The sequence below is a fragment of the Cryptomeria japonica genome, chromosome 10, assembly GCF_030272615.1.
Source record: "Cryptomeria japonica chromosome 10, Sugi_1.0, whole genome shotgun sequence".
Classification (NCBI taxonomy): domain Eukaryota; kingdom Viridiplantae; phylum Streptophyta; class Pinopsida; order Cupressales; family Cupressaceae; genus Cryptomeria; species Cryptomeria japonica.
In genome coordinates this window covers 830,364,480-830,436,568 of record NC_081414.1, presented here as the reverse complement: position 1 = coordinate 830,436,568, position 72,089 = coordinate 830,364,480, and the positions used below count along the sequence as shown (strand labels likewise).

General features: G+C 35.9%; 1 protein-coding gene across 1 annotated transcript; it reads right to left on the bottom strand.

The window, feature by feature from the left end:
• Window positions 1-27,185: 27,185 nt before the first annotated feature.
• On the bottom strand, window positions 27,186-47,157 carry LOC131076904 (peptidyl-prolyl cis-trans isomerase CYP23). Its single transcript, XM_058014250.2, has 8 exons — window positions 46,882-47,157; window positions 34,219-34,332; window positions 33,952-34,100; window positions 31,014-31,086; window positions 30,815-30,904; window positions 30,511-30,550; window positions 27,744-27,835; window positions 27,186-27,633 (listed from the first exon to the last, which is right to left on the bottom strand). The coding sequence occupies exons 1-8, from the start codon at window positions 47,008-47,010 to the stop codon at window positions 27,613-27,615; spliced, it is 708 nt and encodes a 235-aa protein (XP_057870233.1). The 5' UTR covers window positions 47,011-47,157; the 3' UTR covers window positions 27,186-27,612.
• Window positions 47,158-72,089: the final 24,932 nt, after the last annotated feature.

Sequence of the window (72,089 nt, the reverse complement as noted above, 5' to 3'; positions counted from 1 at the left end):
TCCAGACGCGCTCGAAATGGTGTCTGTGATAGGGAATAGGCATTTTCTGTCCAGAGAAAATTCTCTTTTCTTCAAAGTCAATAATGCACAAATGACTTTAAATCAACCCCTTTTCCCCTTTTATAAGAGGAAAATGAAATTAGGGTTAGCCAACTGGACCTGTAATATGGTCGCGGTCTCCCCTATACCAAAACAGTTGTAATTTATCGGGAGATGAATCAATTTACACACTTTCTACAAGCACGGAATCCTACACATCATACGAACTTCATCAATTTAAATCAAAAATTTTCCCAAAAAAAAAAAAAAAATTGATTCATCTCCCGAGGGGGCATCACCATCAAATCTCGAATCTGGGGCATCACATCAAATCTGGGGCACGACCGGCAAATCAAAAGAGCGACACAAAAATTGCATTTGATCATAAATCATCACAAAAACACATCATTTTCTTTGAAATAACATGTGCACACACGTCACTTCAAAGAGGGGCAAAATGTAGACGTATAAAAATGACCATATTCCTAAATGAATATTTTATGTTCATTTCTCTATTTGATTAAATCCAATTTAATTAAATTATCCACATTCTTCTATTTAATTAAATAAATTATTCAATTTATTTAAATTAAATTCACTATACCATTTAATGAATAAATCATTTTATTCAATTAAATCCCCCTATCCACTTTTAATTAAATTCAAATTTAATTAAAATAGTTATCCCAAATTGAATAAATCAAAATTTATTCAATTACAACCAAATTGAATGAAAATCATTTAATTCAATAAAATCCTATTATCCCTCCATCCACTTACAAAATCCCAAACCCATTCCTAATCCCTTCTAGAATCTTCTAATCGCTTCTAATTAACCTAACCCTCCTCTAAATTTTGTCACATCCCTAAGCAAAGGGAAGTCACTTCTCAAAAACCTTAAAGTCTTTGATAACCATTAAAGGTTTTCAACCTTCAACCACCAAAACCCTTAAAGTCTTTGAAAACCATTGAAAGCTTCCAATCTTCAACCACTTAATCCCTAAAGTCTCCAATAACCATTAATGGTTAATTCAAACCCTCCCACATGGTTAAAACATTTGTTTTGACTCAACCTCTATCCAACCCAAGGGTCTCATCAGGCCTTTAATGCTTTGACCATGATTATCTCTTAATCATTTGCACAAAGGTTTATCCTTGGATTAACTCTTAATCCAGTGGGTAAGCCTAACTTAGACTTGACTCTTAGCCTTTAGATAACCATGAGGTCTTCTCAAGCCTTTAATGCCTCCAACCTCTTCTCTCAACCCAATCCTATATTGACACTTGTCACCATTTCACTGGTACAAATTGTGCACATGGATCCCCAACTTTCAAACCTGGCCCTTGATTAAACTTTTCAATCCTGACCATCCATTGCCCTGTTTGTGCTATAAATAGAGCTCTCATTCCTCCATTCTAAACAATCATCTTTCAAATTTGAAGCATCACACTTATGCTCAAATTCTTTCAAGCTTTCATTTCATATATGCTCATCATTTAGCCTCTTTTAGTTCAGAAATTAGACTAAATATGCATGTTTAGAATAAGTTCTTTATCATTTTAGCTCAATCATAGACTAAATATAGTATGCTAGGATAGTATTCATACTAATCTTGTCATCTTATCATTTAGTTTATTGCATTTTAGCATCATACATAGCTTACAACACATCTCATACTAAAATCAATCAAAAGCATCTCTCGTTCTCATATTTGCCATCCCTAAACCATTTTGCTCAGTGATCTGAGAGCAAAAACGTTTGTTTGAGGGACATTGTGAGATAGAGAACCATGGGACCCTCCTTGGGAAGCTGAGTAACACTACGTTACTCCATAGCTTGCATCAAGAAGTCCTGTGTGTGTGTGTGGACTAGTATTTAACTAAAATTTTCACATATTAAGTTTTATTCACCCACTTTTCCCGCATACACCAGTATACCGGTTGGTGTATGCATGTTTTAATAAGGTTAAAGTTGATCATTCTGGTAGAACATTGATTCACGCCCCCCTCTCAATGTTCTTGGATTCCCACAAAAACAACGTTCTTTCAAATTTTCCTTAGAAACTAAACCCTGAACCTCAGAAAGGGACAAACCCTTACAAACCTCTTGCCACTTCCTGGCAAGAATATCCTATTGGAAAAATGGTCAGCGCTCTCCTTGGGATTCATGACAAGGGACTAACTGCCTCCCGTGAGATCCATATCTCTACAGTTTGTATCGGGCATTGATATATCGGTCTTTTGACACAACGACAAACTGGGCCAAGAAAAGGTATCAGTGTTGGGTCACAGGTTCAAGTCCCCTCGAGTAATGTTGATGGGGAGATTGTTGGAAAAATGGTCAACGCTCCCCTCGGGATTCATGACAAGGCACTAACTGCTTCCCATGAGATTCTTATCTCTATAGTTTGTATCGGGCATTGATAGATCGGTCTTTTGATGCAACCAAAAAATAGGCCAACATAGCCTATATAGCATCTACAAAATAGGCACTAGTGCTCTGAATGTCATCCCTAATTTTCACAAGGCTATCAAGAATACTCTAACAAGTGTTCTTATAAACACTAGTGTTACTGCTACTATTTATCGAGGCTCTCAATTTCTCTATCTCAATATTTGTTTGTGAAAACAGTTCCTATGGTGGAATTGCCTCATCTACCATGATGTCTAGATAATATGGATAGGTACACCTGAAGGATAATTTAATGTCAAGCCTTAGACAATTACTGGATGCATTCAAACTAATTCTAAGATACTATTTAAATGTATGTACTAAATTCAATTTAATAATTCTAAATGTATTAGTACTCTTAAAAATTTCTAGAGATCTCAAATAAAATATAAAATGACCTTTCACAAGATCATAAACATTGCAATCAATTTCATATTATCTAGTAGTAGATCTAAAAAAATTGAATATATTGTGCACATGAGAACATAGCATGCATGAATCAATATGTAAATGTACATGCACATCAATCATGTATAAACATGCACATGAGTATTAAATGTATGCATCAATTTCATAAATTTGAATCATAGAGAGAGAGTGTGTTAAGGGGAGCCAAAGAGAGATCTATCTATCTAGAGAGAGAGAAAGTCTTAAGGGGAAAGAAAGAGAGAGCTTGAGAGAGAGAGAGAGAGAGTCTTAAGGGGAGGGAGAAAGAGGGAGTCTTACTTGGGGGAGAGAGAGAGAGATCTAGACTTAAGGGGATCTAGAACTCGAACAATTTGTTGATGGGCATTGAATCTACAACTTTTTAAATTTGGATATTAATTTGACAAGTAGTTGTTTGTCATTCATTTCTTAGAGGATTCAAGGTGGAACAACTCTAAAATAGCCTTAAGATGAAATATTGTTCACTTGTAAATATTCCAAGGAAAGGTGTGAGTAGAGAAATAAGGAAAAGGATCTAGGTCAAAACTTAAGTTTTTTCGGAGATCTTTAAGTATCTTGGTAAATCAAAGCCTATATGATGGGAATATACAAATAAATAAGTCACAATTAAACAAATATATGTTTGGTTAATTTGTAGTTCTTTCATTGGTAAACTCTATATTCTGTGTTTTGATAATTCTTGAAAAAAATTGAAGAATTTAGTTAATTTTTAAATTTTAAGTCTCTTAAGTATATTTATATATATAATATAAATATAAATTTAAGAGACTTTATCTCTTTAAAAGTTTACTAAAATCCTCAAAAAAAATCTTCTATAATGAAACATGTGTGTGTGTGGTCCTTACTTTCTTTAAAATAACTAAAATTTTGATTTTTTTTCTAATCAAACATAAAATGTTCATTTAATCTCATTAAACTAAATCTTATGAAAAATATTTAGCATTAACATAAAACATTAAACATCAAACATAAAATATTAACATATAACATACATGTGTACATTTTTTTTTCTAGTGAAACATAAAACATTAACATATACATGTACATGTATACAATTTCTAACTCCATGTATATATATATATATAAAATGTTATTGTATTAAATACTTTCAAATGAAAGCATTTTTGACATTCGATCAAAAGGGACTTTCAATAGAACGTGGGTGAAAATTAGATTTGGATAAAAAAGTCAAATTCTTTCGTCCAAAAAAGTGTAACCCAATATTGTGGGTTCAACCATAATTAATTTAAATTCATCCTTCATTTTTGAAACATCAAATTCTCACAAATTTTGCATATGAATTCCCTCTTTCATGATATTTTTGGGGACAATCATCTCAAAATACTTGAAACATTAAATGAGTAATTGTTAATAACAAAACTAGGCATTTTATTAAGGAGGATAATAAATTTTGATAAGCCATCATATCTCTCTATGTTCCTTTGTCTACCTCTCTCTCCTAAGATCTAAACTTGTCACTTGTTTTTCAAGTGCTTGCCGAAGTAATGTTCCTCGTCGATGAGCTAGTGTTCGTTGAGACATTGTTGTGTCTTGGTGAAGGGGATTTCGGTGAACCATTGGAGCTTTGATCAATAAGACTTGTTAAGGACATTGCCGAAGTTATGTCTCTTGTTGATATGTCATGTGAGCCCCATGATAATGTGTACCAACAATCAAATGCTCTGTCATGTTTAAACATACTGCACTGAGGGTGTCAATTTTGTTTTTTTGGCATGATTGTGAATCCTTACATGGCCATCTCCTCATGTTCAGAAATCAGTTCGCAGAACAAAAGAAGATGAAGATTTTGTAGGAGAACACATCCCGGGCAATTGAGGAAGCGGGTACTATTGAATTTGAAGACTATCAACTTCCCGGTCAGAGGCATTTAGAGAGCATAAGTATGAGTTTTGCATAAATAGTATCTAAGGTCAATTCAAAACATGGGTCTTCAAGCTCGAGATTGTTATTTTTTTCTTTTCTTTATGAAAAAGAGAGAATTTTTTATCTTTAAATTGGGATGTGATTGTATCTTGGTATATCTATTTCCCCGATTTGTATCCAATGATGATCTGAAAGATCATTGGGAAGGGTAGGTTTCCTTAGTTTGGTGTCTAGAACAAATCATATAAATATTATTTTCATTTTATTTTGTAATCATTTTATAAGTATTAATATATATTATGGGCTTCGGCCTTTTGTCTTAAAAAATAAAAATAAAATCATGATCAACCAATCATACTGTAAACATATCCCAAGGGAAAACATCACTAGCAAACATGCATACAAAAAGAGCCACGTCACATAACATACACATGTTAAAAATTAAGCATACAACATAGGTGTGAACATGTCAACCATTATATATATTTACATGGTTCAAATTTTAATTTAGTTAAAACTTATTTAAATTATAAATTGGAAATTTGCAACTCATGAGCATGATGTTAAATAAAATTTACTTTTGTAGAAGGTGGCACATGATAGTACTTGGAATCTCTAGCCATGATCGTGTCCACTAAAACATCTAGATGTTGCTCGGTCTCATCTAGACTCAAATCTACATCTGCATCATGAGCGATCGTCATGTGTCCCAATAATCATGAATGCAGGGGACTGTGTGACCATGATGGCATCGACAATGACTCCAAACATGTCAACAAATCCATATAACATATCATCGTCATGTTGAAGTCAATATCCTCCAAGCCAAGATAAAACTTATGATGTGTTGCACACTTCAAATGATTTGTACACTATGCCTCTCCCTCTATGCCAGCAACAGAATGGTCAGTAGGTGGACCCTGATGTGCACTATTTCTTCCAGGGCCACCTGGCTGATAAGAATGATAAGATGCTGATAAGACCTCTGTTATAGGGATATGATGGTTTGATGCAATAAATGTATATGCATCCAAAAGAACCTCAACAAAGCTAATCAGAGTAACACGTGTCATGTCTCCTATAAGACCCTCTAGGTTAGCAGGTGAAGGGATACCCACTGCACCATAAGGATCATCTGAGCTACTACCAGGGTGTGCTACACATGAAGATCTAGAGTTTCAATGACTCATGAAATACTAGCCAACTCGATCACTGGATATCAAAGCAGTTGCAACTATAATGTCACCAACTCTATCAATGGCCTCCCAAAGTTGGGTACTACAAACAACCTCATCTACCTTAGGACCCAACAAAGGGGCGATAGCGGGTTCTCTCTTACCAACAACAGCCCTATGTGTTGGAATCTATCGACCAACTCGATGATAACGGTCTCTATCAGCAAGCCTACCACGACCTTAACCCAAATATGGTGGCAAATTAGTGTAGTTGATGACCTATTCCAAATGAACCTCAGCATACAACGACAGTGCAAAATAGAGTTGAATTTGGTCCTTTTTTGGATAACGACCATGTGCAACAAGGAAGTGTGGGTATATCAAAGCAGCCATCGTAGCATCCTTGCATCTAGTGACCTGATATTCCTTCACCATATTTTTTCCCAAGTGTGATGGAAAATTGTTGGCAGTTGACACTCAATTGGTTGGTTTCACTATGTTGTCATTAATGGCAACATGGCAACTTGTTTCGGCTTCATATTTTGGGTTAGTTGTCTACTGACAGGCATTTCATAGAAACTTCACCGGCATCGGCAGGTTGGAAGGATTTCTTTAGATACTGGCAACGCAAGTCGACATGGTTTAGAATCAGGTTATTGGTATTGGAGGCCGACATCTTTTGGATCTGGCATCGGCAATTGTTTTTGATATTCATGTATTTATGTTATCTAGCCGACATGTATATTCATATTGTAATTATCTTTGTAGGACGACATAAGGCATGATGAATTGTAAGGGGTATATAGGTCAGTTGGTTAGATCATTTTATAATATATATTAGGAAGGAAATAATGTTGGAGATGCGAAATATATGAGAGAGATTATGTATGTGAGGATATTTTGTAAAGAGTTATTCTGGTATAGGGTTAAGGGTTTCAGACCGAAACAGACAGAGTTTAACTAGAACTGTATTCAAGCATAGAAGATGCTATCTTTACAGTTCAATCATTTCTCCGGATTGTAGTCTAGATTTGTATGTAGTCAGTGAGGCTCCTTTTGTGATTGAGCAGTGTGCTCTAGGCTATACGCCTTTCTGCAAGTGCAAGCCCCTATATTTTGTAATATCTCTTCATAAGGCCAGTGGATTGATATTGTGGGTCACAAATCCCACCGTGGTTTTTCTTTCCTCTTTGAGGTTTTCCACGTATAATTATGTGTGTTATGGTATTCATTTATGTGATAGGCTTATTTATTGCTTTACTTCTTTCCATTCTATATTTATCGGTATACCGGTAGGTGTATGCATGTTTTAATAAGGTTAAAATTGATCATTCTGATAGAACACTGATTCACCCCCCCCCTTCTTAGTGTTCTTGGATTCCAACAATTGGTATCAGAGTCTTGTGCCTCAAAGGAAGTTTAACAGCTTGAGGAAGATCTTGAATCTGGAATCCATGGATATGAGTTTGGAGAAGCAACTTGAGGTGGCACTTCAAGATTATGATGTTGAAAGGTTGAAGAAATTGAAGCTACAAGATGAATTAAATTTTGTTCAGGAACTCATTCTTGTCCTATAGGAGAGGTTGTCATCTATTCAGGCTAGGAGGAAGGAACTTTTGCAGAATAAGGATAATGATTAGAAAGATGCACTTAATGAGGGATGTCTGAAATTGAGTCAAGAAAACATGGTTATAAAAAATGAAATGCAACCTATAACTATGAGGATGTCTAAGAAGATTGAGGGCTGGAAGAAAAAGGAAGAAAATCTTGATGTATCTCTGAAAAATAAATTTGAAGAATGTGGAAGGTCGGTTCATGAGAATGATATGCTGGGAACAGATTTAGTACAATCCCAAAGTAATGAACAAGAGCTTGAGAGACAAATGATAATTTTGAGAGATGATCTAACTATTGTAAGTGAGTAAAGAAAGACTCAAGATTAGTTCAGCATAGCTAGATGAGTTATTGAAGAGACAAAGACATAATGGAGATTCCAATGGACTAGGATTTGAATAAGGACAAAGTTCTGGTACTGCATATGAAGTTCAAAACCATAAGGCACCTGTAAGGCAATTTAATGCTTATAAATTTAATGGTAGATGCTTTGTTTGTAATAAATTTGGTCACATGGCTAGGCAATGTAGAAAGAGAGCAAATCAGAACCCTGATTCTGCTCCTGGTCAATATTCTAAATGTAATAAGTATGGTCATAAGATAGAAGATTGCAAAATGAATGTTAAATGTTATGCATGTGGAAAATTTGGACATATGGCTAATCAATGCAGGTCAAGAAATTACATCGGTTTTAGCAAAGCAATTCAAAAGAACAACGTTACATGCTATGCATGTAATGAGGTTGGACATATTGCTAAGTTCCGTAGAAGCAGAAATCCACCGGTTGGTAATGAAGGATCAAATGAGAAAGGAAAAGAGAAGGTTGATGAAATTCGGTAAGATCATACCCAAAGATGGATCGGGAAGTCTAAGGAACAATCAGTAGATGGAAATGCACCGATTACTTAGCCAACAGAGGAGGTTGCTCCTGCACCGGCAGGAAGCTCATCCGATAACTAAGGCAGATGCCTTAGGGGTAGGCAAAATTCATGAAGATGTTGCATATGCCTCGAGAAGAGGTTGTGGAAGATGTTCTAGACATTGGAGATGCTTATCTGACATGGAGATGTTTGATCGAGATCCGATATCTTCCACCGAAAGACATTGATGTCAATGAGAGATTAGGGTTTCTTAGAGGATAAAAGGTTGAATTCACTTCATTTCTGATCCCTTTGCATTTAGAGTGATTTAGAGCGATTCGGAGGAATTCTAAGGCAAATCAGTGCGATCGATATCTTCTCGAGTGATTTCACCGGCGATTGGAAGAGGTCTTTAGGAGTTTTCACCGACAACTATTCATAGGTATTTATCTTCAATCATGGAAGCGGGATCATCATATGTGCCTATATTTGTCGCAAATTCGATTGTTGTTGAGGTCAAGGACCATCCCTGGCCGATTTTCAAGCGATGTCAATATTTTGCTACCCTGGTTGATTCGGTTGGAGCTTTTTCTCATGTCTCAGAAAGAGTCGTGTATGTTGAAGCCGGGATTGTTATTTTTTTCTTTTCTTTATGAAAAAGTCAGAATTTTTTGTATTTAAATTGGGATGTGATTGTATCTTGGTATATCTATTTCCTCGATTTGTATCCAATGATGATTTGAAAGATCATTGGGAAGGATAGGTTTCCTTAGTTTGGTGTCTAGAACAAATCATATAAGTATTATTTCCATTTTACTTTGTAATCATTTTATAAGTATTAATATATATTATGGGTTTCGGCCTTTTTTTTTTTTTTTTTTTTTTTTTAATCATGATCAACCAATCATATTATAAACATATCCCAAGGGAAAACATCACTAGCAAACATGCATACAAAATGAGCCACATCACATAACATACGCATGTTAAAAATTTAAGCATACAACATAGGTGTGAACATGTCAACCAATATCTCAACCAATCACATACACATTTGGTAAGAGTTGGGTATCACACTATATATACAAAATCAAATGATAACAAGGATGAGGATCTTAGAGCTAATAAAAGGAGTGTCATCATAGTAGCACTATAACTACAAGATGAAATATGAATCCTCATCACAAGGCAAGGTTGTTTACAATAAATATCTAGCTCCATTATAATGTGACATTTGCTTGGCATATCATATTGAGCCTTTACAAGTGCTCCAAGTATGTCATTGAATTAAACTCTTGGTTTATTTTATTTACTCCATGAAATTTAATTATCACTTAATTATTAGGATTTAGGCTCCATCAACCTTGTAAATTCTTTATTTATCATTTTCCTAATATCTTTTGTAATTTACCCATAAAAGGTTAAATCACTTAACCAACGACTGTGAAAGAGATCATATAAAGGCAAAGTTATTTTTATTGTTTATCCTCTAGGAAAAGTACAAAATAGCTAGGTGTCCCCTCTTGGAATCCTCTATTTTGAGGTGGTTGAACACTTGTCAAGGGTTGTAAGACATCTACAATGGTTATGACATTCGTTATTGATTATATGACAATATTTATGACAGAATCCTTACACAGGTGCTTGTGCATGAGAGATGTGTTATGAGAGTTGTAAGAGCGTCTATAAGATGCTATTTTGGGTGTTTTTGACTCATTTCAAGGAGATGCACATTTTTTTTTTGGGTGGTTTTGTAACATGTTGTTTGATGATACCATGGTGGTATTCATCCTTACAAATCTCTTTAAATTGGGGCCTTAAGCTAGAATTATTCATTTAGTCTTGTTCAGTTTCAAGATAAAAAAGTGTTGTCGAATTCTATTAAGGTCTACAAGAGAAGTGTATTGCTTTTGTAATTTTTCATTTGATTATTAATATGCTTACCTCTCTTTTTGTGGTGCATTTTTTTTCCGAAAGGGTTTCTCCACGTAAATGTGGTGTTTCTTGTGCAATGGTTTTCTTCTTGTTGTTTTGATTCTACAATCACTTTGATAAGGGTTACCTTAGTTTCAGATTTGAAAAAATATTCATTTAAATTTAATATTACAAGTTTTATTCACCTTGTTTTACATTTTTTGGTATCAGAGCTAATGGTTATGTTGAGGAAGGGACGCATTTATCTATAAATGTTGAAGGTTCTCCTAGAAGAGAGAGACCAATGGTTGCCAGTTTCAAAAGAAAAGAAACTGGAGGATTCTTCCTTGACAAATGATGAGTGGAAAAAGTTAAACAAGAAGGCATGGGTAACCATTCTATTGTGTCTTTCTAACTATATCCTCTTAAATGTCCCTACAGAAGAAACTGCATACAATCTATGAAGAAAAATAGGTGATATCTATCAAACTAAGAGTTTGTCTAACAAGCTTTATCTGAAAAGACGTTTGTATTCTTTGAAAATGAGGGATGGTGATTCTATTGATGAGAATTTTATTGCTTTTAATTTTATTTTAAGTCATCTTGCATCAATAGATGTTAGTAATGAAGATGAAGATAAATGTATTCTTCTACTTTGTTCTTTGCCTAATGCTTGGGAAAATCTAATTGTTGCCATAAGTAGTGGTGGTGCAGAGCCTAAAATGGACAATGTGATTCCCATACTTATTTCAGAAGATATGAGGAGAAAGGCCTTTAATATTGGCTCCCAAGATGCCTTGCATGTTCAAGGAAGGCTTGAGGAAAAAGGTCCTAAAGGGGATAAAAAGAAGGTTAAGTCAAAAGGGCGTTCTAAGACACCCAAAAAGAGTAGAGTGAAGTGTTTGAAGTATGGTAAAAGAGGGTATGTAAATGAGTGTAAAAAAAAAAGAAAAAGAGTAGCAAAGCTTCCATAGATAAGTCCTCGGATGATGGTGATTCTAATGCTTTATTTATTTCAAGTAACTCTATTAGTAACAATGCTTGGCTTGTTGATTTAGGTGCTTCCTACCTTATGAATCCTCACAAGGAGTTCTTTTATAAGTATAAAGAATATGATGGAGGAGAAGTTTTTCTTGTTGATAACACTTCAATGAAGATCGTTGGCAAAGGACGGGTAAATTTGTGTTTTGGTGATGGGAGGATTGTTTCCATCAATAATTTTGTACATGTTCCAGATCTTGCAAGAAGTTTACTTTCAATTTCTAAGTTATATGATTCTAGTAGTGGCTAAAGGATCTCAAACAGGGACTTTTTTTAAGCTACATGCTTCTACTTGTTGTAATTTAGCTTTTCTAACTAGGAATGAAAATGCATGTATGTTGTGGCACCAAAGATTGGGTCACATTGGTGGAAAAGGTCTTAAGACCATTCTAGATAAGAAACTAGCTAAGGGGATTTCTGATTATTCTGTTAGTAAGAGTGATTTTTATAAGCTCTAAGTTTTTGGTAAACATAATAGATCTTCATTTCCTAAAAGAGTTAATAAAGCCAAGAGACTTTTAGAGATTATTCATTCAGATGTATGTGGTCATGTGGATGTTGACTCTTTGAATAGATCTTGCTATTATACAAGTCTTGATTGAAAAATATAACACTTTAGATAATGTTACAGATTCTCTTAGAAAGTCGATAACCATAGATAAGTTCTATTGGTGCAGGAAGGCCATGGGCCTTGATCATTATACTTGATTTGTAGTTTGTATCTATATGGGGTGATTTACAATTTATGATGTTAAGTGGGAGAATGTTAGGATTTAGGCTACATCAACCTTGTAAATCCTTTATTTATTATTTTCCTAATATCTTTTGTAATTTACCCATAAGAGGTTAAACCATTTAACCAATAGTGGTAAAAGAGATCATGTGAAGGCAAAGTTACTTTTACTATTTGTCCTCTAGGAAAAGGACAAAAGATCTAGGTGTCCCCTCTTGGAATCCTCTATTTTGAGGTGGTTGGACACTTGTCAGGGATTGTAAGAGCATCTATGATGGGAATGAGAGTCATTATTGATTCTATGACAATATTTATGACAGACCTTACACAGGTGCACATGCATGAGAGATGCCTTGTGCCAATTGTAAGAGGCTATCTTGGGTGTTTTTGACTCATTTCAAGGAGATACACGTGAGTTTTTCTAGGTGATTTTGTAGCCTATTGTTTGATGATACCATAGTGGTATCCATCCTCACAAATCTCTATAAATTGGGGCCTTAAGATAGAGTTATTCATTCAGTCTTGTTTAATTTCCAAGATAATAAAATGTCAGATTTTACACAGTTCTACAAGATAATTGTATTTTTCTTTTAATATTCATTTGATTAATAATATACTTGTCTCTCTTTCTGTGGCAGGTTTTTTTCCCGAAAGGGTTTCTCCACGTAAATCTGGTGTTTCATGTGTAATGGTTTTCTTGTTTTTGTTTTGATTCTAAAATCATTTTGATAAGGGTTTATATTAGTTTCAAATTTTCAATAATATCCATTTATAGTTCATATTGAAATCTTTCTTCACCTTGTTTTACAACATTAATATTTCTCACATGTTGGAGTTTTGAAATCACTTTGAGATTTATGACATTGTAGAGAGCAACTCCTTTTGTATACACCATAATTCCTTTCATAAACATCATAACTTGAATCATAGGTTCCTTACACCAAACCACTATTTGAGTTTGACATGAAAATCAAATGCAATAAATTTTGAACAACAACTTTAGAAATTACTATCAAAAGATTCTAAATAGAAAAATAATGGGACTTGTCTTCTCCCATTCTAATTCATTCATAATCATTCCCAAATTGAATTTTTCTCAATAAGTTCTTTCATGCATAATGTAAAGATTATTTGATTCCACCAATAAAGAATGCACAAATTTCTAACTTTTTTAATTAAATGAAAAAAAATAAAATCTAAGAATTGCCTTTTAATACAATTATGAACTACATTCTTTTGCATTAAAATTCACAATGTTTACTTCCCTGAAAAAAATTGCCATAGTAATGGTTAAAAATGAGCATTTTAATATTTAAAACAATCAATTTAAACATATACAATGAATTCAATCAAAATTTGAAGCTATATATGACATACAAATCTAAGAAAAACAAGGAAAATATCTTCACCTTTGGAACATAAACAACATCATTTTTTTTTAATTCGATCCAAATTGGAGAAACAGTCCATATGAAATCCACTCACATTAACAATACTCTTATTTCCAATCCAATTCCCAACCCAAACAATCCTCCAATCAAGTTAATTCACTAATTTCCCCTTTTAGGAAATGGTCTTTTGGAGAATTTTTATAGAGAAGAGAATCAATAATCAAATGCAAGCCTTTTTTCTTTTATTTCTCATTTTCTATTTTTTTTTCTTTCTAGTTTTCCTTCACAATTTAGCAAACATCTTAAAATGCATAAATCCTTTCCCCAATTTCACAATAGTATTTAGCAAACAACTTAAAATGCATTAGTCCTTTCCCAAATTCCAAGGATAATAGTTAGTTCAAATTAATTTTCCAAGCAATCAAATATTTTCAAGTTACAATTAAATCTAACTAAAAATATTTTGAATAAAATTTATGAAGTAATCAACTTCCAATTTTTTTTTCTTTTCATTTATCTAATTTATCAAATGCATCAAACATCATTAACACACAATGATTTAACCTGAAAATAAAGGTTATATTCACATATTTAGGTGAAAAAATAATCCTATATTTGTACACTCAACTCACATGTCAAATGTACTTGCTCCATATAAAATAGCCAAAGCAATGCATAATCACATTGGGATACAATGTCATAAACATCATATAATCATTTCATGAGAAATAACTCAATATCAATACACATCAACCCATCATGGAAATGTGATAATCAAGTAAAATATAATATGCTAAGATTGTTGTAATAAACATCTATGATCTAGATATTTGTAAAGATAACATTGGAGTAAAGCAATATAAACATCCAGTCATAAAAAAATATAATATATGCATCTCAAAATATACAACATAATCCATATGTCATCAAAATAGTAGTGCATAAGGTCTCTCACACCCTCATAACAAACCTATAATAAAATAATCAAGCCCTCATAGTCACACTATTATACACACATCTCAATGCAAACAACAAACTAATAATCAACATGAAGAGGAATAATATGTGGCCCCTCTCTTCCTAATCTACACAAATGGGTGTTGGAGTTTTCGGAGACCTTTTGTGAAGGGTAGGATTGAACTCTTCCCATGTGCTAAATATTTTTTCATCTCTACCTTTATCTCCTATAAGGATAGAAATTTGGTGTTAGGAAAGTTGTGGGCTTGGGGGGAGCACTCTATCTATTAAGCCCTAGTCAACATCCTTTAATCCTCTTACTAAGCCACTAAATATGCACCTTATGTGTGTTAGATAGTTCAGATAACCGGAAGACAACTGAGAGGGGGGTGAATCAGTTGTCACAGATTATCAGAAGCATTAGCAATTTAAACTTTAATACTGGAACCCAAAACAATAATACCAGAATAGCGATTAATCCAATTAAGCATAAACAATAGACACAGAATAAATGCCATCCACACAACACCAAGATTTGTATGTGTAAAACCCGGTAAAGGGAAAAACCATAGTGGGAAGCCTACCCACAGTCAGATAATACTTCTGCAGTAAGTATGTGAAATTACAATGAAGGGGCCTGCACTTGCAGGAAAGCCAACAACCTAGAGCACACTTCTCATCGCAAAAGGAGTCTCACTGACTACATATAAATCCAAACTACAATCTGGAAAAGTGTTGAACTGCAAAAGATAGCATCTCCTATGCCAGAGTACAGTTTTGGTTAAGCTCAATACCGGAGGACTAAATCCTCTTTCACAAACCCAATTCGATCTCCAATAATTGACCAACTCCTCTGCCTGAATGATATTACATTATTCTCACATTACATTCCTTAACCATGACCTCTTACATTAACCATGATGATCTATAATGAGATCTTACATCTTATTTATACAAACCCTCAACCATAAACAATCAGGTTGACCACCAAACAATAAACCAATTACATAATTACAAACCATGTCGGCCTTAGGCCAAAACAAATAATATCCAACACATAAGACATCCCGAAAATACAAAAATAGGTCTTATCCACACATTACATTAATGTCGGTCCATAACCTAGATCAATCGGGACCAAGTATAGGTTCATACGCTTTAGCAATGATCTCCAAATGCTAAGTCTCGAACATGATCACCAACAGCATCCTGAAACTTCATTAGAAGTTGCACCAACACCAATTATGCAATGCATCAAAGATCTCTACCAAAACCTCTATCGATGCAACCCTCACCAGAACCAGAAACTAATCTTCTAAGTAAGCAGGATAGCATCCAATCACCAGACCAAAACCTACTGATCAAATATGAGTATAAGCATTATGAACAAGCCAATTCCATCACCAGATTATACCGGAGTCAACTGGATCATGACGGATCCAAGTTAACCAAAAACTACTCAACCTACCGGGACCAGAAGGGTGTCGGTAAAGCATCCAAACAGCTAGTGTTGATATCAATGACAAAAAATCAATGCAACACATAATCAATTCCACCAAATGGCCAACAATCTCTCCCTTTGGAATTGATGGAAACACTAGATGTGAAAAATATCTAAGTACCAAGAAACGTCAAACAAGTCTCCCCCTGTGGAAGACAGCCAACAATCTCTTGCATATAGCTCTGAATATCAATGACTCTCCCCCTTTAAATAATATCTCTGTAAAGTTCTGAATTTCTTTTTCACATCACTATCTCTCCCCCTTTGACATCAATGCCAGAAATCTGACAGAAATATCAAAGCAAAAAGCATAAGCCTCTGAATTTCAAAGTTGACTACTCCCCATGAGAAGTAGCATCCCACATCAGTGTCGAAATGAATAGTATCTCTGATAATGCATGTCGGACCGATGCCAAACCACATCAATCAAATCTTTGTTGGAGGGACACAAACCCCTAATCTGTCTCTCAGGTACTCAAATGATTCCTTGGATAAAGGTTTAGTGAAAATGTCTGCAATCTGTTATTTAGTGTTCACATAAACCAGTTTAACTTCATTTGCTTCCACCTTCTCCTTCAAAAAGTTATACTTGATAGATATGTGCTTTGTCTTAGAATAAAATACCGGATTCTTTGATATATCAATAGCAGCAGAGTTATCACAGTGAATAACTACCGGTGCATCACAATCCACCTTTATATCCTTCAACATTTGCTCCATCCATAAAACTTGTGTACAATTAGTAGAGGTAGCAACATGCTCAACTTCAGTAGTAGATAAAGAAGTACATGATTGTTTCTTGCTGAATCATGAAACCAACTTCTTTCCAAGAAAGAAAGCTCCACCAGAAATACTTTTCCGGTCATCAACATCTCCAGCCCAATCAACATCTGTATATGCACATAAAGTAAAGTTATCATTCTTAGGGTACCATAAGCCATATTCTTATGTACCTTGCAAGTATCTAAAAATCTTTTTCACCGCCATCTCATGATTTTCTCTAGGATCGCTCTGAAATCTTGAAACAATACAAATAGCATTCATAATGTCGGGCCTAGTCTGAGTCAAATAAAGTAGACCTCCAATCATAGATTTATATCTTGTAGGATTTATCGAAGCAGAAAAATATTTCCTTGTCAATTTCTCACTTGTAACCATAGGTGTACTTACCGGTTAAGAACCTCCCATAACAAATTTCTTCAACAATTTCTTATCATATTTAACATGACAAATAAAAACACCTTTGTCAATCTAAGTAATCTGAAAACCTAAGACAAATTTCATCTCACCAATCATAGACATCTCAAATTCTTTCTCCATATTCTTAAAAAATTCTATGCACAATTTATCTTCACCTCCAAAAATAATGTCATCAACAAATACTTCAACAATCAGTATATCATCATCAATGATTTTATAATATAAATTACTGTCAGCACTGCCTTTAATAAAACTAAGCTTCAAAAGATATTTATCCAACCTTGCATACGAAGCTCTAGGTTCTTGTTTCAATTCATATAAAGCTTTCCTTAACCTACAAACTATATCTGTATCATCTGATAGTGAAAAACCATCAGGTTGCTCAATATAAACTTCCTCGTCAAGATCCCCATTCAAGAATGCACATTTAACGTCCATCTGATAAACCTTGTAGTTTTTATAAGCAGCATAGGCAAGAAATAATCTTATAGCTTCAATCCTAGCTACCGGTGCAAAAGTTTCTCCATAATCAATTCCTTCCTTCTAAGAATATCCTTTACAAACCAATCTAGCCTTATTCCTTATAAATTTACCATTATCATTCAATTTATTCCTATAAACCCATTTAGTTCCAATAACATTTTTCTTTTTAGGTCGAGGAACCAAAGTCCATATGTTATTTTTCTCAATCTGATCTTGTATATGGTGAAAACGGATAACAATAACAACAAGATTGAAAGGCTAAATGAATTCAACCACCAAACCCTAGCCTAACAACAAGAAAGATCCACCATAACACATGAAGATTACCTAAGACAATGCAAATCACATGAAATCACAAAGATGATACCATCACATGTCCAATAGGGTTTTGATCTCCATTCTTCCTATCTCCATTGATCTTGCTTGATATATTTGCTCTCAGATTTTATGTGCACAAGAGCTCAACAAAGAACGGAATGTGGTTGCAAGTAGGATTGTAGTGTAGTCAAAATGATCATTAGGGTATTAAGTCATTAGGTCATTAGGGTTTGATAATGAAGAAGGCATCTCCTTAAATAGAAGACACAATATGAAATGGAGGGATAAGATTGAGAGGTGCAAAAAAGGAGGTAGGCTAGGATTAGAGGGTAGGTAGAAGAAATAGTAAAATAATGAAAGAGGTAGGTAGTGTAGGAATTAAGAGATGAATGACATGTGTCATGTGTAGAAAAAGCTAATGAATTAATTAAATAAATAAAGATTTATTTAATTAATAGAAGAAATGAGATCAATTAAATAAATAAATATTTATTTAATTTAGGAAAATGATAATTTAAATAAATAAATGTATTTATTTAAATGAGAAATAAGGCTAGAAGAGGATAAATGAATTAATTAAATAAATAAAGATTTATTTAATTAATAGAAGAATTAGGCTTAGGTAATTAAATAAATAAAATATTTATTTAATTAGACATGACAATTTTAGGTGTCTACAGATCTAATTCTTCTTCCATAGCTTTTAACCAAAATTCATCTTTACATGCCTCAACTACTGATACTGGTTCAACTTGTGAAATTAAACATACCTCATTAGTTGTCAGTCTTCTTCTTGTCATTACTCCATTCCTCTTATCCCCAATGATTTGATCTTCAGAATAATTCAATCTCACACACCTAGGAGTCTTCTGACTCTCTGTTCCTCTTCCCTGTTCTTCAGTTACTGTAGAATTCTCTGATGTTGTCGGAGTAACTGGTTCAATTCTTTATTCCGGTAAAGGTGCTATTGGTTCAGATATAATGATTTCCACTGTCAGTTCCTTCTCATAAATTCTTATTTGACTTTTGCTCAGCTCATCTACTTTGACATTAGCACTCTCCACTATTCTCTGCAATCTCTTATTATAGCATCTATATGTTTTGTTTTCAATAGAATAACCAAAAAATATGCCTTCATCACTTCTAGGATCAAATTTTCCAATAGTATCATCTCTTCTGATATAACATTTACTACCAAAAATTCTGAAATACTTAACTGCAGGTGTATTGCCAAACCATAATTCATAAGGTGTCTTACCAGTTTCTCCTTTGATATGTACTTTGTTGAATAGGTAAACCGTTTTACTAACTGCTTCTCTCCAGTAGATATGAGGTAGACTTGCTTCCATCATTATTGTTCTAGCAGCATACAAGATAGTTATGTTTTTCCTTTCCACAACTCCATTCTGTTGAGGTGTCTGGGGAGCAAGAAATTGTCTTTTTGTACCATGCTTGTCACAAAAGTTATTAAAATCACCGAATGTAAATTCTCCACCATGATCTGATCTCAAACATTTAATCTTCAATCATGTCTCAGTTTCCACTATAGCCTTGCAGATTTTAAACTTTTCAAATGCTTCAGATTTTTCTCTCAAAAAAGTAAACCACATCATTCTAAAATAATCATCAATGATTAGCATGAAATATCTATCACCATGAAAACTTTTAACTCTAGCAGGGCCACACAAATTAGTATGAATAAGATCAAGAACATCATTTGATTTATCTGGTATACTACTAAAAGAGGTTCTGACTTGTTTACCCATTTGACATTCTTTACATACTGGATTATAGGGCTTCATAATCTTAGGTATATCTCTAACAACCTTAGTTGAATTGATCTTCACAATGCAATCAAAATTCACATGACACAGCCTTTTATGTTATAACCAACTCTCGTCAATCTGTGTAATCAAACATGTTTTCTCACCGGAGTTCAAATGAAATATGTTACCTTTTGTCTATGTACTGGTTGCAATCTCCAAGCCATATTTGTTAATGATTTTGCATTTACCATCCTTGAACTATAATTGAAATCCCTTATCTACCAATTGTCCTACACTCAAAAGATTATGCTTCAAACCTTCAACATAATAAACATTGTTAGTATTGTTCTTACCATCTAATGATATAGTTCATTTTCCTTTAATCATACATGTCTTGTCATCTCCAAATCTAACCAGTCCACCATCAAATTCTTGCAAAGACGGAAATTTTCCTTTATCTCCAGTCATATAATGTGAACAACCACTATCAATTACCCATTCATCCTTATCCTCAATTTTAGCAGCAAGTGCCTTCTCCTCGAGTACATTCTCTTCCAGTGTCGGATCATCTTCCTTGATAGCCAAGAATACCCATTCTTTCCCATTTCTGGATCCACTAGCAGAGTCTTTTGTCGGTTCATCATCTGAATCAGTAATGCCTTCCTCATCTGCTATGTAGCATGATTTGTCTTTGTTTTTCTTGAATTTATACTTGTTCTGATATCTAGGGTTAGGTTTAAATGATCTTTTAACTCTTTCTTCAAATCTTGAATTCCTTTTAGGACATCTAAATGCAAAATGACCAATATTATTACATGCAAAACATTTAAAAGGTGTTTTTCCTTCATACTTACTTCCTACCGTTCCTTTCGATACTCTTCTAGCAAATAGTGCTTCAAATCGCTCAAACTCATCATCTTCTCTCTTCATATCTTCTGATTCCTTTGCATATAAATCTTTCCAATCTTTCTTACTAGTTGTAGATGTAGATGCATGAAAAGCAGGTTTAGTCTTCACAACTCCAAAAGATCCAAATTCCTCAAGCTCAAAAGCAGATAGTTTCCCAACCAAAGTATCTTTGTTGATAGATGTATTAGCCATAGTTCTCAACTCATTAATAGCAATAGCCTTCATTTTGTAAGCCGGTGGTAGGGCTCTTAGGACTTTAGAAACAATTTCATCTTCGCTCACAGTTCCACCACAACATTGAATTCTCATAACAATCTCATTTACCCTTTCCATGAATGCAGTAATCCTTTCATCTTCTTCCATCTTCAGGTTCTCATATCTCACCTGGTACCATCAAGTTTAGTAATCTTCACTGTAGGGTCACCTTCATTAAGAGTCTGTAACTTATCCCATATATCCTTTCCAGATGATTTGTCTGTTAATCTCATTATTTGTTGATCAGACAGTGCACACATGAGGGCTTCTCTTGCTCTACAATCATTCTCAAGATCCTTGTCCAGGTTTTCCAAAGGAGGATTGCTAGATCCCGGATTAAAGGGTGTGACACCATTCTGTGTGATCTCCCAAATCTCATTGCCAAGACATCTCAGATGAGTCTCCATCTGAATCTTCCATATTGTGTAATTTAATCCTTCAAGCCTCGATATATCCCTTCGAAAGATAGCTCCAGAAGAACTGGATGCACTTGAACTATTAGTCCCCATAGGATCTTCCTCAAGCGATTAATCTTTCTGCAGAGAGGACCAAAGATCTGATACCAATTGTTAGACAATTCAGATAACCAGAAGACAACTGAGAGGGGGGGTGAATCAGTTGTCACAGATTAGCGGAAGCATTAGAAATTTAAACTTTAATACTGGAACCCAAAACAATATTACCAGAATAGCAGTTAATCCAATTAAGAATAAACAATAAACACATAATAAATACCATCCACACAACACCAAGATTTGTATGTGGAAAACCCGGTAAAGGGAAAAACCACAGTGGGAAGCCTACCCACAGTCAGATAATACTTATGCAGTAATTATGTGAAATTACAATGAAGGGGCTTGCACTTGCAGGAAGGCCAACAGCACACTGCTCATCACAAAAGGAGTCTCACTGACTACATATAAATCCAAACTACAATCCAGAGAAGTGTTGAACTACAAAAGATAGCATCTCCTATGCCAGAGTACAGTTTCGGTTAAGCTCAATACTGGAGGACTAAATCCTCTTTCACAAACCCAATTCGATCTCCAATGATCGACCAACTCCTCTGCCTGAATGATATTACATTATTCGCACATTACATTCCTTGACCATGACCTCTTACATTAACCATGATGATCTACAATGAGATCTTACATCTTATTTATACAAACCCTCGACCATAAACAATCAGGTCGGCCACCAGACAATAAACCAATTACATAATTACAAACCATGTCAGCCTTAAGCCAAAACAAATAATATCCAACACATAAGACATCCCGGAAATACAACAATGGGTCCTATCCACATGTTACATTAATTTCGGTCCATAACCTAGATCAACCGGGACCAATTATAGGTCCATATGCTTTAGCAATGATCTCCAAATGCCAAGTCTCGAACATGATCACCAACAGCATCCTGAAACTTCATCAGAAGCTACACCAACACCAATTATGCAATGCATCAAAGATCTCCACCAAAACCTATGTCGGTGAAACCCTCGCCAGAACCAGAAACCAATCTTCTAAGTAAGCAGGATAGCATCCAATCACCAGACCAAAACCAACTGATCAAATATGAGTATAAGCATTATGAACAAGCCAATTCCATCACCAAATTATACCGGAGTCAACCGGATCATGCCGGATCCAAGTTAACCAAAAACTACTCAACCTACTGGGACCAGAAGGGTGCCGATAAAGCATCCAAACAGCGAGTGTTGAGATCAATGACAAAACATCAATGCAACACATAATCAATTCCACCAAATCGCCAACAATGTGGGTTAGAATTTTGAACCTCCCTCTACAATTTTAGGAGCCTCCATGCTATGAGGCCATCGGTAACTTTATGGGTCACTTTTTGAAAGTCGATGATTCTAGTTCTTTCATGGGACACTCCACTTTTGCTCACATTTTGGTGGAAGTTGCAATCTCTAATCCCCTTTCGTAGAGAGGTGGTTTTGATGGTTGAGGATAGGCCTCATACACAACCTCTTGATTATGAGGGCCTCCCCTTATGATGTCAATACTACTTCCACATTGGTCACCTAGCTACAAATTATCCTCTCTCACGTCACAAGGGTCCTACTACATGGTGGAACGATGCTATTGATGAACATTTAACCATCAATGCTTCTCATCCGTTGGGTGACTCCAAATGATGATGTGTCTCTTGCTTCTGATGAGGCTCTTACAAAACCTCTTGCCCCTCCTCTACAAACTAAGTTGCCTTCAGAATTTACTCTACAAACTCATGTGCTTCCATTCTCTAGTGCAACACAAATTCTTATTCCTCCCAAGATGTTAATGAACCTCTTGTTGTTTTTGTGACCTCTTCGTGCCTACTAGCCCCTGTTGGTGAACCTCTTGCCCAATGTGTGCACCCTACTTTGCTTGTTTCTCATGTTCAACGTCAGTCTTTGGTGGAAGATTTTCCCCCTCTTCCACCCTATGCTTCATGTGTTGATAGGCTCTCGATGGGGATTTCCCCTCATGCTTCCCCTTATAATGGTGTTCTTGATGATAGTATTCCTTGGACTATTGTTAGTCATGGAGGAAAGGTTTTTCTTCCTCTTCCTTGAGTTGTGGGCAAAAGTCCAACCCACTCTTGATGTGGGTTGTCTTTTTTCTATAACAAGTTTGTTCATGGTTTGGGACATGTGAGTGGTCAATTAATGACCTATGGAAAGTTGTGTGTGGCCTATTTTTGGCTTGCATTTCTTTCCTTTGGGTCTTGTTGTTGTAAAGAGTTGACACCCTAGTTTGTTACTTAATTAATCAAAATAAAATAACCTTAGATCAACTAAGAAAATCATCATGTAGTTTCATAGGAAATCATCATCTTCTAGATCATGAAGAATAGAACTATCAAACAAAAAAAATAGGACTAGGCATTAAATGAAATTAGTAAACATGTATTAGTCTTGATTAAGATAAGCAGCAAAATAAGGGTGTTGGCCCTTTATACAAACAACTCGTAGGCAACAAAAAGAAAAGAAGCAAAACAAGGGTGCAAACCCTTAACTTACCTAGGTCTGACAGACCTTTAACAGCAAATCAAGACCACTGCTAAAAGCCTACCAAACCATCAACAACCCAAAACCCCAACTCAAGAGTGGGGAGAGACCCCCAAAGCTTTACCAGGAGTTTGGAGGCAAGGGCGCGAGAGCTTACCCTTTCGCTTGCGACAAACAACGGTCCAAGCAATATTATTATTAGGAACATCAAGAGAAGGATCAAGCAAGGAAACCCCTACAAAGACATTGTCTACAACAAGAGAAGACTGTTATTGCAGAACCACAATAGGAGAAGAATCGCCAAGAGTAGATCATTGTTGCAAAATCGGAGTAGCAGGTGGAGGAGCCTCGAGGCCAATGGAGGTCACATCAGTAGCAATAAGAGGGCCAATAGGGGCCTCAATAGCAGTAAGAGGCAGAACCTCAACCCGAGAGGAGTCACCATCCTCCTGTGAGGAGTCATCAAAATCAGGAGCCTTGACAGTCAAGTGATCAACCATGCATCTTTCCACCAAGTAGCAACACCTCTGCGACAAGAGAGAGAACAGTTTGAAGGTAAGTGGCCCATCGAAAAGCATCTCCGGCGACAAAAGGGGAGGCCCTCATAATCTAACGATTTGAGCCCATGGCCTATACCCAACCATAAGAACCACACCCTCAAGGAGGGGCATAGAGATGTCAATGTCGATTAAAATGCAGGCAAAAGAAAAATAACCCATGGAAGTCATGAAATCATCAACTTTCAAGAAACAACCAATAGAGTTACCAATGGCCTCATAACAAGAATGCTCCCATAAATGAAGGGGGAGGTTAGGAAGGCGAACCCATACCGGACACACATTTAGTGGTTGGGTAAGAGGATTAAAAATTGTCCAAGATTTGACAAAGAGAATTAACTCCCCAAGCCCACAACTTGCCCAATACTAAGTCATGATCATGAGAAGAAACAAAGGAAGCAATGAAAAAGCCTTTAGCACAAGGGTAAAGCTCAATGCTACTGGCAACTAAAGGCTTCCACGAATCACTTACCCAATGATGGAGGTCTGAGAGAGAAGGCCAAAAACCAATAAATCTACATACTAACCCGCAACATCCATAAAGTCAACATTTTCAATCACATCTTGGCCACAAACCACCATAGGGGAGGTTTTGGCACAAGAAAGAGGTCAAAATCTCCCTTTGGGAGGAGCAATAGATCTGACCAAACCTACAAAACTATGCCCGCCAACAATAGACTTAACACCAGCATTAACTAGATCGTCGTCAACAACAGTGGCAGCAGCGGCATCACCAAGAGCAACCACAATACCAACACCCACAAGATGGTCGACGGCACCATTCTCGTTGAACACAACAGCAAAGGACTGTTGAGCAAGAAGGGGAGGGTCATGGGAAGCAAAACCAACGAGGACAAATAGATGCAAACTGGAGGCACCCATGGTAACAATAGAAACCACTAATGATTTAAAACTGGATTGGGCAAGAGAACGTGTATTAGTCATGATGACCAAATACTTTGATTTTTAAATGCTTCTCTTCATAAGTAGAAGTCATAAAAGAACTATCTGGGGGGAAAATGGCCTTAGAAAGGGCTATGTACCCACACAAACAATTCACATCAAACATAGTTTAGAAAGTACAAACACATGTATAGTATTCCTTGATCCTACTTAGAAGTAGTCTATGTACATAGCTTAGTGAACAAAAGAGGTTCCTAGTATGCAAGTGCTGAGATATAGGGTTGGAAAAGTGTCTCAAAAAATTAATATCAAATTAAATATTTATTTGAAATCCATACTTCAAGAGAATCATTCAACTACAAATAAGGGTGAAATCTCTAAGATAAATTACAAGATAAAACATATTCATTATACCCTCGAAAGAATCTTGGAAGGATTGCTTGAATCCTCGAGGCTTTAGGTCAAATTTCAAGGCAAAACTCAAGCCTATATTTGATGAGTATATATACTTAAATATACTCATAAAATATGATGACTTTGGTGCACTCCCAATAGGTAAGTGTAGCATTCAATCAATGACTCAAGACTCAAGTGGTCCTAATGAGTCTAAGACTCTAACTAGACCATATACCTATCTTTTATGACAATATGCCTATCCCAGATGGATAGAGGAACACTTGTGCCATATGGATTGCAACTTCTTGAGCACATTTTAAGGTATTAAAATCATTCATCTTATTTTTAAGTGCATCTAGATCATGTGATTTTATTTTTTTCAATCCTAGTCCTAGTTTACATGTGTTTCCATTCTTTAGTTTGTGTTTTCAAGTTGTCTCTAGTACTATTGTCAATTTCAGCTTGTGCGTGTTGATTACTTGTAGATTAGGCTGGCTAATTTGATCTAAAGAGCATTAATTTACTCTATTTTACCATGCACATTTTAACAAAAGAATTTAACTCCCACTACCCATCTTTTTATTTTCTTTCACTTTTACGCATCCTCTTATAATTTCATTTTAGATATTTATTAAATCATCTCTCCGAGCAAAGAATCTTTGTGCCAATTCCTATCTTAATAGTAAGTGCAAACAAGTGAAAGCGTTTGAGCCCTTAAAAATGCTACACCCAACAAGATGTCTCTCAACATAATTTTGTGTTCATGAAAATAAAATATAGCTTTCTAAAATTAGACCCATTTAACATGCATAGATATAATTATTTGTAGAATACAAATGAATACAAATTAATTATATAAAGAAAAAAGAGACTAGAGGACAAATATCACAGCCCCAGATTACATTCAGCATTCTTACTTAAAGAAGCATGTGTGCTAAGTAGGTCTCTTACCTTTTAATTATGACCAATGCCATTAATGTAATGACCACTAATGGGGTTATCTTGAGATTACTTTTAAAAAATGCAGACTGAATCCCACAGAAATTAAAATGCAACACTAAAGTCATTAGTAGTGTGATATAAGTGAACTACTAATGAACCAATCCATAGGTTAATAAAAGGCATGGGTGAGCAATTAAGACTCATTCCCGTTTCACTGTGCAAGTGGTGCTAGAGAAGGTGATTTATGACATGCTTCCTACTAGGAACGTGGGAGGCCTAGTGTAATCTTAATGGCAGCAATCATATAGAAAAAATTAGCCATGAAGACAATTGTAATTAGAACGTTAAAAAAGTCCCTCTTCATGAGAAGAATCCAAAAGGTTAAACAATGACTAACTAATTACATATTTTTTTTAAGAGATTTCATTGTGGAAGTACTTTTGATATTCGAATCATAACCTCAATATATGGTTTTCTTGAGTAGTCATTTCCCTCATAAGCTTTCAAATTGCAATGTATATTGCTGATGTAATCCACAAAGCGTAAATGTAGGGCCTATACTTTTGGTATAAAAGCCAAACGTTGATAGAAAAAGATATTTGAATAGCTTTTACTTTACAACATCTTACACTATTATACAAAGAAAGAAAAATTGAAGAAGCAGTTATTAATGTTTAAAATCAACAGTGGTTCTAGTTTTTAACCATGGAATTTTGATCCATCAAACCTCTCAAAACTCCGAAAGTTATTTTCCTCCTGTTAGAGATATAGGAAAATGTTGCTCATCTGAAGAGTGCACCGTGCCTATTATTTTCAATTTTTTCACTCCCTTGAAACATCTTCCTCTAAGTTCTCACGGAAGGCATTTCCTTCGCTGTAAGACACACCCTAACTTGATTAGTTGAAAACAGTATGAGTTCAAATGATGTTTTTAAATAGATGAAGAAAAACTAGTAAACATAAAGTTGAAGACTTCTAACTTACTTGTCTTTCAATTTCATATGAAGACTCCACTAATTTCCTCTTCAAAATGGACTTTTCATGCTCACAAGTCATGTTTTGTTCGTCATTGGTATCTAGATGGATTAATAATATGCACAAGAGCAGAAAATATCATATGAAAGGGAATTCATCAGTCTTAGTTATCAAAGTACAATTTTATTGATGAAAATATATATAAAGCTTTGTTTCGAACTTTTGAGTCCACTTTCAAAACCAAACAATAGTTTTAAACCAAACGACCGATGATGGCAAATTAAATATACAAATAAATGGAAAAGGAAGTTTGTCAGTATTACATGCAACATAAAATTTTGTGTTTGGAACTACAATCCATCACACCCTATCAATATTTTTCATTTATGATTTCTTAGTTCAGATTCAAAACTTGATATACATGCATAGCAGCAAAAGACGTAGAAAGATAAGGACACATGAACACAACTTAAAGTAAATTTAAACATAGTACTCACAAGGAGGGATGGAGAGGAGAAGGAGAGAGAGGGAGAGCAAAAGGGGGAGTTGGGGGGGAACAAATCTACAAGGTTATGTAGTGTGGTAAGTCAACAAGTGTAAAATTGAATGACCATAATATGGATTGTGGAAACCTAATATCATTGATCAAAATATCTTTGATTAAGGGATAGGTTCGAAACATATTAAGGAAAATAGTGTACTATGGCTTCCTCGTCCCTCCCAGCATCTGAAGCTTAACTTGATGTTGTGGCCAAGGCCAACCCTGCTAGGCCATGCAGTTTCAACTTAAATCGATATGCTATTTGGATACCAGAATTGGCACCAATAATCAAGCAGAGGTCACGACCATGATGAAGAGTATAAAAGCTATAATTCAAAAGAAGAGGAAAACTTAATGTGGAAGGGGACTCCTAAATCCTTGATCAGTGCAATAAAAAGTCCAAGAAAATCTAATCTTGAAGATTAAAAATGACAGTAGATGAGGTGAAACAGCTAATCTTGAAGTGGTAATTGGATTCTTTCATTTCAACAGAGATACAAAAAGGTTATAGATTTGGCTGCAAATATGGGTGTTGATCTGTACAAAAAATCAGTACTTTAGAAAACAGTAGAATAACCCTTTTCGGATGGTTCCTGAGGTTTTTAGTTGGGGATGCAAAATCTATCTTACATGCTGCTCTCCTCTGCATTAATCCTAAGCACTAATGCACCTAAGCTTGTCACCTTCATTATCCCTAACAGTCCCCTAATCCCCAATTCCTCTAAACCTATTTCCATCACCCTATCAACCTGACAATCATTTCCTCAATTGTGCTCTGCAAATTTTGTGTCATTATTTGCACCCATTTCCAAAATTTATATAGAAAAAAATAATTCTGATTGCATGCGTATTGAAGTACTGTGGGCTTATATTCCACCCATTCTTCATTACTTTACTTTGTTACTTTTTGTAAAGTTAAACTTACAGAGTTCAAAAAATTGGACTCCAGGCCAAAAGCTTGACTCAGACCCCAGACTTGAAATACATAAATTCATAAAATGAACTTAATTAATATGCAAAATATCATTCAAGGAGAATGAAAAGAATTTAATTCTTGCATAAACTAAGAAAATTGTGAAATCTTGTTTGAATCAACAGAAATGGAAAAATATTTGAAAAATGAAAATAAAATGAATTTAAGAAATATTTTTGAAAAAAACAAAATCTGCTAGCTGGAGAGTTTTTAGGTCAATGATTACTTGCCAAAAACTCAATAGCCAAATTTCTGGTGAGTAATTCACCAAATTTTTTGGCTTACGACTACTTGTGGGTTTTTAAAATGTCACTACCATAGAAAATAATCTTTTGAGCTTCAAGAGATCGTTTTGTAAGAAGGCCCTAATGACACCATGGATTTTGTACTTTAGATGGGCCATAATCTTGTAAGGCTAGATGACTTTTCATTACATAGAGAAAGGCTTTAATTTTCAAATAACTAAGGGATTAAAAGACAGAAGAAATATATGCTAACAGAGACCACATTGGGGTGAAAGAATGAAAAACACCAAATCCAAAACTAAAGCAAATAACTACCTCTTGTTGGGTGAATCATATGCAGATATCATAAGGTCACTTGTATGTATCCTCTGAGTTCTGCTCCATTTTATAGACATGTAGGGTTAACTATTTGTGACTGAGTCAAGGTCGACCCTGACATACCTACTTTTTATGATTCATATATTTTTATTTTATTACTGTGTTTTAACTCTGTAACTCATTGGACAACACAACAGAGGAGATCAGAGAGGGTCAACACATTTGTGGGTAACTCAAGAGAATTTCCTTCGTTATATTATCATCCTATAGACTGAGAACTTTAGATATTCGTCACATTTCTAGACAGCATAGGTACAGTCGGATCCCTTTTGCATGAAGCAACATTAGGTCAAGCTCGATAAGAGGATGGAATAGGATGCACTTTCCTATGCATTACAGATATCAAATAAGGATAAAACCAAAGGGAAAGTAACATCAAACAAAGATACATATGTTATTATTCACATAACTAGACTACCTACTTATTCTATCGTTATCATTCATTTTCACTTTCCTACCACCAAGAAAAAGGAGAATTGTAAGAATGAAAGAGTATTAAACCTTGTTAAGGCAACCAAAAACATGTTTGAATTGAAGCTCGATATCAAAAGAGTAATAAGTGAGATTAAGATTGTATTCTATCGTACATCTTTCTTGATTATCTCTCAGTTTCATTTGGTATCAGTTCTTAGTTCTTACCATAGTAGTACGTTGAAAGAATCCTGATCCGCTCCAATGGCTAGTAATAACACAATAAAAATGTCAAACATAGTACAGCAAATTTCCATAAACCAGGAAAGATATTAATTCATAAATGACTAATGCAAAGATGTTCTTTCAAAGGGCATAATAATGAGAACTAAAAGGACATAAGAAAGAATATGCCATAGCAGGAACATAAGTAAAGCCTCTACTATACCCACTATAATCAAGTCAAAATTTGGATTTTCCAAATGTCAGAAAGTACAAAATTGCTAATGCTAAAATCATCGAAAGAGAATACCATCACAAAAATTCCTTCCCGACGAGTAGGGAGCTCCTCTAATCTTTTTAGAGTATCATCTCCTTTGGTCACTTTTCCAAAAACTGCATACTGGAAGAAAACATGAAACAAACCATTTGAAAATTTAGGGATCTATTTACAGTGATAATAAATTTTGTTTAGTGACTTTATAAGTGATAAAAATAGTAAATTGTTGAACCTGGCCATCAAGATGAGGTGCATCCCCTAGAAGAATAGAGAATGATGATGATGCACTATCTGGGTCACTATACCTGGCAACCAGAAGAAAACAGGATGAAGTACTCATAACCAAAATGGAAAGAGCTACTAGAAGAACAATGAACTCTATGAGAACATCAGTGCAAGAAGTCCACATCACTGAAGATCTATAGCTTTAACACCATGTAGCTCATTTGGAAGCGAGCTATTTTTCTTTTTCCTAAGTAGAGTAACCAAACCCTCTTTTAATATCCTGCAGGATACATTAAACGGTTTAAAAGTATCACATCTAATTGTCCCAAGGTAAGCCATATTGTCAATATGCTCAGAGAAGCAATACTTCATTTAATCACCAAGAAACTTGGAAACATGGTAAACGATGAACAACACTAATTTGCCACTCATTACATCATTACTCGTAAGTTTTTGGCTCATCTCTTAGGATACGAAGTTAAAGATAGAAGCTCTTCAATTTTGATGATTAAACTTATCTTGAAAAATATCTATTCTAATTTTCAATCACCATTCTAACTTCTTCTTTTGGAATCATAGTTTTGAAAGGAATTTAGTTGTATGATCCGATATCTAATGCATTAAACTCTTCAAATCTCATACGCTTCTGAGAAATATTCCCCCTGCAAGTTGAAGGCCCAGGATAGTTTAACACTTAAAAACAGCTCACATGACAACATTGAATTTGTTGAGGGAAGCACAACTTTCAAATCCTAGAGAGCTACTACTGCCAACTATTTCAAGCCAGGAGCAAAGTGAGCACTAGTTCCAACACATTTTGACAATAATAAAAAATTATTATGAACATGTTCCATCACTTTTGGAGACAAAATCAATCATCCCAACAATTGATTTTACCTGGCAAGGCACCTTCAAAATGAATACAAAAGCATGCTGCATTTCAATAGCATCCTAGATGCTGAAAAATTGGATATTTGTTTGCATAGTTGGAAGCTTCTTTCTGAATGAAACAACTCAATAATACCAAAAAACATTAAGGTCAACAAAGTGCACATGGAGGACCATGCCCTGACATGCTTGTGTGCTACCTAGTCAAAAATAATAATATTTGACTACATTTAGAAAAACATTATGCCCCCTGGATATTGTAAAGAACTCAATGAAGTGGCACTTGCATATTCACCTAACTGCAGACCAAACAGTTTGAGATAGATTTGACATGTCCATCAACTCAATTACTATAAAATCTTCAAGTTAAAGTTTATTGATGAGTTTTTAACATGCCTACAGACAGAGCTGGATCCCCAAAATGTAATCTCTCTTCAACAAGCTTTCCAATTTGAAAATTGAAGTTTAGAAGCAACTTGCATCAAAAGTTTTGGCAAATTCATACCACCAGATAGCTATAAAGAATTTTGAACATCTTCTACTTATTCTTCCTTTTCAACCACTTATTCTCAGTTGCATTACAAACGTATATTCCATGGAGTTGCATCCCCGCTCCTTGTTTCCCTCTCCGCACATTATTTTCCAACTCAAATACTGTACTAGAAAAAGTTTTAGGGACTTCTCGGTGCCACATTTTTCAGTTCCCAAATTTCTCTGTTCCACCATTCCCTTCCTCCCTTGCCCCCACACGTCACCCACAAAAATTAATAACCCAAGATAAACAGCAACAAGTATTGCAAAGATTGTAATTATCACAGATCTTGTCAACACAAATGAAGTATGCCTTGATCCATAGTACACAACATCAATATAGCATGACCAAAGTGTAACTGGAATTCAATCACCCAGTTTTAAAATGGGAAAAACTTGACTTAAAAATTGATAAAAATAGAGAAAATTTAGCTTTTGTTATTTCCTCTCAAATCTAAAAAATCAGATTATAATCATAATACATTAAAAATAGAGATTGGAATTAAATAAAATACATTGAAAATAGAGATTAGAATTAAACATCATACATTAAAAAAAATCCAATTATAAAACACAAGTAGAAATTTTATAAAGAATTATTTTATTTTTACCTATGAGAATTTATGTACAAAATATATGGTTGGCCATAAAGTGCAAGTGCTACAGTAATTGAACACAACGTAATATTTTAGTGGTGACCCAATGTTTTATACCAAACTCTCATCAACATATGACAAGAAAGAAAAACCCTCATTGGTGTTTAAAATTTTGAACCCAAAAAAATCATATATTCTATGTTATACTTGAGAATCCTCTAGCCTTAACCCGGACTAAAAGTTGTCTAAGCTTCCTGCGCTTTTTTTTTTTTCTTCTAAATGTAAAAAATGAACCAATAAAAGGAGAGGTATAACTAAAAAAATTTAGAACCACTTTGTATAAAGATTAGGATGGTGATTACTTGGGGTTGACTGCAAGTTTTTGGAGTGTAATGCTTCTATGCTTTGATCAGTAACATGGAGAATAAAATAAGAAAAACAGTTGCAACTAAATGGCTGAATAGAATGTTCAACTAATGATAGTAAACAATCCCAATACTCCAAATGCAAAACCAGTCCTGACAAATACCGAACAGTCCAATTACAGAGTATAAAAACCAAAGTATAATCATCAGCAATCTACTTTTTATAGGAAAACAAGCTAGTCTGAGAAAAAAAGTCAGAAAAGACGAATGTATTATCGACAGTATTACATTTAAAGTTAAGCATGTTATAGTACATGAGTAAGTTGTAACCACAGAAGTATGTATCATCCTTCTCTACTGATACCAGAGATGGCATATGAAACTGGAAAAGTTGGAAAACAAAATTACAAAGCTCATCCAACACATGATCTGAAAGGTCATTTTGTTCGATGTAAGTGTCAAGGCTGATCCACACAAGCAAGATTATAAAGCTTTACACATCCTGAATGGATGAAATACAGTGCAAAATTTTCACAGCAGCTATAAAATAAAGACACTAGTTTACCTTCCCATTGAAAGAATACCCCGGACATGTTTCACATCACTAAATTCACCAACAATAGTTTTCTCTCCTTCCTTCTGTTGTTCTGCATTTAAAGGAACCTCTCTACCACTTACAACATCAGCCACTTGAGCAACAAATCCCTTATCGACCTGCATTACATCCAAATATCAGGCTCAATGATATATATGATTACACCCTCATTCATAGTGACAGAATTTTTCAAATCATTTAAACTGAGATTAAAAAAAGAAGCAGAATGCATATTACCCGAAAAAAGTGATTGGAATTATAGCATCCAAGCCGCACAAGCTTATAAATGTGTTCGACAGTTTTAGGGGCAACGTCATGGTAAAAACCAAACTCAATGTCACCATATGTAGTCTGTACAAATGTATCAGAAACCACTAGCAAAATTAAGAGACTAAATCACAAATAACTCCATCAGTATTGAAGCCACTAAAATCTGCCATATTCAAGATTAAATATGTAAATCAAAATCTACAAGCACAACCACATAGAATCCTACATAACAAATTAGACCATCCCTTGATAACAAGATATAGAATAAAAACAAAGATTATTTATAAACCACCAAAACACTTTCTTTAAATATTTTAATCTAACCCTTGGAAAATAAACCAATCAACAAATAAAATATAGTAAAATGAAACTAATTCAAAGCATTGATATATAACTCATACTCCAGGAAAAAAAGATAATGCATGCAACTTTAAAAGAGTAGAATCGTCACCAAAAGTGAAACCAATCTGAAAGGACAAATACATCCATGATAACACTAATGTAAAATCCCTTGCTAACATAACACATTGTCGCCTTAAAAGCCAAAAACTGCAATAGAAAAAAAAAGCATCCACAAGGGAAAAGAAGCTGCTGTCTATAAATTCTAGAAAAGCTCAACATAAATATTAGACCATAAATAGGGCTCTGCAGATTAGAAATGGTCCAAGTTTCCAGTAAGGATTAAATGAAGGAAGAAGTCTTCTCGCTATCTAGAAACAAGACAAAAGGGGCTATCTGATTTCTTCAGAACACTCTAACTTGTGTTCCAATATTGAAGGAACTATCTAATCTCCTACGAAATTTTAGGCATACATAAATGACCTTCTAAAGATTGATACTATTCCTTTTATTTGTCTGAAGAAAAGGAAGAATTGGCAAATTTTATGGGACTTTTTGTTTCTTATTCCCTCCCATCTCACCCCTCTACATCCCCTCGTCTTCACCTCTCATTCCCAACTATAATTCTAACCACTGTCACCCTCTCTATCTCCCCTTCCCACTGGTCGTACTTAAGGATTTTTTGAGGACATGAACATTTTATGCTCTAGATCATGGTTCAATGGGAGTTCCTTGCAGGGACATAATCATTCATGCATCTATTGGTGAGAAACTAGCATGAAAGCCTTGAATCTCTCAATGTAATCTTGAAATATGGATAGTAAATAAACCAATTTACAATTTGTCTCGATTGTCATTTGATCTACAATTTCTGTTTCTAAAACATCTAAATTTAGCTCTGTTATATCTTAGATTGAGTTTGCTAGCCAACTAGAGTACTTAGTGAAAACTACGAAAGAAAGACTCGTTGATGAAGCCAAGATGTGTTGAAGGGCAGCCATAAATTAGGTGAGTACCTAAGGAAACAATTTCTTGCAACTCATTATAAGATGCATACGAATTAATCTTTTCAGTATGGATTCCAAAGGCTTTATTGCATTTAATTCTTTAAATATTCAAGGATTGCATCACTTTAGTGAAGATATAGAAGTATTGGTAGGAGAGGATGGTTGTTTCAAATTTTTGAATATATCATATAAGTATAACTGATTTATATACTAAAAGGATTCAAAGGCAATGATGCTTAAAACTGTTAAACAAAGTGCAGTCAATCTTATGGTTAAAGGTATAGGTACTCGTCCAGTTTTTTTGCCATTTATCACTCCTAAAAAGGTTAGGAGAACCAAAGGATTCTTGCACATCCAATTCTCTTATGTTGACACCATCATTCACTCACAATTTAATTATGACATTTAAGCCTGATATTTTACCTCTTTCATAGACACTAAATGTCTTTCCTGGGAACAAGTTGTTGTCTTTCAGTTCAAAGGATCTTTAAAAAGGGTGATGGTGTATGTTCAATCACACCTAATTTCACTATTTCCTTTGTTGAAGAACATATAACTTCTAAATTTTGTTTGATGTGTTTTTTAGGACACTTCGAACACAGAATAAAATACCAGGTAAACTATCCTCTCTTGAACAAAGAAACCTCATATGTTAATAGGATGTGATCAAATAAGGCAACTCCAAGGTTTACAATGTGAACAATCAACTAGATAGACTCAGTTTATGTGATGTGATAATGCTGGTTCACACAAAGGGACTTACGTTTTGCAAAACAACTAGAACATGGAATCTGAATTGACTTGGAAAATAAAGATAAAAGGATGAAAGGTTGAGAAATCTAATCTAAATCTAGCAATGTAAGAAATGATTGTTGACTCGATGAAACCAAACCAAGCTTTGTTTCGCCATCGGGAAACAACTACACAAAAATGGTGCAATCTCCTAAGGATAAGCGGATGATTTTCATATCACTTATGCGCATCAACACCATGAACAATGAGCATAAAGCAATTGAAGTTAAACTTTCAAATAAGTTCAGTCTAACCATGCACTGCAATTTGCAATCAACAAATTCCAAATGGTATGAACATGTAGGCTTCACAATTCATCAACAATAAGTTCTTCCATTCAACTAATCAACATCTAAAACTTGAGAGGTAGAAACTATGCATCATGTAGAAACTCATACAACGATCCACCATATCTTCAATGAAATCAAGTATTTATTTCAACAAAGCCTTGGCAACATTTTCTTGTTTTCTCCTCCTACTCTACTGCTAACTATCAACTATCTATTAACTATTTTCTATTAAACCTTATAAATGAGAGGATGGATCCTTATATAGAGGTCTTAGTTACAATTGAATGGCCCAAATTGATTGTGAATCAATGGCCGATATTTTAACAATAAAACCCTAATTAGGGTTAGTTATAACTAACACCTTCTTGACCAATGAGAAAATTGCAATGCTTTAGATACAAGTCACTCCTTTAGTGTGGACCAATGAGAAAATAGGTTAGGCACATTGGATTCAATGCCTTCCAGATGTGTGGTTGTTCTCCTTGTAGGATGAGTCAGGTTCATTAAACTTGGACGTGAAGACTTGGAATCTCTCGATTAGTTGATGATGAATAGGATGCCACCTCAACGTGCACATCTTGTAGATCATCACAAAGAAGTGTTTGTGTTCAAGCAATATCTCTTAATACTCAACATTCCAATTGCTTGATGAATGTGGTGGGTCACATTCCCAAATTGTATCATCTTTACATTTCAAACCTCTAACTTTGCTTAACTCTTCTGAAACTATATGGCTTGATCACTTTCCTTGATCATTTTTTACTTTTCCATCTTCATGTTTTGGAATTTGCCCTTCTTGTGATGTTTTGCATTTCACTTTATTCTCATGTTTGAGAATCCATCTTATGTTGTCCCTTGATGATGTTTGATCTTGAAATGTAGAACACGTCCTTGATATGACTGAACTCCTTGTAGCAATATCATCTCAATGGTATCTTGAATATCTCTAATCTTGATCCTAAGATCTTGGATTTTTGAAGGAAATTCAAGATTTTGTAATTGTATCCTTCTTTATGTCGATCCTTGCACTTGCAATCTCATCATTTGCTATCTTCCTCTTTGCATTGTGATCCTTGTATTGATGCCTCCTTCGTGTGATTGAATCTTGATGTTGTCCTTTTGCATCATTGAGGTATCTTCTATCATGATGTTGATCACTCCTCATTCGTACTTTCCTTATCCTCCTTTGTAGTGTGATGCTTGTCCAAGCTGGCATCTTTGAATGTGAAAACCCTATCATGTCATCCATCTTCATCATGTCATGAACCTTTGTGGTTGTGATGATGTTGATGTAGAGCAATGTTGCCTCCTTGTTGTGCATCCTTGTGAAATTCTCATAACCTGAAAAGAAGGAGAAACATTTGTGAATGAAATGCAAAACAAATAACATTGCATAAAATCATAATTCAATGAAAGTCAATTTCATGAAACAAATTCATCCCTTAAGTCTGATCTGGAAGTTTTGCCTTTGCAACCTATGTTTGCTGATAAAAATTGTTTTAAAATCTGGTCTGAATTGCCTCCAATTTGCACTACTTCTGTCTGATTTCTGCTCCTTATTCGCAGGTCTGCTCCCTTTGCATTGGAATGAATTGGATTTGAATGTTCAAATGGAAACATGTTCCCTATTTTATATGATTCTCACACCCCTCAATTCGCCTTAAACCCCATTAGGCCTACCTGCATTGGAAATTATTTGTTTTGCCTTTTTAAAATTTGAACTTACCTTTCAATTAGGGCCAACCTAGGGTTTGTCTTTTTCCAAGAGCGAGTTTTAGAGGGCTGAATACACAAAACAAAGCACATTTAAGGCCTTTCAAAGGACAATGCTGGTCAAATATCTTAGACACCTAAGGACAGATGGAAGTCGGCCTACTTGAATTTGATATTGTTTGTTTTCCTTCTACAAGGTCAAGTCGGCCTAGAAGATCATTGTTGCTTTGACATATATAAATGAAGATCAAATTGTCCTCCAAATCACAGTCTCTCACCAAGATACACACTTGCTCTGATCTGCATATAAATTTAGGTCTGATTTTTTCATTTGTAGGTCTGATTTTAATTTTTTAGGACTGATTTCTTTCACCTGATTGCTAGGCGCCTTTGGAGGGTGTAAAAGGATACGGTAGGGCGCATATTACATATGTGCATGCACAAAATGTCTAGGGCGGATCTAAAGGGGTAGTATGCACAAACATGGGAGTCATTTGCAAACTTTTGTGCTTTGATCCTTGGGGCAGGTTTAAGGTGTGTACATGCACAAACAAAGGTGAGTGGGTTGAGGGTGTGTGCTTGCACAACTAGAAGTAGAGCACATATGAAGTAGGTGCTTGCACAACTAAGGTGACAAAAATGAGGGGTGTGTATGCACAAGATAGAGGTGGGCGCACATGAAATGGTAGTGTGCACAAACATGAGCGGCATTTGCAAGTGTCTTTGCACAACTTTTGTACATAAATTTACCCCCTTTAGTTCAACACTTAGACCATTCACAACTTGGGCGCATTATGACCTTGGGTATGCACAAAGTCATCCTTGAGCGAGCTTGGAGGGGTAGTGATACATGAAAGGCCTAGGGCGAGATTCACTATGGTATATGCACTCAAGGGTCAGACTTAAGCCATGGTTGTGCAATGAACATCAAAGAAAGGTCGAAATTTCACTTAGTTGTTGTAATGTCCCCACTTTGAAATAGAATTTAATAATAAATAATAATAATAAAATTAAATATGTACAACCTGAGTTGGCCTAGTTAGTGGTGGGGAACTTGTGCTCTTGAAATAGAGGTCACAAGTTCAAATCCCACAAAGGGGGTAGGGTATGTACACCTTATCGGCTTCGGCCCATTACCTATCAAAAATAATAATAATAATAATAAAATTAAAATATTAAAAATTAAATTATAATATAAAGAATATAATTAAATATAATAATATTAATGAATGGTCAAAAGACATGGAAGGAAAAGTTGTGACTCCCTCAACAATGAGATATAAAAGGGACAAGAGAACCTCATTTGAGAGGGGGATAATTTGGAAATCAGAAGTGCAGCTCTGATTTAAATAAGAAGTGTAGATCTGATTATGAAAGGTTGTGTCCCTTTCAAAGGGCAGAAATAATGAAGAGTTGCACTCTTTCAAAGGGTGCTAATGGTGAAAGGGTGTGTCTCTTGCCAAAGGGCATACATGGTGAAGAGGTGTGACCTCTCCCTCACATTGAGAGATATAAAGGAAAGGAATCAAAAGCATCCAGTAACATAACCATGGATCAGATCAGATCAGAACTGTTAATGGTGAAAGGGTGTGTCTCTTGCCAAAGGGCATACATGGTGAAGAGGTGTGACCTCTCCCTCACATTGAGAGATATAAAGGAAAGGAATCAAAAGCATCCAGTAACATAACCATGGATCAGATCAGATCAGAACTGTTATTAAGTTACAGGCAGTAACATCTTTGTTCTTGGTAGTATGCATGGGAATGTGTTTAATAAGTATGCTTAATATATGAAGCCTGATAATGTTCTTATGCAGAATTAATAGTAATATTAATATGGACTGCAATATGTAAGACAGTCATACTTAATTTCATATATATTCATAATACATAAGAAATTAGTATACTTATAGTCTAAATCATGTTATTAGTATCAGTATTTAAGAAGATGGGAATGAGATGTTCCAAAGAGGGGCAGTCTAAATCCAAGCAATAGGTTAAGTCCCAAGATAGGGTGGGAATCAGCAACCCATAAGCCTTGAGGGTATAGACCCAAGATTGGTAAGGGCTTGGATCTATAAACTTTGAGGGAACCTATTGTAGTTGGTCTCTAAGCGCTTTGGCAACATACATATCCTCCTTCTTCCTTAAAGCTGAAGTAGAAACAAAGGTTGGTACTTGCATTAACAGTTATGGAAGACAAACTTAATTATCTAATATGGTTGATGGACATTTCACTTATTAATAATAAATTAATTGAACTATGGATAGCACAGATTTGATCCATGTTAAAACAGATTTGTCTCCTAACCAATTTAGTTTAAGTCATTAGTATATTGAAATAGATTAATTATGTTAATCAGGTAGGGGACATTACAGTTGTGCAATGAAAGGGATAGCAAAGTCAGAAATCCATGATGACCATGCACTACATTGAAGGGTGCAACCTAAGAGTGTTGTGAAATTGCAAGGAAACCTTGCAATTCCACCCCCAAAGTAATCAGAGCACCTCCATTTCTCCAACTCTCAATCCTGCATTTTGACAACTTTGCAACATTTTTTACACTTGGAAAATTTTGCAACATTATTTTATAATGACAACATTAACAACTTTAGCACTTTTGACAGGATTTTGCAACTTTCACAAGATTTTGCTCTTCAATCCTCAGTCTTGGCACTTGATCGTGGATCTTGAACTCGAAACGTGAGCAAGGTGTTGCTAAGTCACTTCAAGGGTTGCTCAACATGCATTCCGGACTGACAAGAGATTACCTTCCCTAAGAGCAAGGAGACAATACTATTGTCAAGCTAAAGACAACTAAAATAAAACACCTAAGCTAGGAAGCGAAAAAAAGAGGGGTCCCCACTTGCAATGGGGCGATGTGTGAAAACATCATCACAACATGTCCCTTCTCCCCTCCATAATGGGACGGTTTGTTGGTTAAAGTATTGAAGAGGCTTATATATATAACCTATTATGCCTAAATATCATAGTAACAATAATAGCAACATATAAATATATATATATCAACCACAGTATGTTAACTGCTTATCATTCCTACCACTTCTCAAGTGGAGACAAGATAACAGACCAGCCCAATCAGAATGCTTTGCATTATGCCTCATACAAAGCACTGATCATAGTCTGTTGACTTTCCCCTAGTCATTCTGAAATCAAATAATCAGTTAAGACACTCAAATCAGATAGTCAGTTAAGATCGATTGACTTCCTTTCCGGTATGCTGTCCCTTCCTCCTCCTCCTTTGCAGATTGATCTGATATAGCCTTTAAGAGGAGGTGTAGAGTCATCTCCCTTGCAAGAGACACCTTGCTTCCCAAAGACATGTCTCTGCCTTGTCGATCGCTGTCCCTTCAAGATGTGGCTGGTTTATTAATAATTTGTTTAAAATTACAATTCTTTTGTTTATAACTAATAATTAATAGGACGATTTAAATATCTATTCTGTCTTTTTCAGATTAATTAATCTGATTAATGATTCTCTTTCTGATGTAGATCTGATCTTGGAATAAGAATAATATGCCTTGCATGGATGCCAAGAATGATCCACAAACACCTCCTATTTATACCTTTCAACTAACACCTCTTCATCAAAGGTTGCAACCTTTCTAAACAGGTCGACTAGCAATTAGGTTTAATTATATAATTTATTATTGCCAAACCCTTGCCCAAAGCTAGGCACTCCATAATGGAGGTCGGCCCTAGCAAAATACACAAACTCAGTCGGCCCTTAGGTGAATACTCCATTGGCCGTCTAACACTAATCATGCTACATTAAGAAGGAATGATTTCTGAGTCAGCTTCTAGGGAAAATATTTCTGGGTTGGCTCTAATGTCATTTTTGCTTGTTGCTTGGGTTTAGTATAAGTGTAACTGACTGGTATCTAGGGTAAGAATGGTCGACTAGTATCTATATTTGCTAATTGTTATATTCAGGGATCTGATCAGTAAGTGTGATTTGTAACAGTCTGCTGACGCTATGGCAGGGACATAACAGGATATGGAAAGATTTATCAGCTATCTTAGCAAAATTAACCCTCTAGATGTATGAATTATCAAGTTTGATATTTTTCTAGCACAAGCCCCTTAAACAAACAAATTGCATAGACCACTGTGCTACTCTAACACCATGACCTGGCACATAGGACCTCAAAGTTGATTGATTCCGGATCAATTACTTTTTTAGAACTAGAGTGATCTTAGTTATACTTGAGTTGATGTGTCAAAAGGACCATCAACACGACCCTGTAGATCCTCCAATATTGATCTTCTAATTGAAAGTTGGTATGCCAACTCATGGCTTAAACAAATACAGCACAATCATAGATTGTTGGCCAAATGAGATAGAAAGAGTAGATTTCAATCTTGCAAACCTATTTGGCTTAACAGATGTCCCAGTTAGAGTTCATCTAAGAAATAGTTTTTCTTTTATGTTTAGTATTTCTATGAGTTGTCTACTAATAGATGGAAAATAATTCTGTTTTTAGAATTTGATCATTAGGTTTTGTGAATAGAGTAGATTTTGGGAGACACCCTTTCGAAGACTTTGTAGGTGACATAGATTGTTCAGATCCAATCATGCAGGACTGCTTTGAAAGGCTCAAGCCAAGATTGTCTTAAATAATCAATGATGGGCTCGTTATTTTCTTGTTTGCCCACAAGACTACAAATTATCTTGACTAGAGTAATATCCTCTATGTCTTGATTGGAAAGCCAAATTGATTATAAAAGTCACGAAAATTGTAATCTACAATGTTAAGATTACTAAAGGTTCGAGTGGGACCATATTTTGGTGAATTTCACTCCTGTGTCAACTTTGGGTTCCACCCACATGATTCTAATGAAGACCTCTAGTGTGTGTCATCTATGTTGCAAGGAAGGACATAGGATTGAAGACCACTACTGTGTGATGTTAGCTGCTTTTTCAAATGGACCAAGGACATAGTGGGCTTGTGTACTTAAAGGAAACAATTATTGTACCAAGAAACTATTACAAATTGGAATCTTGTACATATTGTCTTTCACTTTTCTTAGATGACATTAAGTTCACGTCTTGTTCTCTACCTGCGATTTCACATCTTGTTCTCTACCGTTGTTGCACCAATGATGGCAAAGAGTTGGGCAAGAGAATTAAAACTAATGACCTAGCTAAATGCAAGTATCCAGTCCTTGTGCGTTCCAACAAGAGGCTTCACAAATCTGCACATCATTTGTCTCTTCCTACATTGCCTAGTAAAAGGCTCCAGATACACTATAATAAGTTTTTTAACAAAGGAGAAGGGCTCAGTCATCAAACAGGCTACCCAACCCTCTCTAAATGTATGGAGATTATTTGTGCCATTAACCTCCAAACTAAGAAGACATTGGAGATTTTAAGAGAGAAAATTGAAGTTATCAATAAGCAGATGAATATTCAAGAAGATTTCACTCAAATGCCTTCTGGATTTATGTCTGGTACTTTCTGTGTTCTTCAAGCTAGTTGTGAGCACCTAGAGATCATAGTATCAGATCTTTTGAAAGATCAAACTGCAGAAATGTTCAAACAGACAAAATCTCAAGCAGATTTCATCAAATTGCCTATAGAGTTTGTGCCTAGTATCTTTCATATTCATCATGCTAACCATAAGCATCTGGAATCTATCACTGAATCCTCCAAAAAACCAACCAGTGGTTCTTGAAATCTGTAATTGGCTTTATGTATGATATTTCTTGTTATGTGGTGATTTAGTTTTGGTCCCTTAAGTAAATAACTATTACAGTACTTGTTTCACTGTATTTGCACTAACGAAGGTTTTTTTGTTGTACTTGATGTTTATAACCAATTTTAATAGGATAAATATTTTAAACTTAATAAAAAAGGACACACGCAGTAGCAAAGACATAAATATGTCAATTTTTGCACAGTGGAAAACTGCGGTTTAACCTACGAGTTTTTTCCAAGCAGAACCACCAAAACTTGTTGCTGCCCACCTGGCTTGGGACTCTGCAAGTGTAATTGAGACTCACAGAATATCAATAATATGGTTTTATTTAGTGCTCCATGGGGATGCATCCCTGGAGATTTAGGTGACGTCCCCAACATCCTAGAAGGGGAGCTTGGGGACTGGGAGGGGATGTCCCCCTTACCAAAACTGGACAGTCTGCTCCATTTGGTGCATATAAATGAAAGGGTATAACATTTCAAGAAAAACAACGCTAAAGACCCTTAAAAAACTACAAGGGGGGATTATCATTGCAAATGCAGTGTATTAGATTAAAATTTCAGCTTCATTTAATTTGCTTAAGTTATTTTATTATTTTAATAACCATCCCCTTCTTTCCCCAATATTTGGGAAATTTTTTGCTGTCCCTGAAACCTCATCCCCGTGTCCCCAGCCTTGGAAACTTGGAGTAACACTGGTTTTATCTGAACCATAGTCGGGACACTTTTGATGAACCAAAGCAGATGTAAAACCAATTTTGGGCAAGATTGCATATAACAGTAGATGATAGCTCAGCAGATCCTTCTAGATATTGTAAGACATATAGTGATACAAACTAATTAGGAATGTGATGAATTTCAGAACATGTCAGAAAAAACCACATTGATTCTAATGCAAAATAGATACAAACATGGGCTCATTCAATTTCAAGATTTTCTGGACTATTTATTAAAATAAAATAAAGTCTAATTACACTAAAAAACAATGCTCCGTAATTGTTGCTCCCACTGATTTTACTTATCTTTTGGTTGACAAAGTCTGGTGGCATACAAGCTACAAGCAAATTAATGTCAACTGAATACTCACTTAGAAACACTCTCATAGTTTCAACAATCTCAATGCTTACAAGTTTACCTGCTAATTGGGGATGAACCAAGAAACACTCCATTAAAAAGGGCAATTCTCCAAAGCCCTAATTCACACTCCTACTCTCCTCTCATCACAGGAACAGCCCAACTAATGCCACCATTGGTTTGAGATGCAGAATCCTGACTAACCAAGCTAGAAACATATGATAAATTTTTATTTACTCAATATAATTCAAAGATCTAAAGAGATTCACTCAATTTTACTCCCAAACAAGTGTTGTAAACATGGGCCACCAAGGGCGATTCTCAAAAGCCCTAATTCACACCCACACCCTGCTCCCATTACATGAGCAAACAAACTAATGTACCATTTCTTTGAGCTGCAAAATTGTCAGTAGCCGAGCTAGAAACATATGATAGTTTTTTATTTATTTGCCCCAATAATAAGATCTATAGTTTTTTACTCAATTTATCTCCCAAACAAGTGTTGTAAACATGAAATGTCAGGAATCACTCCTTGATCTGTGACCTCTACTGCTTAAGATATTGTCCCTATGCAGTTTCTCTTGCAGAATGCACACTTTTACCTCCGGCATTCCCTCTCAAGCCATACTTCTATTGAGCTCCCATGGCACAGAGCCAACACCTGGTTCTGACACCATACTATAAACATGGACAAAGTCTCACTCTAACAACCCATTCTCAGATCTCCAGCCTGTAGACTGCTGTACCATTTCAACTACTGTCCCTATAGGGTGCAACTTGTTGCGTCCACAAAAAAACTCACTGTGCTTTACAAAGCCTGTTGCGTCCACAAAAAAACTCACTGTGCTTTACAAAGCCTGTTGAAAGCCGGCAAATCAACAATAACCATCATTGTACCAAAATAAATCCAATATGAAAAGTCATAACAAAATTTCTTATCTAGAAAAGAATACCCATACATAAATTAATGTATAGAATATTGTACCACCATCCTTCTTGAATTTTCTTTTCAAGCTGGTGAGGCTCAGAGCTCAAACCCTAAGCCACACTTATTCTAACATTCGAGCTCAAATCCCAAGTGCAGAGAAACCCCAGTAACAGGGGCCCTCTGGCCAACAGAGGCCAAGCAAAAGTTGTGACCGGGGAATCACACCTAGTCAAAGAAATAATTACCTCAGCCTTATGAACGATATATGACCAATAGTTTCACATCTTATAAATGGTTTCCGAACTTGGGCAACATCTTAAAATCGAGAGAAAGCACAAAGTGGGCAACAAATGATAAAGCAATTTTCTTCTTGTCCTTTCTCTTTCCCATGACCTGATGATGTCCCAACTTCCGCAAACATATTAATGTGAATTATATCTAAACGCCAAAAATACAACAGGATCTTATCTCCAATTATAATTTACTTTCACAAGAATAATTCCACCTAACTCCCTAAGACACATTTCCAACATTCACTGAATGCATCCTGGCATTTAATGGCATATAATTTCCTAGATTTATCTAAAACGGCAGATCAGAATACAGAGCAAACAAATAAATTGTGAAGTTGTTTGATATGTATGTTTTCTCCTTACGTACATAAATTGAAATGGCATAGATCTCTGATTCGATCCTTAATGAATGAGCTGCGAGCATATTACTAGAAGCAGAAAAAAGGAGTAAAAGTGTCTGATTAAAAAAACAAACCTGGAAAACCACACGAGCTGTGCCAAGTTGGGCATCGCGAGCACAAGTGAAAGACAAACCACAGAGCAAGCAGAGAATCACACACCAGATCGCCATGACAGAATATGTGCGGTTCAATTGGGCGTACATATCTATGTTGAAGTTCGAAACTTTGTCTATGACTTTGAAACGTTCAGATGTCAGCTGTACCGTTGAGTTTTTTTCTCAAACCTTTTTAAAATCAAATTACCTGCAACAAAAAGAAATTTGTTTATCATCTCTAAACGTAAAATAGATTATTGCATCAAGTAGCTCAAACAACTCGTGTGCGAGATTCCAGCTTAAATTTGACGGTGGACCCTGTCACTTTAAGAGTTACTTTTCAAATGTAAGAATATATTTTAATTTTAAATGTATATTAATGAATTTATATAATTTATAAAAAAAAATCTTTTATATTTTTAAATTTTTATGTTTATTTTATGATAAAGATAATCTAAAATAGATTATTTATAGTTTAGCTAATGTATTTAATTTAAGAATGAGTTTCTTTGACTTTACCTTCATAAAAATAAATGATTTTTTTAATCAAAAATTAGGTTTTCTAATTAAGGTAATTAGTTAATTTAACTCAATTGAAATAGTGATGTAATTGAATTTGAAAATTTAGAAATAATAAAAAAAAAAGTATTTAGTTGATTATCTAGTTGATATATAGTTATATGTTGTTTTGATCATAAGTTGTGAATAATAACTCAAAATTACTTCTTACATGTATCGAAGTGAAATGGCAAAAGTTAAACTAAATTACTCTCAAAATTTGGTGGATTAATATTGTGTTGTGGTTCAATCCCAAGTGTCACAAGTCTAGCCTTCAAAGTAGATTTGAATTATATGATTGTGGATTCTTGAATACTATGTTGTCTTAAATTTTTATGTATGCTTGTAATAAAGGATTGGTTGTATTGAAAAATGCTTTGAGAAAGTTGTTGAATCATGATTGTCAAGTCTCTTTAGTTAACGCACTTGAAGACTAGGTTCACAATCATGAAAGAATATCAAAGATGGAAATCCCAAGTATGTGAGGATCATAGATGAATTTGATGCAAATTAAGGTTCCTATTAGCTCTGGCAATGGAGTCCATGTATTCCTAATATGTAGGGTATATTTTTTCCTTAGGGTCCTTGGAAAGGCTTGGCAAACTAATCACATAGAACCCTATCTCTACATCACTTACCTCGTAGGACAATGGGATAACCATGAGGTCGAGGGCCCTATGGCCTCCATAATGGTATAGTCTTTGTCGACAAGAAAAGCAATGTTATCAATATACTTTTGGACCATGCCACATGAAATTATCCACCTATCTTGTATTCTATGTTGAAATGACTTAAAGAACCCCCGCTATATGGTTGTGAAGGAGGTGGCATACTAAAAATACTTAACATGATCTCGCGCTTGAGTTGCAACTAGTCTACTAGGGTCCCATATCTTTCTTGCATATGTGGGTAACTTGTTCATGAAATAAAAAGCTAGGCAAATAAGCAAAGCACCATACCAGAAGTTGTAATGTGTGCTACATTCTCCAGTAGCTGCAAGTATAGGACTTCACACAAATCAAAGTCTCTTCCCTTGAGCACCATTTGATAGGACATGTAGTGTGATGGCAGTAGCTTAAACCTCTTAATCAATGAAGTAAATCTTGTATGCAATCACCATCATGGCATATTCTACACTTGGATTGGTGATTTTGGTTATATCAAAGCTTCTTCAATCGAAGGTTGCCTTAATAAGCTTTATGACCTCAACATTCTTAATACCCCTTTTTAGAGGAATCTCCCCTTGTGACCATAGTCTAGTGACTGCTTGAATCACCTCCTTCGTGATCTAGTAGGGCTTATCTAGGTAAAAATATTTGTCATGTAACTAGTTGAACACTATGCGGACCCATTCTTCGTTTATGGTGAAGTTTGATAATTCCCTATACATCTAGCTTCTTCTCTTCTATCTATTTGTATTGTGGCAAGTAGATGTTTGTGTCAGCTTGTAACAAGGTTACCTAGAAGCTCTTTCAACTTCATGTGGTCAATTCTTTCCATTGGAGCATGAATATACTTATGAATATCCTCTATATATAGGACATCCATGAGAACCCTAGAGAATGCACCGTCTAACTTAACTTCCATCGATTTATAAGGTAACCTCTTATACTTAGGGTGAGGTTTTTGTGTAGCAAGAAGAAGATTGGGGACAACCATGTTGGTGGTTGTGAGTCATAGGTGTAGATGTCCAAAATTAATTAAATTAAATATTTAATTAATTTAACCTTCTATATAGTTAATCTATTTAATTATGTCATTCCCATTCTTCTTAGAATTAATTAAATTTTATTTTATTAATCATGTCACTGTAGTCCAATAATTGATTTATCAAATGGCACATTCATGGGCAGTCTAAGGTTAATCTTAGTGTTGAGAGGGGCTTGGATTGTGTTTGGACCAAACTAGAGCAAGGGTGGATAAAAGTTAATTTTGACATAACTTCGAGAGGCAATCCGGGCATCTCAGGTGCAAGGTGTGTTGATTGTAATGAAGATGGAAAAATTTTATTCAAAGGAGCTCAGTGTTTGCAAGACGGAACGAATAACGAAGTGGAAGTGCAAGCAGCATTGCTTGTGATAGAGTTGGCTAGTGATTTGAAGGCTCCGAAGGTTCATCTAGAAGGAGACTCACAAGTTGTTGTTGATGCAATTGCTAAGGGGTCCTCCCCATGTTGGTGCATCAGTAAGTTCATATCTATCATATGCTCAAAATTACGAACTTTCCAAGATTTTCGAATTTCACACATCAAAAGGGCAGGAAATGGGGTGGTGGATTATCTGTCTAATGTGGCATGTGAGTTGGAACAATTTGTAACCAGGTGGTGGGGGAATGCAGATGAAGAGGTATGTTGGGATGCTTAGGTGGCATTCAATGTTTTTGTTTGAAAATTTTCAAAGGGATGTCATAGAGTACTGGACATTGTAACATGTGTAAAGAGTGAACATTACTTGCCAAGGATGTTGCATTAATGGGGAGATTTGTGAAAGTTGTCTGTTGGAATGTTTCATTGCTAGAGTAACTACGAACCTTTAATGCGGGCTCTTTACAATACCTTGGGAAGCATGCAAAATTTCTTATCGTTCTTGAAAGGTGATGGTTTGAGAATAATGCATTGATGGTTTTAAATGGTCTCAATTCCACTTTGTTGTGACTTATGCGTCCATTTTCATTTTTCAGTTGAGAGATTGGAATTTAATCATGTTTCCAAGGTTGGTGGTGAGTATTGAGACGGTTCAGAAATGGAAGCAAATTTTACCTTGAAGACTAAAAAGCAACTCTGCCCATTTCTCGAGCCGTTTTCGAAGAGGAAATTGAATGGCATGTTCCTACATAGAGACAAAAGGCTAGTGAAATGTGTTAAGAGGTTGATGGGTGAGAATATTGGGATGGTGGAGCATTGATACATGACAAACATGGATGCATACTCCTTAATTATGGCATGGGGCATGGAACTGGAGGACTCGTTGGAGCTGGTTAAAAAGGTGGTGAATTTTATTGTCCCAGAGGAGTATAGTCTGGGATTGGAATCCATTTTCGAATGGGTGGTTCCTAGCAAGGGGTTTGATTTGTATGAAGGAATTTTAAACTTCCACCATTTTTCAGGGCAAAAATACATCCCTTTTTTGAGGTGGCGAGATAACCAGACAAGAGAAAGCTTCAAGGAGGAGGCCCAAATTGGGTGGGAGGCTTTGAAGACCTTTGTTGATTTGATGGAGGTGGAAGAGGAGTTGTAGTGATCCATCGAGGAGGCCAAAGCTTTGGAAGAAGCGGGAGCAAATGAAGATGCAGGGTGTCAAACGAGGAAGAGGAAGCATGTGAACCCTGGCTCCTCCACTGGGTAGCTTCTGTTAAAAGAATATTTTCATTGTGTTTTGGCTTGAGGGGTTAATCCTTGTTTTTGTTCTTGATCCCTTGCTATGAATCTGTTTTAATTGTATAGACTCTCTATATTTCAGTTACTATAATGAGTTGTTTTTGAGTGCTCGAACTATGATTTTTGCAAGGTGGGTTTGCATAGTGGTTGGGTTAGTGGTTTTGGATTAGAGAGTGGTTTGGAGGGTGATTTTGTACTGGTTTTTGGGATGGTGGTTTAGTACTTTTGACAGGTAAAATGTAAACTTTCTTAAAATTAATAAAACATACTATTACCTATCAAAAAAAATAATTGATTTATCAAATAAATTAATTATTCCCCACTCTTCTAAAGTCATCTAAATAATTAATTCTAAGTCATGTGATTCCTACAAATCACTTCTTCTAATCCCCACTTAAGCTAAATAATTCTTCTAGAAGCATGCTTATCATTATTCTCCTATTTTAAATCCCTCCACTCATTCTCTCTCCTCATGTCAAATCCTCCTAACTTGTCCACTTGCATCCTAATCCTCCATTAATCCACTTGATCTCCCCCCTTAATCATTTACAAAATCCTAATCACCATTATTAGGAGCAAGTCAACCACTTGCCATAAATGGCTTGTCTCCTGTCACCTTCCAAACCTTAAATGCACCAACTTTGGTCATTTCAAGGAATTCAAATTCTTCCATTTCCCCATGCTCCCTCACTTCCCAAGGAATTTTAAATTCCTTTTCTCTTCCCTTTCTCCCATGAAATCCATTATTTGAGAATTTTTAATTTTCTTGTCCTCTCCCAGGGGATTTTAAATTCCTTTTTATTCTCCCAATGTACTTGGGGATCTCTTCCCCATGTACTTCTAGGTGTGTGGAGACAAGAAATGCGTTTATGGAAAATCTCTTGAATTCAATCACTTTCATCATTCTCCTTCAATCCTCACTCTTCATTCCAAATCAATCTTGGCCCTCCATTCCTCCTTCCTTAAATCTATAAACTGGGGTCTTCTCCCCTTCATTCCATCATCCATGAATTGTGCACCCATGTTGTTATTTTGAGTTTAGAATCATCTCCTCAAGCATCACCATTATAGGAAAATGTATCCATCCTTAGTCATCTATCCATTTATCAACCCATCTTAGTGTTATTGTGTGTAGAGAGAAATCCACAAATCCATTGTGGACCAATCCAAACAAGTTGAGGAGGGGCGCATCTTCAACTTCATCCAAGGTCCAATCGGAGGAACAAGAGGCATCAAAGCAAAGGTATAAGGTTGTTTTGTGTTTTCTTTGAATGTTTATGTTTATTTGGATTTAAACTAACCTTCTCACCATTGCATTGTTTTCCCCTTGGTTCAGTGGGGTTGAAATGGTGGAGAGTATCTACACTTTGAGTGTAAAAACGTAGCTTGCAAAAGTAGAGCAAATTTGATAAATGAGAGAGTAAGAGGGAAAGAGGTGGTGTCATAGTGACAAAAGATATTTACATAATCTCCTAGATGGAGTACATTTACTGTTGTAGCCATTTTTTCTTTTTCCTATCATTTTTTGCTCATTAAATTTTTCTATAGCTCTATTTTTCTGGTACATTATTTCTATCTACCTTCTTTTAATAATATTATAATTATTTACATAGTATATTGTACAATTATTTGCATATGGATACTTTAGTGTTGTAAATTGTAACCTCTTTATAATTTCACACTCCTTTTTGGGCCCGTGCTTTAGTGTACCATCTCCAATGTCATTTCAAGATTATTTGGGTCATGTCCTATTTCAATCTTCAAAACATATTAATTTGCATTTAATCATCGCCAATTCAAAAATTAGGTCTGAATCGAATAGCAAGATCCTAATATCTCAAATTAAGCTTTCTCAATACCTATTTTGGTGGGTCTATGGATTTCCACTCAATAGATTGGGCACGATTTCCCAAAATTTTGGAGATTTTACATTTTGGCCTTGACTTGTGAAGCTTAGTCTCGATTTTTGTATGTGACCATTGGAAGTCACCCTAAATACAAAAATACCTTGAGAACTCTATATAAAGTCATCATATCTAATTCATTTCATCATCTACCAATTCTATCAATTCCAATTCAAGAGAATGTATTCCTTAATTTAAGAGTTGGTCTTGTTACAAGGAGCAAAAACCTACAAGAACTTATCTTCAAGTATGTTTTAATGATGGATTTTGTTATGGTTTATCATCTTATTGCATCAACACTTAGATAACTTATCTAAATAGCATTGCATCACCACCATTATCAATCAAAGGTATAATCTTTTCGATTCAACATCATATTTTAGATTTAGCTTATATCTTACCAGGGATAAGCTCTCTTTTCCATCCAATCATAGTTATGGTGGATTGTAATGCCTACCTGGGGTTTGACTTAAGCAAGCCCCTATAAAATGCAACCATTTCCCTCCCAATTTTCCTACAAGAAGGGATATGACCCTTATAAAGTATCCCTAGCCTACATGCTGCATTCCAACTTTCATGCTCCATTGGTTTGATGCGATAGGATGTGACAAGATCTCTAAATGTAAATGTATTGTCTTTATAGTTTCAGTAGATGTCACTACCCAAGTTGGAATCTAGCACCTAGGTTGGATTCTACTGCTTCATATGGGCCTTTTTTCACCTAAAAATACAAAAAATGATAACGCTTAAATGTGAACACAAAAAAGGGGCCCACCTGACAAGCCTGGATGCCTTGTGCAATGTTGTCCCTTATTACCTATAGCTTGAGTAGTCGGTATGATTATTTGTGTGACATTCTCGTTCTCATGGCTGAATGGACCCTTGTAAATTCGTGAGTTGGTGAGGAGAATATGGTTTCACTAGCTTAAACATGCAAACTAGGAATCATTTCACACCATACATTCATTAGAGAACAATCAATAAGCCTAAGTTCAATCCCTTAGGACAGTTGGGTAGTTTGATTTATTGTTCTCTTTTCTTATTGATATTATAAGATATGATAAAGATGAGAAATGATGCAAGAACTAGGTAAAATGCTAGGAAATTGACAATATTCAAAATAAACATACAAAAACACATCATAAAACAAACAAAAAAAGGGTAGATCTAGAAATAAGACATAGAAAGGAACCTATCCTTGAAATATGAGCCTGGAAGTATTGGACTAGTGTGCTAAGTGCCTTAGTGTTGATAGGTGTCTTGGAGCCTAAGACTTCAGATTTTGTATCGGAATTCTCCTCAAATCATTTTCTCTGAAATTTAACCAAAAAGTGTCGAATGTGTGCTAATTAACATAGTTCGTGAGTTTTCACTTGTTTTAGAATTGTAGGTCTCAATTTACAATTTACAACTTTGTCACTTTTAGTAGTTGGATCTATAACTTGCACACAAAAAAGAGGGAACACTTTTTTGCTCTACAACTTCTCGACAATTAGAGGTTCAAATTTGGGATTGAGAAGGTTTGACTAGGGCGCTAGGTGCCTTAGTCTTAATATTTTGAGCTAAAATTGAGGTCACTGAGCTCAAGAATGTGTTAGACATCTAGATTTGGCCATAAGATGAGCATGATCAACCAAAAATTAAGGGCATGAGGGATAACCACCAAAGTGAGCCCAAAATGAGTGTGAAATTATATGAGGGTGCAATTTGTGACACTACAATATGTAAAAGTGGAAAAAGTGAAATGAATAACTATAAAAAGTAAAAAAAAAAATTATAATTTATTGTAAAAATGATTAACCCTAATTTGCAACATTTTTTATTCAAACCTTCATAACTTCAACATGTAAGCTTTGATTTTTGCACTATTTGTTGCATTGGAATCCTAGCTCCACCCTCTCCCCTTTTAAAATAATTTTCATTCTAGTATTATTTTATGAAATGAATCTACCAAATTTATTTTCATCATGTCCTATAGCGATTTGTAGTGAAAATATCAACACCCTATTTCTACATCCATATAAGAAAGCACAAATAGGGAACATATATCTACCATTGAATTTCATTCTCTTTATAGGGTTTTTGATTAATGCGCTTTTTTTTAGGATGAGTTTGTGAAGAAGTTGAGAAAGTACAACTTCTGAGATCCCAAGAGCATTTGCAAGCAAAATACCTGTCACAAGAGAAGATTGGAGACAAAACACAAAAAAGGCTCTGAAGAAAAGATTATCATTTCAGAGAGGGAATTGAAAAAGAAAAGTTAAAATACAATCCTTATGACAGAAGATTAGAAACCCTAAAGATGTGCAACCCTAAAGATACCCTAAAGGGATAAAGAGTATAAGTGTAGGGTATAATAGACTAATAATTAAATAAAAAATTATTATCTAATACAAGATAACTCTAACACCCCCCTTAAGATGAACTTAGGGAGTAGCTAAAAATACTAAATGCAAGAAAGCAAAATGCAACTACAAGAAGAAGGCAAATTTGGGTCCCGACAACAAGGCCTGATGAGGTACCCAATCACAACCAAATCTCTATGAAACGAAGAAATAGAGAAAACCACATGGGAAAAAACTCTACTCCAAAAAGACATGGGAAAAGAATGCAAAAAAGAACATGAAGGAAGGAAGGCCTCAATGAGACCTCCCAAGGACAACTTCCTTCACCCCAAGCATAAAGCGCAACTGAAGATAGTGCGGAGATGCAAAAGATTTAGTGAAGATGTCAGCAACTTGCTCCTCTGTAGGAATGTACTCCAAGATGAGAAATCCATCCTGAATCAACTGTCTGATGATGTGCATGTGAATCTTGATGTGTCTAGACCTTTGGTGCTCCACTGGGTTGCGAGAAAGGTGAATGGCACTCTAATTGTCACACCAAAGAATAGTGGGACTATCAGGAGGGAACCCAAACTCAGTCATCAACTGCCGAAGCCATAAAACCTCCTGACTAGCTAACACCACTGCTTGGTACTCAGCCTCTATAGATGATAATGCAATAGCAGACTGCTTCTTACAAGACCATGTGATAGGACCAGAACCAAGGCAAAAAATAAAGCCAGAAGTAGACTTCTGATCTTGAGAATCATCAGCCCAATCTGAGTCAATGAAGCCAACAATATGAGGGGATCCTAAAGTATAGTGAATGTCAAACTGAGTAGTGCCCTGAATGTACCACAAAATATGTTTGGTTGCTTGCCAATGGCTCTCATGAGGATCATGGGAGAACTGAGAGACAAGACCAACCACAAAAGAAAGATTCGGGCGCGTATGTGTCAGGTACAACAAACTGCCAACCAATTGTTGATATAAGGTAGAATCCATGGAAGGTGTAGAACAAGTGGGAGACAAAACAACACCTGTCTGAAATGGTGTGGGTGCAGGCTTACAAGTAAGCATGTTGAATCTGTGAAGCATATCAAGAGCATACTTCTGCTGAAGTATGGAAATTCCATTGGAAGACTGAATAACCTGGAGACCCAAAAAATAGTGCAGAAGGCCAAGATCTATCATCTCAAACTGCTCCATCAAGGCTCACTGAATATCCTGAATCAAGGAGGACCAGCTATCGATAATGATAAGATCATCAACATAGAGCACAAGAATAACTATATCGACCCCCTGACGCTAAATGTAAACTGTAGGATCGGAATGACAACATGTAAAGAGTGTGGAAAGCAAGAAAGAGTTCATCTTCTCATAACAGGCCCAAGGAGCCTGTTTGAGACCATACAATGAAGGTCGAAGTCTACAAACCAAAGAGGAACCCTACACAAATCCCTAAGGCTGCTCCATATAGATCTCCTCACAAAGGTCTCCATGCAAGAAAGAACTCTTCACATCCATCTGAAAAATGGTCCATCCCTGTGAAGCTGCCAAAGAAAGTACAAAGCAAATAGAATTCATCTTGGCGACAGGAGCAAAGGTCTCAAAGTAATCAATACCCTCCACCTGAGAAAACCCCTTTCCAACAAGATGAGCCTTATACTTATTGATGAAACCATCTGCAGCATACTTGGTACGATACACCCACTTGCACTGAACAAACTTCCTGCCCTTCGGAAGAGAACAAAGATCCCAAGTATGATTCTTCATCAAAGAAGAATACTCCTCATCCATGGCCCTATCCCACTCTAGGTGACCTGTCGCCTCTGAAATTTTTTGAGGATCATCCGAAATGGCATGACTCAGAAGACTAGAACCAGATGTTTGTGCATGAGTATGATGAGTGTCAGTAGGATCACCTGCCAGAGAACCAACAGCATCAATTATAGACCGGGCCCACTTGGGAAAAGGCTGAGCAATGGGTGGTGGTGGTGATGGTGGTGGTGAAGGTAGACCATCATCTACATCATCCTCAAGGAAGAAGGAATCCTCAAAAGATGAAGAGGGAGGAGGAGGCAATGAGGGAGAAGTTATTGATGGAGAATCCATCTGAGGAAGGCACTCATCAAACTGGACATCCCGCCTAAATAAGACCTCTTGAGAATTAGGATCAAACAACTTGTACGCCTTAACATCCTCACAGTAGCCAACAAAAATGAGTGGTCGACTCTTCCTCTCCATGGCTTTCCTCTGAGCATCTAGAATAAATGCCCAAGCCTCACTACCAAAAACTTAGAATGAAGAAACATCAGGCTTGACATGGGACCAAGCCTCCCAAGGAGTCAACTGGCTCAATGCCTTATGAGGAATCCAATTTTGATTATAAGTGGCACAATTAACTGCCTCAGCCCAAAAGGCAGGCTGCATAGAACGTGATTGAAGCATACAATTGGCCATCTCTCTTAGTGTTTTGTTCTTTCTCTCAACAACACCATTCTGCTGAGGGGTGTGAGGAATGGATAACTGATGCTGCAAACCATGCTCTGTGCAGAAATTTGTAAAAGTCTGATTCACATATTCTCTCCCATTATCTGTGTGTATCCTCTTTATAGAAAGACCGGATTGCTTCTCTACAAATGTCTTAAAGACTCAAAATGAATCAAAGACATCAGACTTGTACTTAAGAAAGTACACCCATGTGCGTCTGGAGAAGTCATCAATGAAAGTGAGCACATACTTGGACCCTGAAAAGGAGGGATTCGGAAATGACATAAGATCACTGTGGATCAAATCCAAGGGTGCCTTAGCACGGGTGGCTCTGCCTATAGGAAAAGGATCACGGTGATGTTTTCCAAGTGCACAACCTCGACATACACCATCAGTATAGGTTATCTGAGGGAGCCCAATAACAAGTGCCTGTGTGCTCATCTGTTGTAAGTATATGTAGTTGACATGGCCAAAACTCTCATGTCACAGTATGCTCACGGAATCTGCATGTGCTACAAGAGAAACGCCTGAACCATCTAGACTCTCAAAGCCATCAAAATGATATAACCGAGAATCAAGATCAACACTGCCAGTAGCCACGACCAAATCAGGATCATGGAGTGCTTGAATAACCACATCATGTGGTGAGAACTCAAGCGTTTTACCAGAGCCGGAATGACAAATCTAATAAACAGAGAGGAGCTTCGTAGAAATGTCAGGAACCAAAAGAACATCCTGAAAACAACCACATGTCAACGAAACAGAACCTAAACTTGAAACTGAAAGTTGTGCTGAGTCACCAACTGCAATCTATAAAGTATTACTGTGAGCAAGTGAGGTAACAAGCTACGGTGAGTGTTTCATGTGGTGAGAAGCCCCAAAATTAATAATCCAAGTGGAGGCAGAAGGAATGGCTCGTGCAGAAAGAGCATGTCCTTTCGTAGTAGAAGAGGAAGATGGAGGTTGAAGAGTAGAAATATGATGATGTTTCATGGTTGCCTACAAAGCCTCTAATCATTTCCAACAACGAGAAACTGGATGACCTTCTTTGCCACAGAAACTGCAAAGTTCTTCGGACTTCTTCTTAGTCTTGGAGGAAGACTCAACAGACTTAGAAGAGTTCTCTTGTTTGGGATAGGACTTCGGTTTGTAATCAAACTTAAGTGGTGGCTTGGAAGAACGCTCACTATTAGTTGAATCCTTCTTAGGCTTTGGTTTTTGCTTCTTGTTCTCTTTAGATGTTTGAGCAACCAATGCTTTTGGTTGTGATCCTGTGAGAGTGTCCAACTGAGATAGGTGAACCTGCTCACGAGTCAAGAGATCATAGAATACATCAAAAGTAGGCATGGTGAAGCATGTACCCAATGCATCCATAGTAGAATAAAATGTAAAAGCAAATATTCGATAGGGACCTCGAAGCTTAGAGAGAATTAGGTAGATACACTTTGGGTCTGTCTTATTCTTACCACAACTATGTAAGATAGATCTGGTGGTTTTGAACTTGTTTGGAAAGTCCTCAATGTGAGGAAAAGACTTAGGTAACAAGGAAGAGAGCTCGACCTCAATCTGTAATGCTCTGAACTCATTGATAGTACCAAAGAGAGTTTCAAATTTGGACCACATAGCCTGAGGAGTGAGAAAACCATCAAGGTGAAAAAGCAAGTTGTCTGAAACATGTAAGGAGATGACACCCATAGCCTCATCCATCTTATTTTGGTGTTGAAGAATCTCAAAAGGACGCTGCAACAGTAGTTGATCCGCATCCAAACAGGACCACAACCCCCTTGATCTGAGAAGCCTCATCAGACGAGCTTTCCAGAGGTGATAGTTCTGGGATGTAAGAAGCTCAACTGAAGAATCTGCCATAAGCACCTGTACCTAAACTTGGACCTACTCTTGATTTTTTTAATTAAGTGATCTTTCAAACTAGATAGAAGATGCAGAAGGGTTTTTTTTTTTTTTGAGTTTAGGTGTTCTATATTTCTGAAGGAAATTACAGAAAATAGTAAAAAATAACACCCCCCACAATATGTAAAACAAAAACCCAGTACAATCCAATAGCCAGAAAAGAAGACAAGAGCAAAGAAAATGCGACAAACACTAGCTCGTGTACCTGGTGATTTTTCTAAAAAAAATAACTCTAAATTTGAGAAGAACTCTCCAAGACCTTTCCAACGCCTATTCGTTTTCCGAAAACAGAATCCATTTTCTCAATTTATGGCTCCTAGTGTGTAGAAAAGGGCACTGACTTGGATGACAAAAAAATAGGTACCAAATAAAAAATTCAGCAAATCTCACCACCAAATTTGAGTAGGGATTGAAAGGAGCTTTCCGGTGCCTATTCGTTTTCAAAAATCCGACTCTATTTGCCCAAGTTATGGCAAAAAGAAAAAAACCCCTCTTGTAGGGCATAAAGAGGGTAAAAAAAAAATCTCGAAAAACGTGCATGTAAGGGCCAGACTCAAAAAAAAATCCCCAAAGCTAAAGCTATCAAAACTAGACAAATTTATATGAAAATTGGGGTTTTGGGGTGTTCTGAGCTCAATGGTGAGGTCCTTTTGAGCTCAAAATGCCCAGAAACAAAAACGATGCCCCAGATCCAAACTAAACACTCTGAAAAAGAATTGAAACCCTTGCCTCCAGAGAAAATCTTTTGAAAAGAAATCAGCAACAAGCAGTAGCAAATGATGGCTCTGATACCATGAAGAAGTTGAGAAAGTACAACTTCTGAGATCCTAAGAGCATCTACAAGCAAAATACCTGTCACAAGAGAAAATTGGAGACAAAACACAAAAAAGGCTCTGAAGAAAAAATTATCATTTCAGAGAGGGAATTGAAAAAGAAAAGTTACAATAAAATCCTTATGACAAGAGAATAGAAACCCTAAAGATGTGCAACCCTAAAGAAACCCTAAAGGGATAAAGAGTATTTAATAATTAGAATAATTATTAAATGCCTACAATATTATTAAATGCCTAAGTTTAGCTTAAGCGTAGAGTATAATAGACTAATAATTAAATAAATAATTATTAGCTAATACAAGATAACTCTAACAGTTTGTTTATTTGCTAACAAATTGGTTTTACAAGATGCGGTTCCTAATGTTGTGGTATTGTAGGTCACTACTCTAGGGGCTCCATTCTCACACTCAACAACATTCAACATCCTCTACAATATCCTTTTGGATATCATTTACATTATCAATTACTTTCAATTTTTAATTTACAATACTTTAGCTTTCATATGCATCATAGTATCATGCAATTGCTAAAGTGTTGGTAAATATAGCATCATAAATCATGCTCCTTAAGGTGCAAACCCAATTTCACACTTTATTTGGATCTCATTTTAATGTCTATTTAACTAGTTTATTTTAGGACCATTTCTAGCATTGACTTTACCCCCAACTCAAGGGTTATGCTCTGCACTACCCTAAAAATTTGTCAATGAATCTATGGCTAAACATTTGTCAAACAATAAATGTGGAATTATGTCTCAATTCCTGGGGCTTGTTACTTGTTGCTCCTATTTGAATGAGCATTTTTGTGTGGATACTAGAACCCAACACTATCAATCCACCAAAAATGCACAAAAAAAGTAGGATACTTGGAGGGTAGCCCTATGCCTTAAGTGATGTAACCTTTATTTTATAATTTGAATGTTGTGTATCTGTCTACACCTAAAATCGCCCTTGCAACACCTATTTAAGCATGTTCCTTTGGCATAATTTAAATGAAGGATTTTAATCATATGGTGAAGCACTATCAAAATGAACATCTAGCTTTGCTACTCTGAAAACTATGCTTGATTTGTAAACAAGATCTACTATCATTGGCTCTCTTATTGCTTTTGTCTATGCTCTATGAATGTTGTAGAATGATCAGGATCACTAGTTGATGATCAACTTGTATCTCTCCATTGTGGTTTGGTGTGGTTGTTGTTTTGTTCTCATATTCTAGGTTTTGATCGCCTAATATGATTTGTTATGATTTACTTCCCTTAAGAATAACATTTTCTCTTGGGATGGATGTTGTACTACCTTATTTGAGGCATATAGGATTCCAATCTAACACATTTGAGTAGGGTTTTTTTTTTAATTGCATTTTCACTGTTTACCACAATCTTAAACCCGCCTAATATTCAAAGCACATAGTATTACCTTTTATCAAATTATCATTTGTGGAGGTATGAATGCCAAAATGGAGGCTTTATTGGGGAAAACTCCTATATATTTACAACCATCCTTCTCTCTCTTTGTGCTTGTGCAATTTCAAGTTTGGGAATTTACAATAGTCAAAAGCTACAAGAAGGTAGAAGAAGTTATGATAAAGATTCTCAAATAAAATTCAGGAAAAATAATCATGTTAGTTTTGCCCCAGTTTTCAATGATAGGTGTTCAAACCCCTACTAAATCAATTCCAATTCATGACATCAATTTTTATAGCTTACAAACACAAAGTCCAAGTGCTGGCATCTTATAAAGTGACCGCCTACTTCCAGTTATAGGTTCCTCTCTATTTCCTCTTTCTGAATATGTCTCTATTTTATTTGAATTTTTTATCTTTTGTTTGTGTAATCAATCATTTAATTAGATTTAAAATTATTGTATTTTTTATATTTAATTAAATAATACATTTATTAACCAATCGTCTTTGCAACAAAAGAACATAACCCAAACAACTTGGCTCTCCTCTTGAGTACAATATCCAAACAAAATGCCTTGGTTGGTTCATGTTCTTATGTTTTGTGGAATAAAGATTGATTTGGGATAATTTACTAATTAGTCCAAGATCTCTTTTCACACATAACAAGAGCAATGGTAAAAACACATACAAGTCGGAACATCTAAAATGGGTACAAAACATGACAAAAGAAGTTACAAGGTATGCAATTTATGTAACTATACCTTCCTTATCAATGAGAAAGAAGGAAATATATATTACTCTCATTGATTCTTCTTAAGGACTAGAGATCTACTATTTGAGTGTGAAATAACAATGACTGTGTTAAGTAAAACCCATATTCGATTTCACATAGATCAAGTACTTCTTCTAAATGTACTACGTCTTATCATTATGAAATTCATCTCCTTAAGAGTGATTTTTGAATACATAATTAGGATGAATATGATTTAATGGAAGGCAACCCTTTCACTATTATTGGTAAGAACTATTATTGTTTATTGTTAATGGTAACAGTTATAATGAGAAATATCTCATGGTTTTTTTAAATAACAACATTATTTTTATTGCTCCATAGGAATACCTTTGATGATGCTACCCCTATATGGTATCCTTTGTACCACCCCTTCACTTGCCACCTTTGGAGTTGTATTTAACGACATGCCCTAATGCATTTTTAAGCATCTGGGACCTAGCATTTGAATGTCTAGAATCTTGAGCATTGAGCATTCAAAGAGCTCAATTAGAACATCATTATTATATTATCTACTTGCATTAGTTTCTAAAGCATTCTTTGTATGATTTTATTTTTGTCACTGGCCCCTTTTAAAAGCCATTAAATCAATTGCATAATAATTTGACAAAAGGAGAACCAATCCTTTCTTAACAAAATCCCTAAAGGTGTTCTTAAACTTTGCTAGTTAGCTAAAACATTTCACAAATATTGATGCAAATTGAAAAATTAGTATTGGAGTTTGTAGATATTAGATCTTGCATACCAAGGTTTTAGATATTTGAACCTATATTAGATCCTCAGTTGCATATATCACTTCTATAGTTATGAAAGTGATCTAAATAAATAAATTTGTATGTTTCGAAATATTCATCACACCAATCCTTATTTTTAATAAATTGACAAACCACTTACAAATAACTATTGCAACTGACTTAATCAAACTCTAAGAAAATAATATTTATTTCTCCACAATGAAAATAATTTTTAACACCTCATATGTGAAAATTGATTATTACGTCACAAAAGTGTCCATGCATAAAACTCACTTTTCCCTAATAAGAACACATAAAATAAAAATATAATGATATGGTAATACAACAACAACAACAACAACAACAATAATAATAACCATATGATATGATTATATAATAGTAATGAACAAATATGATATCTTTCGGCTACTTCACCTATATTCCTCTAAAGATAGGTATGTCAGTATTATTAGATTATTATATTTCTATTAAACTCTTGACCAAAGCAAAAAAAATATTAAGACTACATTATCATTGTATTATCATATCATTATATTTTTATTTTATGTTTTCTTATCTTTATCCTTGAGAAAAAAGTGGATTTTATATAGGTATTATTTTCAATCATAATTATACTACTATTTTATAGACTATAATACCTATTTTTAGAGAAATATAGGTAAGGTATGCCAAAGATGTCATATTTGTTCATTATTCCACTTAAAAAATTATTATATCTTTATATTTCTATTAAACTATTCACCAAAGCAAAAAATCTATTAAAAACTGCATTATTGTTATTAGTTAGGCAATACTATTGCATTTTAATCAATTAGTTTGCCAATCAAAAGTGATTATTATTTTTGCTTTAAAAAAAAACTCGGTTTTTGTAAAGTTGAGATTTATATTTTTGAATTTAAGATATTATAAAAATTATTTATCTACACTACGATTGATTTTAAAAAATTGGTGTTATAGGAGCAAATTTTTAGGAATGATAGATTTTTTAGGTTTATTTGGATTTCTTTGTATTTTGAACACTGAAATGTCTATTTTAAATTTTTTTTCGTTTTTTATTATTTATAATATTATAAATAAAATATTTTTTTCTAGGACATAAATTTTAATAATTCTTTTTTATCTAAAAATATAGATAATAAAACCAATTATAAGGACTTGATTCATTTTAAATTAAATTACATACAAATATTTCTATTAAAAAATAAACCTAATCCTTATATGTATTCTTTATAATTATATTTTATATATTTTTTGAAATAATTCTATTTTTTTTCTAAATAGATATATAAATTATAATAATTCTTTTTTATCTAAAAATATAGATAATAAAACCAATTATAAGGACTTGATTTATTTTAAATTAAATGAAAAACTAAATACAAATATTTTTATTAAAAAATAAACCTAATCATTATATGTATTCTTTATAATTATATTTTATATATTTTTTGAAAATCATAATTTTTTTAGTCATTTTAATATAAACAAAATAATTTAATAAATTTTAATCATAAATTTAAATATTTTTCATAAGTTATAAAAAAATTATTTTCACTTTTATAATTATTAATAGTTATTTTCTTAAAACTAATTATAATGGTACATTTTTAATGAATCTTTTAATATTGATTAACAAGGAGATGGCTTTGAGGTTTTTCGGCGCTCTGGATTCGCGGGTATGCTGATTGGATGCAAGTGGGCTGACTCGTGTGCTGGCGACCCCATCTGCGGACCGTTCCTGAGGCGTTGGCGTGGTTTTGGAGGAGGCTTCCCTCCTCCACCTGGTTTGCGCTAGTTATTCCTTCTTTATTCTACATTAATTCTTTCGTAGGCATTTATTTCATTTGCCCTTGCCGCCCCCAGTTGGGCATTCGCTAGCCTTGCCTTTAATGGAGGCTGAGACTGAGGATGAACCGCATTCCCAAACCTCGCTGCCCTCCTCCCAACCCCCTCTGCAACTGAAATCCTTCTGCGAGGCTGTAGGTGGAGGTTTGAGCTCCTTTGCGAAGGACGCTAGGTTCGTAGCTGCTTCAAATGACAATGGAGCGGGTCTGCAAGGTAAGGACCCTGTCTTCGGCTGCAATCCTTTCTCCATTTCCCCGAATGAAGCCATGACTAATGAAATAACCTTGGAAAAAAATAGGCTAAAAGACTCTGCTATTTTCTTTGCCTGTGTGGACGTTGATAAATGTCCTCCGTGAAAATTCATGGCTGACTGGTTTTACAATTACTGGAACCTAAAACTAGGGCTTCGATTTTCTTTCTATAGATAAGTTCAAAAGGGGTTGTTTATCATATTCTTTAATTCGCATGAAATGCAATCAAAAGTTCTTAATAAATTATACTAGAATGTGGGTAAAATGGCCTTTTGTGCCCTAAGTTGGTCCCCTGAGGCTAATCCTGAAGAAATTTTGGCTCTCTCAAGCCCTAGATGGGTAATTCTTAAAAATATTCCACCGTTTTTATGGAAATTCATCCCCCAGATCGTCGAACCTCTCGGTAAATTCATTTGCATGGATGAAAACCCACGTCTTGTTCCCCATATGGATGCTAGAGTGCTCATCTCCATTCTTCCTGGAATTAATTTGCCCAACTCCCTTCAGCTTAATATCATAGAGGATGTGTTCTCTTGCTCACTGGAATTCCTGGGAGGGTTAAACGCATGCTTCCTCTGTAAACATGAGGGTCATGTAAGGAAAAATTGCCCCATTCTGAAGAAGAATGCCTCGGTCGCGGATACCTCCAAACCAAATTCTGCATCCAACAGCCACTTCGTCCCGTCCGCTCAGCCCACGATGAAGTCCGCCCCTGCCTCTCACCCTGAATCTCCCACTCCCATCTCGATCCCCTTGCCCCCTCCCTCTGTCCCAGCTTCACCTTCCCAACCTTCGAACACCACCTCCCCTGTTGTTTCAGAAGATGGGTACCAAGTTGTGATGAACTCCAAAAAGCATAGGAGGAAGAATGCACAGCAACTAGTCTTGAATAAGGGGGGAGCGTCCATCAAGCCTCCCCTACTCAATTTGCCTCACACCCCCTCTAAGGTTAAAAGCATTATTAACAGTTTTGAATCCCCCCGTGGATGCCCTGGCAGTGTCGTTATTGGTGATGGCTCTACTAGCATCTCTGAGAAGATCAAAGACACCCTCTGTAACGATAGTGCTAGTGGCTCCAATAAGGGTTTACCCGCATGCTCTTCCATGGCTCAAGTTACCAGTGTTGGCACTAGTGTTGCTAGGAACTCTATTTTTTGCTCCTCTAACATGCTCCCCCCGCAAGAGCCTTGCTTGGAGGTAACTCCATCATCTGCAGAACTAGAAGAACCTCTACCAGGAAGTATCTGTCTAGAGGAAGATGCACCTGGTGATGACTTTGAAATACAAATAGATGGCACCTCTAAACCTACTAGAAGGGGAAGGCCCATGGGATCTAAAAATAAAAATAACACTGCTAAGAAAAAGGACAAGGATTCCCCTGCCTGTAATAGCAACTTCTTGGCTACTGAAGATCTATAAGTACCCCATCTGGTTTACCATGAAAGTCATCTCATGGAATGTAAGAGGTCTGGAGGCTCCAGATAGGAAAAGAATTGTTAAACATTTTCTAGATTCCCACAAAGATCTGGACTTCCTAATGCTCCAGGAATTAAAATTTGTTAATTTTACTCTAGAAACCAATCTAAATGTCATTTGGAGAGACTCTATCAAGTTCTGCTCCAGCCATCTCAAGGGTAGGGGGGAGTTGGTTTGCTCATTATCCCCAGATGGGCGAGCTGCATCACTGGTAATGGTTGCTCCCCTTGCAATAGGGTTGTTTGGGCCTAAGTAAGTATTAACAATACCCTCCTTGGGATTTGTAATATCTACGCGTCTAATGATTATAATGAAAGGATTGCCCTTTGGGATTGGATCGCCTCCCTCCCGACATACCCTGGATTGTAGGGGGTGACTTTAACATGGTAGAACATGGTGAGGACAAAATGGGAGGCTCATCCTTCTGCTGGAAGGGGGGGGAGAAATCCCATTGGGATAGAATGAAACATATCAGAAACCTTTTTGACCCGCTGCTTGGCAAGAAGGGCGAATCTAAGGGACTATGGAACACATGGTGCAATTCCCAATTAGGTCCCAACAGAATCTATTGCAGGCTCGACCACCTTTATGCCAATAAGGACCTCTTCTCCTTTGCCCCTAACACTTATAATAACACTGTCATGGTTTGCCCCTTTACTCTTTATGATCATCACCCCATCACTGCCCGTATCAGATTAGCTGCCCCTCCCCCCGCCAATAGGGTAGGGCCCAAGAAGTTCATTCTCAATACTCACCTCCTCAAAGATGTGGATGTTCTCTCTGTCATCAACATCATCAGACTGATTAATAAGAATAACAAAGATCTCACGTCACAAATTGACAGATGGAACTTAAATATTAACTCTTGGCATAAACTCTTGCAAACTATTGGTCAGAAAAGGGCCAAAGACTACAAATTTGAGGAAAGCATCCTCAGCAACAACCTCTCCCAGGTGGAGAATGAAATCCATTCAGACCCCTCTAACCCTAAACTTGCTGCTAAGGTGGCTAGTGCTAGAGATGCACTAAGATGACACCAGCAAACCAAGATCAAGGGGGCCATGATTAGGGCCCGCACCCAGTGGCTGCAGTTTGGTGATAGAGGCTCCAAATTTTTCTTCAAACTCCTCAGACAAAAACAAAACTGGGAAGCAATTGATAGAATCATCATTGATAATGATGAGATATCGGACCTGAATAAGATAAAAGAGGCCTTTACTCTCTTCTATCAAAAGCTATTCACCTCTGAGGAGTCTGGGGAGGATAGGACCCTGAGAATCAAATTTCAAGCCATCATCCCCAAAAGGATCTCTGAGGAAGATGCCTGCCTCCTGAAACAACATTTCTCCCTTAATGAAATTCAATGTGCCATTAACTCCCTCCATGACGGTAAAGCTCCTGGGCCTGATGGGCTCCCTGTTGAATTTTACAAGGCTAATAGTGATTGGATCTGTGCAGACCTACTAGAAGTGTACAATGAGGCTATTCTTAAAGGCTCTCTTGGAAGCTCTATCAATAAGGGCACTATCAAGCTCATACCCAAGGATGGGGATAAAGCCCTCATCAAAAACTAGAGGCCCATTACTCTTCTCAATGTATCCTATAAAATCATGGCCAAAATGCTTGCTATGAGGCTAGAAAAAATCCTTCCTAGATTCATATGCTCTACTCAGACCGGGTTCATTAAAGGTCGCTATATTCTGGAAAATCTCATCACCAGCTGGGAAACTATGGATTGGGCTAAAGTCTCTGGGCAAGATGCTGCTATGTTTCTCCTAGACTTTGAAAAAGCATATGATAGGGTAGAATGGGGGTTTATTCTCCTTATACTTGAATCCTTCAGCTTTCCTAAGGAATTTTGCTCCTTTGTGAGAGTCCTTCTAGAGGATGCTTCCGCACAGATTGATGTCAATGGCTCCCTCTCACCTCCTATCATTTTGTCCCACTCCATTCACCAGGGGTGCCCTCTGGCCCCTGCCCTATTCGTCATTGCCTCAAATGCACTATACTACCTCTTTAGAGATAGCTCGCTCTCCCCCAAGGTAAACGGAGTTAGGCTCCTTGATGAAAATGAACTTATCAACTTGCAATTTGCTGATGATACAGCCCTATTTGTGGAACTTACCAAATCTAACATCGAGCACCTTAATCACAAACTTCAATTATTTGGCTACATCTAGGGAGCCCAGATCTCTAAAGCCAAGTCAACATTCCTTAGCTGGAAGGAGTGGCCTCTGGACTGGTTTGAGAGTTTTGAATATCAATGGGGGGGCCCATCCAAGCTTGTCAGATACCTTGGAGTTCCCTTCTCTGTATCCCCCTCTCTGAAGGATATGTGGCTATGGGTCAAAGAGAAAATTGACAAGAAGCTGAACAAATGGAACAATAGATTCCTCTCCCTCGCTGGTAGAGTTCAAGTTTGCCAAAAAATCCTCTCATCTTATAATATCTACTATTCCTCTACTTGGATGTTTAGCAATTATTAGATCCTCGATATTCAAAAGTCTATTAGACGGTTTCTCTGGTCGGATGGTAAAGGCAATAGGAAAATACATGTTGTTAATTGGAAGTGGTGTCACACTGAGAAAACTCTTGGTGGCCTCGGGTTAAAAGATCTTAGGACCCAAGGTATTGCCCTCGTCGCTAAGTGGATCTTCCATGCCCTGGAAGGGCAGGAGTCCTGGAAAGTCCTAATCAGAAGCAATATTGAGAGGGCTGTTCCAAAAAAGGCCAATACCTGGAAAGGGTTACCCTTTGCCGATCTCGTGGCTGGTAACTTCCCTATCTCTGTCCAAGGCTCTTGTGTGTTTAGGTCTATTTGGAAGGCCTGGGAACATGTTAGAAGATTTCTAGGGAACACTAGTGCCAATAGTGGTGACCTTATCCATGGTGAGAGATATTTGGTGGAACCTGTATCATGCGGGCAAACCTCTGGCTCTCACACAGGGGTGCTCGGCTAGGACCTGGGCCAGCAAAGGCATTAAACTCTTCATTGATCTTCTTGAGCATGGGAATATTCCTTCATGGGAAGAACTCAGCTTGAAATTCAACCTTCCCCCTTCTCATAAAAGAACCTACCTCTTGGTCAAGCGGGCCTGTGCGGATCTTGGATTACCTAAGGAGTGTTGTGTGGACTCGCATAGTTTCCTTTCATTTAAATGGTCTGATGATGTTCCCTTGGCTAAAATTAAGGCACAAAATGTATATGCTAAACTGAACTCTGACCCCTCCAGTATCAACCATGCTAATATGTTATGGTACTCTGATCTTTCTGATCTACAGTGGCAGAAAATCTTTAGCAGGCTTTGGAAAAGTCTGATTGAGCCCAAACTCAAGTGTTTTAAATGGTTGTTGCTGCTTAATAGGCTCCCTTTAAAAAGGAACAGTGAAGCTTTTGACCTTTTTTCTATTTGTAAACTCCCTAATACTGGCAGACATATCTTCTTTGACTGCTCCATTGCTAGGGAGATCTAGTTAATGTTTGGTTTCTCTATCCCTGACCTCATAAACACAATGGAAGTTATTTCTGGTTATATTCATGGCTTAAAAAAAGATGCTAATATGTTCTGGTTTATTTTATTTGCTAATATTCTCTGGTATATTTGGAAGGTTAGAAATGCTGACAGGTTTGATGCTCAATCCAGGGCCCTTACTGAATCTTTCCGAAGACTCACTTTTTTAAAAACTGCTACGCAGGTCACTCTTACCATGAACATTGAAAGGAATAAGCTACTGAGATTCCTGAAGGACGGGCACACAACCATGTTCATGTATGAAATGAAAGATGGGTACAAATGGAGACACAACATGGATAACCTCTCATCCTTCGAAGAGGCACTCAAGAAGCTGAACAATGAAGTCAGAGACAACAGGAACCCCCCCTACGACCAAGTGGAAATGTTATCTCACACCCTGATCCATAAGAGCATAGTCTGGATGGAAGGAGCTCAGGGGTGGACGGCTTGGGTGGAGGCCATTGATGACATCCTATCTTAAATGGAAGCTTGTCTCCCATATACTATCCCTGCTGTATATTTTCGGCCTTTTATTTTGTTTGGGGTCTTGAACTATGGCGTAGTCTCAGACTTTCATACTAGTGTAAATTTTGCTCCTGCTATCAGGTGGCAATGACAGCTATCTTTTTTGTACTGTTCTCCCTCGATTTTTAATATATAAAAACTAATTATAATTAATATTACATAAATATAAAAAATAATATAATATTACACTACAAATTAATAATTAAATTTGAGATTAATTGTATTTTTTTTTTTTAATAAAGGGGTAAAAACTCTATTAATACTCAGAAAACAACATTACACAAGAAAACCAGAGTCACAAGGCTCCAAAAGAGAACAACAAACCCAACCAGAAATCATCTAGCTTCATAACTATCCATATCCTCAGCAAAGATCTTATGCAAGTCCTGACAATAATCAGGGGAAAGATGCTCCCAACCCTAAACTTTCCAATCATCACCATGATGCGAAGCCCTCTTAGCCAAACAATCCGCTGCTCTATTCCATTCACAAGGAATATGGATGAAATGCACCCTCTCCATCATAGCACTAATTTGCAAAATCTGGTGCACAATCCCTGCCAACTGCCAATTAATCCCACTCACCTTCTGCTCAATCAACAGATTAACAATAATCTGTGAATCCGATTCGTAGATGACCTTACACAACCCTAGCTCATATGTATGCTCCGAGGCATAAAAAATTGCTAGTCCCTCCATTGCTGCCCTTTATGTACTGAAAAGAAGAAAACCACATCCCCCATACAATCCCTACCAACACCCCCAATCCTAGTAGAACTCGAATTACCTCGAGAGGAGCCATCGATGTTAATCTTAATGGAATCATCCTGAGGGGGAAACCATCTTCCCACCCTTTGAATGTCCTGCTTAGCACATCTACCTCTCCTGACATAAGTTGAGACATGAGACATCTCCTGCAAACCCAACCTACTCACAATATCAGATTAATTGTATTATTACATTTATAATTATATACATTTTTAAATTAAATTAGGTTTATGCTTTTAAGAAAAAATATATTTTTTCATTATTAAATTTGTATTATATTATAATCATTATGTCAGAGCCATTCCCTATATGAAGTGAACAACCTATTTATTAAAATCAATGGTTCAAAATTGAGGAGAAGAATGCAAGACTATAGAAATAGAAATAAGTAGGTGGTTCACTTCATATAGGAATGCGTTCGCATAAAAATATGCATTTTAATATTATTTATTAGAGAAAGAAT

Excerpts from the sequence above, each read along its gene's own strand:
- LOC131076904 (XM_058014250.2), bottom strand. The coding sequence starts at position 47,010 with ATGTACGCCCAATTGAACCGCACATATTCTGTCATGGCGATCTGGTGT. Across the intron at positions 31,087-33,951 it reads GGTATTCTTTCAATGGGAAG|GTATAGTGACCCAGATAGTG; the intron begins GTAAACTAGTGT and ends TCTGGTTGCCAG. Across the intron at positions 30,551-30,814 it reads GGGAAGGAATTTTTGTGATG|CCATTGGAGCGGATCAGGAT; the intron begins GTATTCTCTTTC and ends TGTTATTACTAG.